The sequence below is a fragment of the Trichosurus vulpecula genome, chromosome 7 (assembly GCF_011100635.1).
Source record: "Trichosurus vulpecula isolate mTriVul1 chromosome 7, mTriVul1.pri, whole genome shotgun sequence".
Taxonomy (NCBI): domain Eukaryota; kingdom Metazoa; phylum Chordata; class Mammalia; order Diprotodontia; family Phalangeridae; genus Trichosurus; species Trichosurus vulpecula.
The window spans coordinates 135080312-135152400 of record NC_050579.1 but is presented as its reverse complement, the minus strand read 5'-3'; the positions used below and the strand labels follow the sequence as shown (position 1 = coordinate 135152400).

Genomic DNA, 72089 nt, shown 5'->3' with positions numbered 1-72089 from the left:
TGTAAATTAAAAGGAAACCCTAATTTCCATAAAACCTATTGATCTAGTATATGAACATCCTCTCAAAGCTCCATGACATCTGAGAGGTAGGTCTGTGAGTGAAAAGTGGCAGGTGATGAGAGCAAGGGATGATGCATGGACAACCAAAATGCTCCATTGGTTCCTACAAAATATCCGGGTATTTAGAAGGGCCCCATCATGATCAGTAAACCCTTTTTGGAAGAATTACAGGAAGGCAGATACAATTGTCATACAGGATGAGAAGGAATAGATCTTCTGTTAGCTGTACAATTGGTGAGCATGCCTATATCTATGAGATTACGGACACAATCAAAGTATAACAATAATACTACCTGTGAGGTATTCCATTTGTTCAATGTCACTGTCATTGATAGAAAAATAGTTTTGTTATGGAAATGTTGACAGATCTTCTCTATTTTTCACATGCTAGAATGTAAGTCCCTTGAGAGCAGGAACTATTTCATTTTTGTCTTTATATCTCCTGTGCCTAGTACAGCATTTATTATTTAGTAGGCACTTAATTAATGCTTGTTGATTGACTTATAAAAAAACTTCTCTGCCAGCTTGCCTCCCAAAAAAATGCAGTACTAAATCAGTTTAATATCTTAGGTGAGGAGCAAACAGGTTTTAGACACAACTACTGAACCGCTGCTAAATTCTTTTAACTCATTAAGATAATAATTTCTATTCTAACCTTTGTGAAAGTCAAAATTAATCTCATTACTTAACTATAATAAATATAATATAATAATAAAATAACTAAAATAATTATAATAAATATAACTATAATAATATAATAAAAATAAACTATAATACATTCCAAGTATATTAAAGTAGAAATATCACTAGTTTTGCAGTCATCAGAACATGGTTTGTGTTTTGGTTCTGTCACTTAATAATTCTATAGCCTTCTGAAGTAGTAGAATTAATGTATTCTTATTTAAAAATAACATGACAGATTTTGAACTAAAAATACAGAAGTAGAAGAAAATTTGTCAGAAGTATGTGTTACAAAGATTCTGCTTTTCTCTTTTCAATGGGAAAATTGGGGAAAAGAAAAAAATTAATGCTTGTTAATTCAAAAAAATACATAACAAAATAGAAAAATTGGCAGTAGAAAAGCAAAAGAAGACTTTGGAAGAACATATGTATGCTAAATAAATCTAAGCAGCTAGCTTGGAGGAGAAGATGCATGGAATTAATTTAGGGAACATGGGTTTCCCAGAAGAAAAATTTGATAAATTTTAAAATTCTGAATACCTTTGTAGAAAAGTAATATAAGAAAATTATATAAAAGTTGTTTTAAAGACAGCAAATTTCTGATTGGTGGAAATATCATGTCAACAATAGAGAAAAAACTCATTTGAAACTCCAAGGCATATAATGGTTAAATTTCAGAATTTCAGTGTCAAAGAAAAAAATTGTAAGTAACCAGGAAAAAGCTTTTAGCTGTGAAGAAGAGTCAAAGCAAATAACTAAGATTACCTAAAATTCACTAGAAATTAAAGAACTGATTGGAATTATATATGCCCAAAGTCAAAGAGAATAGGATTCACCCCAAAATAACATTATCCAACAGAACTAAGCATAATCATCAATTAAAAAAAAAAACATGAATCTTCAAGAAAAGAGAAAGAGGCATGTTATTCCTGAGGAGAGGAGGAGAACACAGATAGGAAGCATATTTGGTTTACAACCTCTACAAATAAGGGAAATATAAGGTAAATAAATACAATTATTAGGCATTACCTCCTCCAACAAAGAAAAAAAAAGACTAGGTCAGTATGATAGCATAGACTGTAGTCCCTGCTTCAGAGAGGTAGAAGCTGGTAGATGCTAGTATTGAGGGTGGTTAGTGATATGTATATCCAGAGGCAGGATACACTGGTGTTAGTCAGCAATTTATTAGCACTTACCACATGCCACCACTTACCATGTACACAGCTAAGCACTGGGCATTCAAAAAGACAAAAACAGTCACTGTCCTCAAGGAGTACACATTCCAATGGGAAAGACTACATGCAAACATCTATGTACAAGCAAGACATATACAGGATAAACTGGAAGTAATCTTTGATAAATAGCACTAGCAAAAAGGAAAGTCTTCTTGAAGAAGGTGGAATTTTAGCTGAGACTTGTAGATGAAAAGGGAGAATACTCCAGGTATGAAGAAAAGCTCATGAATGTATGCAAAGTCAGAGATGGTCAATGATGGAGGGGTTTGGGGATGATAGGCACACTAACATATTGTTGGTAAAGCTGTGAAATGGTAAAAAGCAATTTTAAATTGTGCAAATAAAGTGACTAAAATATCCATACCATTCAAACCAGAGGTTCCATTACTGGGTTTATACACCAAGGAAGTAATCAATAAGAAGTCTCCATGTATACCAAAATAGTTATAGCAACACTTTTTTTATATAGCAAAGAATTGGAAACAAAGTAGAAGCCCATTGACTTGGGAATGGCTAAACAAATTGTGGTACATGAATGTAATGGGATATTACTGACCTGTAAGAAAAGATGTATATGATGAATACATAGAAGTATGGAAATATCTACATGAACTGATGTACAATGAAGTAAGCAAAACCAAGAAAACAATTATTACAGTACTAAAGTGACGACAACAATATAAATGGAAAGAATACATACACACACACAGAAGGTGAATATAACAAAATTATGAAGACCAAGCAAATCTTGAATGAAGAGCTATAAAAGGACACCACCAACCCACCCCCTAATGGAAGTGGGAGGGCTACAGTTGTTACATGTTGCACATATTTTTGAACTTTTTCAATGCATTGATTAATTATACTAATTGTTTCTTCTTTTTCTCATTTTTAAAAAATACTAATTATTATATGAGAGGCTGTCTGAGAGGTGAAGGATGCTGGGGATAACCATGATGATGTAAAAAAAACAGAAGACAAAAATATTAAAAATAAGGGGCATCTACACAGGAGAAATCATAGTAAATATAATAAAATTATTTTTTAAATGCATCACTCAATGCAACTCATTCTTCTAGTGTTTAAGGAAGGGTTTATAGATGCACAGATTAAGATTTACCATTTGCAACACATAAAGTTGGCTCCTTACTCTCATCAGAATTGGCACAGAGGGAATAACTTACACACTCAGTTGGGGGTAGGAATCTCTTACCCTACAGGAAAGTAGGAGGGGAAAGAGATAAGAGGAGGTCTTGATAGAAGTGAGGCAGAATTGGGGGAGGTGGTAGCCAGATGCAAAACATTTTCGAGGATGGGTGTGATGAAAGGAGAGAAAGAGAGTAGGATAAACAGGAGGAAATAGGATGGAGAGAAATACATAGTAATCACAACTGTGAAAAAAAATTTACAGCAAGTTTCTCTGATAAAGGCCTCATTTCTCAAATATATAGAGAACCGAGTCAAATTTATAAAAACAAGAGCCATTTCTCAATTAATAAATGGTCAAAGGATATGAACAGGCAGTTTTTAGACAAAGTGATCAAAGCTACAGTCATGTGAAAAATGCTCTAAATCACTATTGATTAGAGAAATGCATATTAAAACAACTCTAAGGTACCACCCCACAACTATCAGATTGGCTATTGTGACAGAAAGGGAAAATGACAAATGTTGGAGGGGATGTAGGAAAATTGGGACACAAATGCACTGTTAGTGGAGTTGTGAACTGATCCAACCATTCTGGAGAACAATTTGGAACTGTGCCCAAAGGGCTATAAAACTGTACATACCCTTTGTCCCAACAATACCACTACTGGGTCAGCATTCCAAAGAGAAAAAAGAACAAAAATGAAAAAGACCCATATGTGCAAAAGTATTTATAGCAACTGTTTTAATAATGGCAAAGAACTCGAAATTGAGGGAATGCCCATCAATCAGGGAATGGCTGAACAAGTTGTGGTTTATGATTGTGACAAAATACTACTTTGCTATAAGAAATGATGAGCAAGATGCTCTAAGAAAAACCTGGAAAGTCTCATATGAACTGATTCAAAGTGAAATGAGCAGAACCAGGGGAACATGGTACACAGCACCAGCAATATTGTATGATGATCGATTATGAATGACTTAGCTATTCTCAGCAATGTGATGAGAGACAATTCTGAAAGACTTAAAATAAAAAATGCTATCCATCTACAGAGAAAGAACTGATGGAGTCTGAATGCAGATCAAAATATACTTTTTATACATCTTTATTTTTCTTGAGATTTTTTTCTGTATTTTCTGTCACTGCATGACTTTTTTTGCAGGACTGAACATATGTAATCTATGTCAAATTGCTTTCCTTCTTAATAAGAGACAGAGAAGGAAAGAGGGAAAGAATTTTGAACTCAAAATTTTTAAAGTGGCTGTTAAAATTGTTTTTACCTGTAAATGGGGAAAAATAAAATATTGATTTTTTTTTTCAAAATAGAAGAGTCCATGCTGGCTTTGCTTTAGTGTCTCTAATGATGCCATTTAATTGTCAAAACAAAATATATGTGTGTATTAATTTTGTACTTTGAATTTGGACACAAATATTCCAGAAACAATTTAATTTAATTTAACATTGATCTAATATCCAAGCTATTTCTGGAATTGCCCTTAGATGGGTCAGTAGTGTGGTCACTTCAAGGGAAAGGCAGTATCTTAACAAGACAAAAATGTTCTTTGTTCTAAGTTCTGGTTACCACAATTAATCCATTTCCCTAAGAAAGGTCTTTTTGTCCTACCCACTTTCTTAAAGGTGAAAAAAAGTCTGGATAAGCTTTTTACATATCAGAGAAGTATTTCTTAATATTTATAGAGAAAACAGAGAATTTTTTAAAACATTTCTCATGGTTACAAAGAAACATCCACTATGTAAAGGAAAGTAAAAATATACATTTGGAAATTGTCATATAAAAGTTTAAAAAAAGCAAAAAATAACACTTTAAAAGTAAAGAAAACCTAGATTGGTTGTTGAATTCCTTATACATTTATATCACCCTTTTCTTTTTCATTACTTTCTTTCTCTTTGTATCTCCAGAATTTTATTCTTGACAGCTTCCTATCCTTCCTGAGTGGATTTAATGCCATATAACTTAAGCCCATGGCATATTAATTCTGCTTCCTCTGAAATATGCCAATGCTTCCTTTGATCTGTGTTTTCATTGATGTGCTCCACCAGAGCAGATTAAAATTTAATTGTGCCTTCTGCTCCTGTGTGACTTTTATTTATGTCTTCTCTACTGTCTCCTCTCTACTTCTCTACAGGGGAACCATCCAATGTGCTAGATTCCATCCTCTAGTTCTTTTCACATTCTGCTGGTGCCAGTATAGCAGAAGGGATATCTCTACTATTCTTACTAAATGACCAAATTTTTTCCAATCATGCGTCTTCTAGACTGTATTTGTATTACTTTTTGCACAGAAGTTCTCACTGATAATATGATGCAGGCTAATACCACATTTCCATCCACTGACCTTTGGGTAATCCACAATATTGACTCTTTAGAGATTAAACATTCTGTGATTCACAGCCATACAGCAACATCTGAAGAATACTGATATTAAAAGGAGGATGTTTCATTTTAGGGAATGGCTTGGGATCTGAAAATGCTATGACATTTCCTAAATGAAATCAAGCCTGCTCTCTTAATACTACTCAGTTGTGTTTGCCATTTATTGTCTATTTGGAATTTATGTCCAAAATATATGTAATTATGAATCCACTCAATGGACTATCCATCCAAGAGCAGTCCATAGTCTGGACAATAGATTTTCTTCATCTACTAAATTATTCCTATGTGAATTATAAGGCTAACTTTTTTAGTTATTGTGGATCTCACTTCTGCAATGGTCCATGCACTTGATGCAGAAAGCACTTCATTATTTTAAAGGAGAAGAGCGAAGGGTGGATCTCCTCATATAGAGGAATTCCCTTTGATTGCTAAGCAGTTCCATAACTGTATCAAATGCCTTTGGCAAGGATAAATCTCCTTGTTTTCTATTTCATTTGATATTGATAATCAATAGATAATTCTTTCCATTGTATATATATAAAATCTTGTATATTCTTAATATATGAATGCATCCTCTTATAGAAGGTGAGATCTGAGCTGAGACTTGATGGGAGTCAAAGATTTTAAGAGGCGGAAGAAAGGAAGGAGAGTAGTCTACACAGAAGGGGCCAGACTGAGTACAAAGTCACAGAGATAGGAGATAAAGATTTGCATATGAGAAAACAGCAAATAGTATAGGATGCCTAGAAGGCAGTGTATCTGGAAGTATCCAGAAAACTGACAAAATAGTTTGGGACCAGGTTATGTGAAACTTTAAATTACAAACAAACAAAGGCATTTATTTAATCCTAGAGGAAATGGATAGCTTCAGAATTTATTGAGTAGAGTGGGCAACATGACCAGAGCTATGCATTAGAAAAATCACCCTAGCAGCTATCTGGAGGGGGATTTGAGAGAACTGAAGCAGGGGTAAATTTAAAGGCTATTGAAATATTAATGGCAGCTCTTCCGACAACAAAGAATTGGTAATAAAGTAGATGTTCATTGATTGGGGAATGGCTAAGCAAATTGTGCTATGTGAAAGTAACAGAATATTACTGAGCTGTAAGAAATCACAAATATGATGACTACAGAGGAGCACAGAAGTGATACCAAGAGAATAAAACATAGAAACAATAAACTTGACTGCAACAATGTAAACAGAAAGAACAACCACAAAATAGTCAAAAATGAGTGTTGCAAAACTACAAAGAACAAGCATGGCTCCAAAGAAGAGATAGGAAAAGACTCTCAACCCTCACACCTTTGCAGATGTGGTAAGTCTATGGGTATGGTACATTGTACATATTTTAAGATTTTTTTTGGTGTATTGATCTGTTTTCTGATCTCTTCTTTCCTTTTCTTTTTCTTTTAAAAATCTTCTTGGCTATATGAGATGATCCTCTGAGAGGGAATTAAGGACAGACCTAATACTAGAACCGTGTTAATACAGGATCCATTTCAACACAAATGGGGCACTTGCGAGTCATTAAACAGCTATCAAAAGGAGGTTTCCTTTGCTCTGGCACAGAAAGAACATGCAACAAGGACACATGGGCATTTTATTTAATTATACACATCCCCCCTCATCTCCATATGGTTTTTAGACATCCATTAAGTTGCAGGGTTCCCGACTAAATGTGAGTGGGACTTTTATTTTATTAGGTGACCAGAAAACTGTGCCAAGTGGAAAAGGACAATCAGGATCTAGGACAATTTTGTTGCCTTTTCAGAAGATTGAATCCCTGTTGTAGGAGAGACCAAGAACTCTGGTCCTATCATAGAGGGCAAGGGAGAAGAATACTAGGGGAAATTTTCATAATTTTTAAAGCAAAAGATATCAATAAAAAGTGTTAAGACCAAATGAGAGGTGATGAAGGCCTAACAAGGAAGGTGGTTGTGTGATTAGAAATAAGGAGCTGTGTATAAGATATATTATAGAGGTAGAAATGACAAGATTGAGCAACTAATTGAATATATAGGGTGAGTGAAAATAAGGAATCAAAAATAACACCATGACTGAGACTCTATGTATCTCAGGAAATGGTTGTGTTCTTAACTGTAATAGAGAATTTTTGGCAGTAGGGGTTGGAGGAAAATATGAAGTCAGTTTTGGTCGTGTGGAGTTTGATACACCCATGGGACATCCAGTTCAAAATATCCACTAGGCAGTTGGTATTGCAGGAGGAAACTCAGGAGAGACTAGGGCTAAATAGGTAGAAAGAGGAATCATTAGAAATCATAATTAAAATAATGGGCACTGATGAGATCACCAAAGGGACATAGTATGAAGAGAAGAGGGTTCAGGATGGAGCCTGGGGGAACACTTACAGTTATTGAATGTTACATGGATTAAGATCCCATCAGGGAGACTGAAAAGGTAGTCAGAGAAGTAGGAAGAGTTGCCCATATGGGGCTTCTGGAGGCCATGAATATGTCACAACACAAGCCATAAACTTGTACAAGGCTGCTTTCATGCCATCATACTGGGCTCTAGCCCCTACCTCCAACTCCAAGAACTCCAACTCCAACTTTGTCTTAGGACCCTGGGCAAGATTGGTACACCATCACAATAATACATAACATGCTGATGCTCTCCTGCCATCTTCATGCCATGCCACCAACCACCCACAGTTTTGATCCACACCATCCCCTGCTTTGGGAACTGCAATCATATTAACAAGAAAACATTTCTGTTCCTAGAAAGGACAAGTTAATCAGTTGACCTATGTCACCATCCCTAGGGCTTCCCTAACCAAAATACATTTTCCTGGACCTCACTCCCTAAAGGCATTGTCTTCCCCTATAAGAATTAGCTTATGAGCTCTTTGAGAGGAGACACTGTCATGCTTTTTCTATTTGTATCCCCTGAACTTAGTATAGTGTCTGGCACATAGCAAATACTTAAATGCATTTCGATCCATTCATTTAAGGTAAATGTTCATGAAAAAGGCAAGCTAACAATCCCCAAATTTTCTTGCAATTCCCTCCACTGCCCTAAACCTCAAAGTCCATGGGTGACTGTATCTCTTGATTTTGTTCTCTACCTACTTTTATCTTAGGCCTATCAGACTCCTAAATGTCAACACCCTTGTGGAAATGGAAATTTCCTTTCATTTTTTTTTACCACAACCTCAGCTATATTTTACCCTGCCTTATTCAATAATTTTAATCAACTATGTAGATAAAGATAGAAAACATGCTTATCAAATTTGCAAATGACAAAGCTGGGAGAGCTAGCTAATGCATGGAATGACAGGATCAAGATTCAAGGAAGATTCTGACAACACAAAAGGATGGGCCAAAACCAATAAGATAAAATTTAATAAAGATAAATATAAAGCAATGATTCTAAATTTTAAAAAATTACTAAAGTGCAGAATGTTTCCAACTTCCTTAGGAAGTTTTGTGAACAGGTCTAGGGAGTTTAGTTGTTGGTTGTCATAGAACATTAGTTAAACCCAACTTCTTTTCAAACCCCCTCCTTTTCTAGATTTAGTGATTCTCAGAATAGTTATTGGCTTAGGAACTAGTCTGTAAAATAAGCCAGCACTGGACATTTCTGCTCATTGGTCCTGCTAATGATAAAGCACAGTAGCCTGGCTTATCTTCCTTAACAGTATGAACATGAAAGTGGAGTTTCTTTATAGGATGCATAAGAAAACCACATCCATTGAATGTGTGTGTATGTGTGTGTGTATGTGTGTGTGAGAGAGACAGACAGACAGACAGACAGACAGACAGATAGAGAGTGAGAAATGAGAAAGAGAAAGAAAACACAGGGGTTGGATTGCAGTACATCTCTTAGAGAATACTTGGAGGTGGATCTTGGGGGCAAGGGGTGGGGATGCCATTAAGATTGCATTGAGCTCCAACTCCTGGCCATTTATGAGGATGAATATACAAGGCACTGAAGGATTTGTGATTTGGATGATGAATCTTTATTGATCCTTTAGTTCTCATGTGCCTTCTCTACCACATGGTGGGTTACTGTATCTAAGAGGACTCACAACTGAGTCAGGAAGAATGACTTCTCACTAGACCTCAAAAAAAGTGACTCCTCCCTCTAGTGTCCTCTATTTCCTACTGCTAAGCGTGTAGGGGCTTTATGAAGCTCTCTCTTGGACTTCCCATGATAGTGATGGTGCTCCTCTCCTGGTCTATATCATCCATCCTCCTCCTTTCCCTGAATTTGTGACATGTTTATGTATGTCATTGAGAATGCATATTCTGACCTAGATGAGCCCAAGATTAGATATCAAGTCTATAGTTGACTCTTTTGCTTTGTTATTCTTTCCCGAAGCATAGATAACTAAACATCAGAGATGGCCTCTTTGGTACTGTCTGTCTTGCGAGTTTGAAGTTCTTAGGTTCCTCAGTAATAACTATCATTGGGAGGAGTTTTCTGTAAACATATCCTTTTCAGAGAAAATGTTGTTGCCAAGAGAGACCCCAAACGATATTCTGGCTTGTCAAAAAATTACTTTCTTTGAAGGTACTGTTCAGACAGTGTAAAACTAAGGTGAAGGTAGAATAGTAGTTTTCTTGTTTGAAGTATTAAACTCTGAGGAGAATATAATTAGAGCTATGGTTTCATAGTTCATGTTTTAAATCATTGTCAATGTGCTCTTGTGAGTCTTCTGTTTTATAAACATTTCTTTTTGGTGTGGAAGAAATAAATAGCTGTCCTATAGTGATCTAAATTCTATATTGAATGCCTTTTATCACCTTTTAAGGGGAGATTCTTGCTGCAAGTCAAACTTAAGTTTTGTTTAAATCATTTTCCCTGAGGCTGAGATAGAAGGAATTAGAAACAATAAGAAAAAGAGGTTGATTCTTTGTTTTTTAGAAGCCAGTTTCTCTCAGGTCCATGGAAGCCCAGCACTGGGCTTAATGGGAGAAAGTGCTCTAACCTCCCTGGGCTATCAATGATCTATTTTCTCATGTACACAAACAGGCACACACACACACACACACACACACACACACACACACACATACACGTGTGTGTATATACATTTATAGGTATATGTGTACACATATGTAAGTATATAGATATATACCTATATGCATATATTCATATATGTATATGTAAATATATGTATGTGCATATATGGGTATATGTGTATATTCCTATATATGCATATACACATGTATGTATACATATGTGTGTATACCTATGTATACATATATAAATATACACATACATGTGTATGTTTATACATGTGTGTGTATATATATGTGTATATATATGTGTGTATATATATGTGTGTGTGTGTGTGTGTGTGTGTGTGTGTGTGTGTGTGTGTGTATATATATATATATATATTTATACCTAGAGAGTATTTCGTATTTCTCAGGACTCTGTCTTGCAAATGATAGTTCATATCGTAGCACTTTAAGTTTTGCAAAGCATTTTACATATATTATCTCATTTGATTCTCACAACAACCTGTTAGGTAGTTGCTTATTGCTATTATTTATTATCCACCTATTTTATAGATGAAGAAATTGAGGCTGAGAGGTAAAATAATTTTCCAAGGGTTATTCAGCTAATGTCAGAGATGGAATTCAAACTCAGGTCCTTCTGACTCTAAGGCCGGCACTCTATCCATTATACCATGTCTCATTTATCCTGGTTTATTGCAGTGACCAAGGTTAAGGTTTCAGTATTAGAAAATGAATAGAGAATGAAAATGTGGTGCCCAGGGCAGAGCCAAGATGGCAGCTGGAAAGCAGGGACTTGCTTGTGAGCTCCCCCCCAGGTCCCTCCAAACACCTATAAAAAATGGCTCTGAACAAATTCAAGAACTGCAGAACCCACAAAATAGCAGAGGATGGCACGGCTCTGGCCCAGGACAGCCTGGATGGTCGTGGGGTAAGGTCTATTGCATGGAACTGCGAGTACAGCAGAGCAGAGCCCAGCATGAGCCGGGCCCAAACCAACCAGAACAGGAGCCAGACAGAACAGGCCCTAGCTCCCTGAATCAGTGAGCTGTGGCAGTTACAGACTGCTCATCCCACAAACACCAAAGACAACAGAGAAGGTTAGTGGGAAAAGCTTCTGGGACAGAGTGAAGGGAGTGCACAGTTTGGCCACCACCCAGGAGGCAGCAGAGGTGATGCAGCTCTGAGGCTGTTTACAGAACTACAGCTGCAGTTGCTTCCAGCCCCAGGCCCACCTGGTGGGAGGAATTAAGTGGTGGATCTGAGCAGGAGTGCAGAGCCAGCTTGGACTTGAGTCCTGTCCGGGTTGGTGGTTCTTGGTGGAGTAGTGCTGGCGTGGCAGAGCTTGATGTGTAGAAATAGCTCTGAAAACAACAGTGCAGCCCCTCAAGCTTGGGACAAAGTACTCTATACTCTACAAGCAAGCATATCCTAATGAAAAATTCAAGGGTCAAGTAAGTTGGCTGGGAACATGGCCAGGCAGTGAAAACAGACTCAGATTCAGACTCAGACTTTGGAATCTTTCTTTGGGGACAAAGAAGACCAAAACATACAGCCAGAAGAAGTCAACAAAATCAAAGAGCCTACATCAAAACCCTCCAAGAAAAACATGAACTGGTCTCAGGCCATAGAAGAGCTCAAAAAGGATTTGGAAAAGCAAGTTAGAGAAGTAGAGGAAAAATTGGGAAGAGAAATGAGAGTAATGTGAGAAAACCATGAAAAACAAGTCAATGACTGGCTAAAGGAGACCCAAAAAAATACTGAAGAAAATAACACCTTAAAAACTAGGCTAACTCAAATGGCAAAAGAGCTCCCAAAAGCCAATGAGGAGAAGAATGCCTTGAAAAGCAGAATTAGCCAAATGGCAAAGGAGGTCCAAAAGACCATGGAAGAAAATAGTACCTTAAAAATTACATTGGAGCAAGTAGAAGCTAGTGACTTTATGGGAAATCAAGATATTATAAAACAGGACCAAAGAATGAAAAAAATGGAAGACAATGTGAAATACCTCATTGGAAAAACCACTGACCTAGAAAATAGATCCAGGAGAAATTATTTAAAAATTATTGGACTACCTGAAAGCCATGATCCAAAAAGGAGCCTAGATAGCATCTTTCAAGAAATTATCTAGGAGAACTGCCCTGATATTCTAGAGCAAGTGGTAGAATAGAAATTGAAAGAATCCACTGATCACCTCCTGAAAAACATCCCCAAAAGAAATCTCCTAGGAATATTGTCACCAAATTCCAGAGCTCCCAGATTAAGGAGAAAATACTGCAAGCAGCCAGAAAGAAACAATTTGAGTAGTGTGGAAACATAATCAGGATAATACAAGATCTAGAAGCTTCTACATTAAGGGATCAAGGGCTTGGAATATGGTATTCCAGAGGTCAATGGAGCTAGGATTAAAACCACAAATTACCTACCCAGCAAAATTGAGTATCATGCTCCAAGGCAAAATATGGATTTTCAATAAAATAGAGGACTTTCAAGCTTTCTCAATGAAAAGACCAGAGCTGAACAGAAAATTTGGCTTTCAAACACAAGAATCAAGAGAAGCATGAAAAGGTAAACAAGAAAGAGAAATCATAAGGGACTTAGTAAAGTTGAACTGTTTTGTTTACATTCCTACATGGAAAGATGATGTATGTAATTCATGATACCTCAGTATTAGGGTAGCTGAAGGGAATTTACATACATACATACATACATATATATATATATATATATATACATATACATATATACATACACATATACATATATACATACATACATATATATATAGAGAGAGAGAGAGACAGAGGGCACAGGGTGAATTGAATATGAAGGGATGATATCTAAAAAAATTAAATTAAATTAAAGGATGAGAGAGGAATATATTGAGAGAGGGAAAAAGAGAGAGATAGAATGGGGTAAATTATCTCATATAAAAGTGGCAAGAAAAAGTAGTTCTGTTGGAAGGGAAGAGGGGGCAGGTGAGGGGGAATGAGTGAATCTTGCTCTCATCAGATATTACCTGAGGAGGGAATACCATACACACTCAATTGGGTATCTTAGCCCACAGGAAAGAAGGAGGAAGGAGATAAAAAAGAGGGGACAATAAAAGGGAGGGCAGATAGGGGGAGGAGGTAATCAAAAGCAAACACTTTTGAAAAGGGTCAGGGTCAAGGGAGAAAACTGAATAAAGGGGGATAGGATAGGAAGGAGGAAAATATAGTTAGTCTTTCACAACATGAGTATTGTGGAAGGGTTTTACATAATGATATGCATGTGGCCTATGTTGAATTGCTTGCCTTTTTAAGGAGGGCAGGTGGGGAAGGAAGAGAGGAGAGAATCTGGAACTCAAAGTTTTAAAAACAGATGTTCAAAAAAAAGTTTTTGCATGCAACTGGGAAATAAGATACAAAGGCAATGGGACATAGAAATTTACCTTGCCCTACAAGAAAGTAAGGGAAAAGGGGATGTGGGGAAAGTGGGGTGACAGAAGGGAGGGCTGACTGGGGAATGGGGCAACCAGAATATATGCCATCTGGGAGTGGGTGGGAGGGTAGAAATGGGGAGAAAATTTGTTATTCAAACTCTTGTGAAAATCAATGCTGAAAACTAAAAATATTAAGTTAAACAAATAAAAAAAAGAAAATGAATTTTCTGCTAGTAAGATCAAGGGAAACAAGGTAAAGCAAAATTTAAATTAAACAAGATAACTAATTGTCATTTTTTCAATACTTGGTATTACTAACAAGGACCCTTCCCTTATTGGCCATTTAGCAAGCATTTATTAAGTACCTATTATGTGGGGGGCATTGGTGGGGGGTATACAAAAAATATAAATGACACAGGTCATCTCTCTCAAGAGACTAAAACTTATTTTAGACTCTAATAAACGAACTTCAGAACAATCAGGAAGCTAATAAGTGCAAAACAATACCACATAAATTAAATATAGAAGTGCTAAGAGGAAAGGCAGTAGGATACATAAGAAAAACCTTGCTGGAAATGAACTTGAACCTCAGGATATCTTGAATAACAAGTAGTGGGAAAGAAGACAAAATTTGTTTAAAAGGAAGGGACATATCATAAGCACATTTTCTTTGTTTTACTTTAATTTTTTCAATTAACAAAAATCTCCCACCCATCCCATTGGAAAAGAAAAACACTCTTGTAGCAAATATGCATCATCAAGCATAACAAATTCCCACCTTAAACACTTGAGCAAATTTTCATTAATATATATATATATATATTTTAAAATAGTCACCAGACATGAATGTAACTGTTAAAACCAACCCAGATTTTTGGAGGGATTAATTCACTTTCATCTCTCCTACATTAAGTAATCAAGATCTTGTAGACCCAGGTTACATAATCCATCTCAATAACCAGTTAGGTCTCAAAAGTTTTTCCTCAAAGACCAATATAGATTAAGGTGTCAAGGTTCTGGTTGAGATACTCTGATGCCTAGAAGAAAAATCACAGTCCAAACTGTTCAATTTCATGTCATCTACTACAAAATAAATGACTAAGTAGATCAGTGACACCTAGAGAAATTTATCCTGCACAGTACCTAACATACTCATTAATTATAAATCAGATGAATTTGGGGGAGGCTGATAACTTTCAAAATTACATGAATAAAGCCAGAATGGATTATTAGAAACCTCTTGCCTCAGAAATCTGCTTTTCTATGATGTTTCAATTTATATAATAAAAAAGAGGAAAAGTCCTTATTACTTTCCCTTTTTCTACTATTTTCTGCTTTTTTACCCCTTTCTTTGCTTCTTCATTTGGGGTTGTTATGCTACAAATTCTATTTCAAGGAAATTTGCTTTATTCCAATTCAATATAATCCAGCAAGCAAGTATTAATTAAATTCTTAGTATGTGCAAGGCAGTCTTCCAGGTAGTGAGCAAACAAGGACAAAATGAAAAACCACTGATGCCCTAAAAGAGTTTATACTCTACTTCCTGATTTTTATAGACCAGGACACAAGAATGCCCTAAGGGATAAGAGAGGCTCTAGAAGGTATTGTCAAGGTGGCTGCATTTATTTACCTTTGGTCCTAGATTCATTGCCACCAAATCTCTCTGTTGTTTTCTGTGACAGCTCTGCAACTGTCTCAATCAAACAAGATTTCCCTGCCCCCAGAAAATACTCAGAGCACAGTGGAAATACAGCCACAGACCCAAAGCAAAATATGCCTAGGAACGTCTGACCCCCTCAGCCATGCTGCTCTGTGGCAAAATCCTACCTCTCTTCATAATCACTCCACCAAGCACTGGATATCTAGCTTCCAAATATCAAAAGTACTTTGGTACTACCCTGTATCTCTCTGTTTATTTTTGCTAACTGAAGATAGACCCAGCATGGCATAGAAGCTAGTGTATTCCTCAGAGCCACTGACTATGGGTGTTGTCTTCATGTCTCTGGTTGAGCTGTACTACTTTCTTTGTTGTGCTAATACTTATCATACTCCCATTTCTTACTTGGTCAATCCCTGAAACCTAAAAGTAGAAAAGAAAAGAAAAAATTCCCCATGTCCTCAGAAAAAGGGGATCTGGGAGGACTAGACATATGAATAGATGGACTAGATAGTCTCCTATACAATATGATTTCAAGTACTAGGGAGACTCCGCAACCCATCCACCTAAATACCTCTTCTTATCACCTCTCATTTATATCTAAAGTGGCTTTATGAAAAGACAAGACCTTTCAATTCATAATCAGAGATAAGTATTAAAATACATCCCACCTCAGAAGTAAAAGCCAAATGTAGCCCCCTTCTTCCATGGTCTGCTCCTTCCGCACTGTGCTTCTCAAATAAAAGGGATGTGTCTGGGAGTGGCAACAGAAAGTAAGGAGATGTGGCTATGGCAGGAAGTGTGCAAAGAAAATCAAGGTCAGAGAAAGATTCCATAGCAATGGAAATGATAGAGTTTCTCTTGCCAGGGCTGTCTGGTAAGCTCACTCACCTTCCCCCACGATGGTTTTCATAGTGGCCAGAAGGGGTCAGAGATTCCTTAGAGTAACAAGATAGCCAAGACCATGTTCCATACCCCACAACACAACCAAATCCTGAGTCCATGTACCTGTGCCATGAGCTATATAAGTCTTCAAAGCTTCTTTCTATATCATAGTCTGGGATCCTATGATCTTCTAGAGTTTCTGCCTCTCCATTTAGTGAGTCAAGAATTAGATGGACAGTCCTTTGCCTGCTCAAAGGGGAGCAGAGGTAAAGAATTAAATAAACTCAAACTATACATTTCCTAGAACTTTTATACTCAAATCAATCTTAAGTCTAAAAAGAATTCCAAGGTCTAGGGGAATGGCAGGCTTATAGAGCCACTTGGTAGGTATTTTATATGTTTATTGTATAATATTCTTTCATTTCAGGAACTATTTATCTCCTCCATTGATTTCATGCTACATAGAATATCCAAGCATATATATCTGCTTCTATAGAGAATCAACTCCAGCTAGGTGGCACAGTAGAAAGAGCACTGGGCCTGGAGTCAGGAAGACCTGATTTCAAATCCAGCATCAGACATTTCCTAGCAGTGTTACCCTAGGGAAGTCACCTAACCCTGTTTGCCTCAGTTTCCTCAACTAAAATAGGGATAATAACAGCACCTACCTTGCAGGATTCTTGTGAGGATCAAATGAGATAATATTTGTAAAACACTTCATATAGTGCCTTGCACATGGTAGATGCTATATGAATCCTTATTCCCCCTTTCCGTTAGCCCCTACCCTCTTATACCAAGGTCACAGCACTAGAGTTCATCAAAACAACAACAATAACAAAAAAAAAAAAAACCAGGAAATTCAAAGTTGGGTTAGTTCTCAAAGTTAAATTCTAATTGGGTAGATCCCAGATCTATACATTCCAGGACAGTAATTCAACACTGCTCCACAGAGAGAAGCAGGATTGAGGGATAAAAGATTTATGTGACTTTCTAGAAACCGTGGAGAGCACAAGCATTTACTCGGCACTTATGTCCCGCACAGTATGTACAAACCTCCACCATGAGTTTGGGACTTCCCAGTGAGGCTATCCTGATAGCCTATGCACAAGGCACTGCCTTAGGCAGGCTATTAACCAATTCATACAAAAGAGAAGTGATTGATAGCAGATTCTTTCTTGAGAGTAGGTATTTGTGGGGCAAAGAGCATACCCACAGAGTAGATAATAGGGCTACCAGACTGAATGAAAGTTTTAGAAAAATCTATGGTTAACAGAACAAACATGTGAAGGAGAGCTTGGGGAAGTGTCAGAAAGATATTCCATCATTTTATAGGTCTTCCAAAGACTAGCCTTGTCTAGATGGCAGAGTAGGAGCAGCGAAAGGTCTTATATGAAATGGGATCTAATTGCAAGTTTCCTTCACCATATACATGCTTTGATTAAAAAAGCTTTAAGAGTCTCATGAACTTCCAGTCATTTGCCCTTTGTGGTAGTGCTTTTTAGAGGTAAGAGCTGATAGCTTATATTTATCATGGTAGAATGGAAAGAATATTGGCTGTGGAGTTAAAGGAGATGTGTTCAAATCTTAACTCTACCACTACCTGTATGACCTTGGGCAAATCACTTAACCTTTCTGAGTCTGTTTCCTCTTCTAAAATGAGGGAATTAAACTAAATAACCTCTGAGGTCCCCTAAGCTCTAAATATTTGATCTTCAAAACAGGATTGTATATTACTAAGCACGATTTTTGGAGGAAATTTTAGCTCAAAGATAAATATGTAACTATTCATCAAAAATTGGAAATTAGTTTAAACCAAAGACTACTTTTCATAGGAAACAGTTTTAATAAATCCTTGTAGTTCCCCGGATGCCACAGTTTCTGAGCACTTTCAGAAATATTAGCCAATCTAGATAGTACCTGCCTAGAAGCAGATATGTTGCAATAGAGAATTTACATACATATGTGTGTGTATAAGTCGATAGAAGATAAAAGGAAAAAATACATTGGCTCTGGCAATAGTGAGAACTACTCTTCAGCCTCAGCCAACACAATAAACTCCTTGAAGAAATTTGATGAATGAGCTGAGAGGTTGGTGGGGGTTTCTAACCAAGCTCAGATCAGCCTCAACACTTTCCCTCCAATCATTGCAGAGGTTGGTTTCTTCTCTCAAATCTGAGTGGACTGACTGCTGAGTAGGTAATGTAATTCATGACTGAAGACAGCCCCCTACTGGAAGAATTTAAGAAGTCCACTGTCAAACTCCTGCACACTCTTGAAAACCCATTGTGAGCTAAAAAAGTGGGACTGATGTGCCTGACAGTGACAGAGATCCTATACAGAACTATCATAGCATATTTAGAAGTAGAGGGGACATTGGAAGTTATTTAGTCAATGAGATTTCCTCATTTTTACATATGAAGAAACTGAGACCAAGAGGGACAAGTGTCTTGCCTAGGGTTGCACAAGTAGCAAGTGGCCAAACCAATATCCAAAACCAGGTTCCTTGACTCCAATGCAACATTTATTCTACTATACCAAAGTTTTGAAATTCTAGTGTCTTTGGAATTTTGAAGCAAGACTGATAGTATCTAGCAGGTGGAAGTAGAAAAAGGATGCTCTAGAATCTCTGTCAGGATGCAACTGCCTATAAATTAATAGCTTTATTTAATAAACCCATACATACTCCTGACATTGAGGTACTGTCAAAAAACTAGTTCCAGGATATACGGAATTTGCCATATGGGTTATTGATAGTAGAGTTAGCTTTGGAATTCAGTGCAAAGAATTTGAATACATTGGAAAGAATCAGAGTGTTAGTGAGAATTACAGATTGAAATTGGGAGCCAGGAACCCAATTTGTGCAAGTTATGCAAAAGCATCACGGTATGTGCAAGGCTAGATCTATGGTCCTAGGTCAAAGTATACTGGGATTTGGGATAAAAGTAGGAGCAGTAGGGGATCTGTGTTGTATTTTGTGTTTTAACAGCTCTTTTATACAACAATGCCAACACTGAAGAGTCCTGATTAAGAACCTGGTTGAATTCTAAATTGCATACATAAAAAGCAAATTAATGAGTTCCTTATGGTCACCACAAGGAAAGAGTGAGTACATAAGATGTGTAGAGGGGGACATAGAGTATGAGGTATGAAAGCAATTTAACTTCAAGTGAAACTTCCTAACAAAGGCTTAACTTAGAATGAGGCAAAGCCAAAGGAATGAATTGTAAACCCATTTTTGATATGTTTATAAGAGTATCATATTATAAATGCTTATTAATTAATTAATAAAGCTTATCCTCTCTATTGATAGCTCCTTCTTCCAACTCAAGGGACCTGATTTGTTTGCTTTGTACATGTGAACAATGAGAAAACTCAATCACCTCCAACCCATCAAAACCTGGAAGGGACTTTATAAACAGTCCTTTTACTGACAAGAGAGCTGATGAAAAGCATAGTTTTTCCAGCTATAGCATGAGCAGTGGCCACACCCCAGTAAAACCATCTAGGCAGACAAGCTAAACCAGGTTGAGGGTAGCTGACAGGCCTCAAACCTTTTGATGAGTAAGAGAGATGTCTACTTCAAGCATGTAAAACTTTCTCTGGCAGAATGGGAAGGTGACAAAAACTTGTTCTAGCAGCCATGAAGACAGTTGAAGCAAGTGCTATGGAGTGCAATCCTGGCCATCACCAGTCATCTTGACTTTTGTTCTGCCACTGGACTTGGATGACTCAGGAAGAGACAGGGAGGCAGATGACTTTATGCAACTCTGCCTTACTCAACTCCAATTCACAAACAGCTCAAGACATCACCCTCATGAAGTCATTGGTCCTCTGAAAATGAAGGACAAAAAAACCAAGTTTTTCCCAACAGGAAGGAAGGACCAAAGGATAGTAAGGAACAGAGAAGGCCTTGGAACTTTTGATCTCTATAGAAAGGATGGCCAGTCAAATTCAAGTGAAGGGTACCGCTATTTCAGAGGTAACAAAATCATGAGCAGTTGGAAATTGGCTGGCTTGCTGAACTGCTTAAGGAGTAATCTGCATAGATAAATTTCTGAGTTTTCCCTGATTGTCACTGCTGCTAAGTCCTGGTGAATTTATTCCTCTTTTTCTCTTCTTTCCCCTCCCTGCTTCATTGCTGTCCAAAGAATGGCATCACTCTCTCTCTCTCCCTCTCATCCCTCCTTTCATCTCTCTCTTTCTCTCTTCCCCCCCCCACCCACACACAGAGGTTTCATCTGTAAAAAAGACATGGTCTTAACTGACAATTCCCACCCACAAAATATACATTTATTATTCATCACTCCTAGTTTTATTGACAGAATTTATAAAGCACTTTAAAGTCTACCAAACATTTTACATGTTATCTCATTTAATCTTCATAGAAACCCTGGGAAGCAAATGCTATTATACCTGTTTTACAGATGAGAAAACTTATGGGAACAAGAAGAACAAATCTAATCTTTCCACATGACATCCCTTAAACTACTTGAAGGTAGTTCTCATTTTCTTTGAAGTCTTCCCAGCCACAGTTCCTTCAACCAGTCTTAATGGTATGATCTCTAGTCCCCTCCAGTCCTCTCCTAGTCATAGTTCTCTACACCCACTCTCTTTTTTTATCAATACCTCTCCTAAAATGTGGTGCTCAAAACTATCTCAATAGTACAACTGCAGAATGACAAACAGAATATAGTGAGACTACTACATCTCTTTTTCTGAACAAAATGCTTCTATTCTTCCTTAAAATTCAGTTATAAATGCCTTACATGGCATAGAGCTGATCATGAGCATTAAAGGTTGTATCAGCTGAGTGGAAACTCTAGCAGGTTCTGTGACATTGGAAAGGCTCCAAATGTAGTTCTAGCAATAAGCCATCTGCTTTTCCAAGTGACGGCCTAGCTAAGTACAAAGGGATTTGTTTCCAGCAAGCTGGACACTTAGCAATGAATTCATTGTCCATGTCAACCCATGCAACCAAGACAAATACAAAATGTCCCTAATTCTTGTGCAATACCTTTCTGTTTCTTCAGTAATGGTGGCAAAAGAGGCAGACAGAGGAACCAAGGGCACTAAAGCTCACCCAGTTTTAGATAAATATTAACTTAGCATTCTGTTGGTGTTCTAAATGTGGTTTAAAGACCAATGGATATACAGTTCGGGGAACTGAATCAATCTTGATCTTGAATAAATTAAAACAGAAAAGGAAAGGAAATAACAGATAAATGGAAGAATGACTCACAAGGTACCCAGGGAGAAGAAAGTAGACTTGGCGCAGTTGGCTTTATTGTGTTCAAAAGCAACAATAAACATTATTTCATGATACATTTGGTCATCTCTAATTTCAGGGTTTAAAACAAACACTCCCAAGACAAACCCTATGAAAATCATTGCTGCTTATGTGCCATCTATTACAGAAGATAAGGAAAAAGAACAATTCTAAAAAGGATTCAGTAGTACCTTCAAAATTAAATCTATATAAACTTTAAATCATTTTATTATAAAGGTGAATACAAGAAAGGTAACAACAGTCCTACTTGCTGCTACTGTGGTTGTGTAAAACCAATAACACCAACACACAAACACAGAAAGGCTGCTAGCACAGGTTCTTTGATCTGTTTTTTCCAAAAGAAATCAACTTTAAGGGGGTTACAATCTCACTTTAATTAAATATACATATATCATGCACTTAGTTCAGGGGGAAAAGTCAGCACCCTAAACTTCAGAGCAAATACAAACAGAAATTACAAACAGAGAAAATATAAACAGAACAAATAACACAAATCAACAGACAGGCTTCTAGCTATCTGACCAAAGCTTTACATAAATAGTTACCAGAGAGAAAAGCACCAACATCTGGATTTTCAAAGCTGGGGGGCTCCTTAATGGCTACCCAGAGTCTCCACACCAACACTCTTCCAATGAGTGAGCCCTAAACAAAATGCTAACCTCAGAGTATATACACACTTTTTCAGGGTCAGAGAGCTTCACATCTCTTTAAGATTTCACACCTCTCACTACATAACTAGCAAAAGGATGTGGGCCTTCCTACAAACAAAGGCAAGACTCAATCAAAGGCACGTGATTGCTTTAGTGCTGAGAAGCACTCCAAAACAAAACAACAAAAAGTTCCACTTTGCTTGCCATTACAAAAGGAAAACAAAAAAGTATATTAGAAAACATCATTTAAGTAAGAGATGAGAAAAGGTCAAAGGTTTCTAGACTACACAGAAAATCTACATCTCTATGTCATTGATACTTTCTTTTAAAAAAAGAAATTAGGAAGTCTTAGACATAGCAATTATAAAATATCATAAAAAATAAAATTAATTATATTTAAGCAGACAGATAGTTACTAGATACTAAGAGCTGTTCTTCAACTAGAAGTCTGTGTCTGACCACTGACTTGTCAGAGCAAAAATAAAAATCAATACCAAACTACAAGAAAAAAATAAAACAAGAAGTTATGGTGTACAGTTCAGGTTACTCAGACCTGTGCTATTTTAAAAAAACTGTTGTTAAAAAAAGTGGAGTGGAATAGATAAAAGAATAGACATGTATAACTATCATCATTTCCTAAGGAAGTTTAATTCATGTAAATCAGTTTCCATAATGCAGAGACAAAAAGAGGCTAGAAACTACCTCAACCAGAAAACATTTAACCGTTTTCCTAAGAGAAATGGGATAGCAGCCAAGAAGAACAGTTTAGAATATAAATTCTAAATTTGAAGTTGTAAATTGAATCCAAACATTTTGTATTAGGATGCTAGATTATGAGCAGCATCACCTCATAAAGCAGTGAGAATTAGTGGAGGGGAAAAGAAGTTAAAAGAAATGATGGCAAAAGACTCAACTGAGCAATGGTATTAATGATGGAACTGGAGGGGAAATAACAGAAAAAAATTGAAATTTTCTGCAAAGATTTTTGTAAGAAACTTCTTATCACTGTGAAAGTGGGATTACCACATTTTTTATTCTAATTTTTTTATTTTTTATTCTAATACCCTAGTCCTTAATGTGCTGCATGAAGTGGAAATGGCACTGAAGAAACAAGAACAAGAAAAACAACTGGACTAGATAAAATATAGTCAGAGGAGACCCATTCTGGTGGTGGTGGCACAATTTTGAAGGCATTATGGTATTGAGTCTCACTGTGTCTAAAAGAGGGGGGAATGCAAGGACTTCAGAGAAGTTATAGACTTTATTATTACCAAAAATGATGACTGGAAAAAAGTTATCCACCAGGAACCCAACATATCCTTGCTGTATTGCTAAATTGAAATAAATAAAAGATACTTATAGATGTGTGAATTATTTCATGTTGAAGGGAACACAACAATTTTACTCAAGTAAAGACGTTAGAGTATGGAGACATAGAACACCACTCCTATCTTTGCAGAGTGCTTACTACAAGTTATCTACACCACTGATTTCTGTGTAATTCTTGTCCATGTCTTTTCACAGATTCTCTATGGGATGTCCAATTAGTGTTCTAATGGCATTCCTCTTGTTCTTTTAATATCTTTAGGATTTCTACCTCATTCTTATATTTTTCATGAGTATTTAACCACTCGAATGCAAGAAAATACAATATTTACATTAAATATCTTTCTTGCTAAAGTGTCCATAGTATTAATAACAAAATAATCATTTCATTCCCTTGGAAACAAAGCAGGAAACACTATCCTTCTCATGAGCTCTCAGTGCAACTTGCAGATAATGTTCGAATATCCATGTAGTTTTGTTCCTTTGATGTGGTTTTCATTTCTGTGACTTACATAGGAAATTTGGAAACAGTAGCTATAAGTATTTCATTGGAGAGAATGAATATTCATAAATATTCTTCTCCTTCATATATTTAGAAAGCTTTCATCAACACTATATATTCATACATTTTCAGTCTAATAAAATTCCTAGCTAACATGTCATCTGTGGCCCAGTACTCTCAACTTAAACCAGATTCAGCCTGGAGAGCTTCTCACAAAACAATGTCTTTTTCTCATATACACCCAGTATTCTGGAAACTCAGAATTAGGCCTGTATTAACCCTCTCCAAAGTTTCTCCTAGGACTATCCAAATATGTCTAGGTCTCCACAGAGATGAGTAAAGGGGTTCCAATGTGACTAAGCAGTACCAGGTTTCATAATATGTTATAAAGCAATCATCAGAATGATTTCATGTTATATAAAAAATTATAAATGTTGTATAATCAAATATTACTGTTTTCAAGATATTAGGAGACACCCTGTTTTTCAGAGCTAAGGCCCAGCAAACAAGCTGTGCCTTAAGCTTGGCATAACAACAATCCTTTGTGCTCACCCTCCGAATGATCTCAGCCACAGCAAAATCCCAGAATTGTTTCATTTGGCCAGGTGTTCTCTGAGCTTGGACAAGCACCTGCTGTATACATGTTTTGGTCATTAAGCCCTGCTATGATTTAAACTTGTCTCATTGTTGCTATTACCGCTCATTATCAGCACTACAGGTCACTGCATAGCAATTGGTATATAAGTATTAAGATTTGCCTCCACTTCCTTGACTTCCCCTACTTAGGGTTGGGGAGGTGGCACATGCCTTTAGATTCCTTCCTTGCTTGCAAACCATTTCCCTCACTTTGAAATTAAACTTCTATTTGATTCCTGACTCTCCTGTTTCTAGTCTGCTCTTTTCAGCTCCAGCCATCCACAGATTAGAGGCCCATTTCATCCAGTGGACACTGTGCTATAAGAAATTATTAATGTGATGAATACTGAGAAGTGTGAAAAGACCTACATGAGCTAATACAAAGTAAAGTAAACAGAGGCAAGAAAACAATATATACGATGACTATAACAATTAAAATGGAAAGTACAACCACACACAAAAATAAAAAGGAATGTTTCAGAAAATTCAGAAAAGGCAGGAAATTACCTGGCTCTCCCAAATTCCCCCACAAGAAATTTAAAATAACACCTCAAACACGGGGCCCAGCACACTGACCAGATGCAATCCCAGGCTGTGGCTGTGGGTAAGGAGGAGTAAGCACACCAGTAAGTCTGGTCACAGAGGGTCAGGGGTCCCACTGGCTGTAAGTACTCACATGAGAGCTGAGTCCCTGTTTTGGGTTGCATGGTAGAGGGGTGAGCTGAAGCTTGCAGCCACAGAAGGAACCACAGGGAGTAAAAGTGTTTACAAGGGGCCCTGGCTGTGGCTCATAAGAGGAGTACCTAAAGTCAAGCCCCAGATAGTGCTAAGAAAGCAATAGCATGAAAAATCTAAAGGCTGAGTAGGTTCAAACTTAAAGTACAAAGGTAATGAGGCATATATGTAATGAACACATGTAGCAGAGTGATCCCTCACAAGTTCTGCCATTAGGAGTCCTTTTCTCCCAATGTGAAGTCCTCATTAAGTTCTTCTTAGATGAGCTCTGAAGATTGGTCCCTGAATAGAGTTCATAAACAGGATTCTTTCCACCTTGAAAAGTGAGGGAAGTCACACTCTCTGAAACATATTTTGGATGATTATATCCTCTATCCCCCTGTGTTTGTCCATGTTTGCCCTTGTTGTATGTCTCTCTCTCTCATCAAGAGTGAATGGGTTGTTTCATATTGTCAAAGTCTCTCCAGTGACACGATCAGTGGGAATGGGAGGAAGGAGAGAGACAGGAAGAAAGTCTTCCCCCAACCAAAAAGATTCACTCTCAGGGGTTTGGTTCAAACTGGAATCCTCAACTTCAGAACTGGAATCTTCCACATCTGGAATAGACAACACTGGACTAAACTCATAGCTGGACTGACTGCTCTTTTATTTGGAGACCCAAGGGACATGACTAATACTTTCAACCAATCATATTACTTTTTCTTTGACTCACTCCAAGAGAGTCACACCTTGTAAAGAGATCACAGGTGTAAACCATCTGGTTTATACATTTTAAACTTCATTGCAGTAAATGATTGATTGGGACAAGAAAAGGAACCCCATCTTTCCATGACTTTAAGCTTTTCCACTGCTATGCATTCTTTTTTTTTTGGTATCTAGGTCTAAATAGTTAAGATATTTACTATTTTATAATGAAGTTTTAGATATAGTAATGCCATGCCCCCTTCCTTCCAGCTTTTTTCATTATCTCCCTTGAGATCTTAGATTTTTTTTTCTTCCTTCAAATGAATTGTTATCATTTTGTCTGTTTATATGGTATGGTAATTAAATTAGCATAGTCCTAAACTTGTTCTGTCTTTCTGTGGTTTGAGTATTGGGAACATATTTGTTACGTGAAAGAAATTTGGTAGGGTCCCTTCTTTCTCAGTTTCTGAGAATATATTTTTAGTATAGCATGATGGACAGAGAGCCAGCCTCTTAACCAGAAAGACCTGGTTGTTTAAGACCTTGCTCTGACATATACCAGCTGTGTAACTCTGGGCAATTCATACTCAATCTCTTGGTGCTCCCATTCAAATCTCTAAGAGAAAGTGCCAATCTACATCTGTAGAAAGAATTTATCAGGAATTACTCGTACCAAAAACAAAAACAAACAAAACCACGAGTCTAGTATCATCCCTGTGTCTGAATTATTCTTTAACATTTTATAGAATTCATTTATAAATGGTGCCATCTAGAACAGAGGTTGCCATTTTACCTTTAGCAGTTCATTTATGACTTGATTTTTTTTTCCTCTGAAGCTGTGTTGTTAAGGCATATTTTTTGTTTTGTTATCTTGGGTATTTTATATTTTTGTATATTCCCTTAGAATTCTCAGCTTTGATAGCAAATAATTGCATTTGGTAATTTCTGATGGTTCTCTTTATTTCCTTTACATTGTGGATTCACTTGGTTTATTTTTAATTTTCCTCTCTTTTTTATCGGGTTGGCTAGAAATTTATCCATTTTGTTAGTCTTTCTAAACATAGCTCAGCTTTTTTTGTCAGGTCTATAATCCACATATTTTAAATTTTCCCTACTTTAATTTTCAAGATTAATTTATGCTTGCTTTAAGGTTGTTAATTTGTTTATTTTGAGGCATTTTAAATTTCATACTAAATCCATCGATTCTCCTTTTTTTCTATTTTATTAAGATAAGTTTTCAGAGATACAAACTTTCCTCAGAGGATGGCTTCAACTACATTCCATAAGTTTTGATGTGCTGTTTCATTATTATTATATCTTTAGAATAATTATTTTTACTCTAATTTTTTGATACACTTATTATTCAGGATAGTACCATTTGCTAAAAAGGACCTACATCTTTTACTCATATTTCTTTTATTTCTATGTGTTTATTAAAAGACAAATGCTGTTGAAAATGAAGCCAGACCTAGGAGAGTAAAATCATCAATAGAATTAGAATCGAAGGCTCACACATTGGAAAAAGAATGAGGCTTGAATAGCCTATTCCTCAAATGACATGATTTCCAGACCCCTCCCCATCCTGGGCACTGTCTTCCTGACAACCTCTCATTTGCTTAAAGTCTTTTGAAAATGTGGCACCTAGACCTGAATACCATATTCAGTCACAGCAGCAGTGCACTGAAATTATTTTTCCCTCCATTTAGCCACTAGGCTGCTTGAGTTTTCATTTTTATTTTCCCAGCAACAAACAGTGTATTGTAGTTTTGGGGGCAGGGAGGAGCAGGAGAATGGAGGGGAAGAAGGATCAGCACTTGTGATTTTGATTTCTTTAGTGTGGGGAACTCCCACTATGGAAATTCACTCCATCAGGACAGATGGGTAACAAATAGCCTGAGAGAGTTGCCTGTGGCACTGAAAAGTTAAGTGTCTGAGCCCTGGTCATACATGTAGCTAATATTTGTCAGAAGCTGTACGGGAATCAGGTCTTTTTGACTCCTAGCCTAGACTTTATCCAGTGCGCCATGCTGCTTCTTACTTTTTACGTAATACAAATTTAATAAATGTCTATTGAGTTGAAAATTTCACATTGACAGATTCAATAACTATACCATTCCATTCACTTGTTCACTCATACTGAGGCTGCAGTCAACTGAGACCTACGTCTTTTTCGCTTGAATTTATGTTAATCCTCATCTGCTCTCTTCAGTATTTGTGAAGTAGGTTAAGTATGGCCTATTTTTTCCACAACCAGTTTAAGTGTTTATGGAGCAGAATAGTCTCATAGGGCCATGAATGTTCTCTTTTCTATATACCCTCAACCTCTTCTTTCCTCCCATTCTATTAGTCAGTAACAGTTATGGCTCTATTCCCTCTATAACTGGTCCTTCAAATCTCCAAAGACACACATAAATTGTCTTTTATTTTCTTAGCATGAAAGCTGAACATGTAAGTGTTTTATTTTTTGAGGGCAATTGGGGTTAAGTGACTTGTCCAAGGACACACAGCTAGTAAGTGTGTCAAGTGTCTGAGGCCAGATTTGAACTGAGGTCCTCCTGACTCCAGGGCTGGTGCTCTACTCACTGTGCCACCTAGCTGCCCCCGTGTAAGTGTTTTAACAAACTAAACTGAGGGAATGATAGCATAGAGATAAGTGCTGATGCTTTTTTCACTATAACATAAGGAATATTTTTCTAGAAAATGTAAAATACTGTACTAGATTTCTATGTTCATTCAACTCTAATTCAAAGGATCATCTAGTGACTGACCTGAAAATTGCAACTGCTAGAATTTTTTTTCAACTTCCAACAATCTGAAATTTATTTCAATCTAAAAAATGATGTAAAGCTTATTTAGTCCAACTGCCTCATTTTTCAGAAGAGAAAAATGAGATTATGGTGGCTTAGGTGATCTGACCAAAGTCACAGTGCAAGGTCAGTGCAAAACAAGAACTAGAATATAGGTCTCCTGACTTCCAATTCAGTTATCTTTCAACTATATGATGAAAAATATATTACTCTTGGCATTTTTAAAACAAGGTCCTTCTCCCTTCCACCTACCCCCACCAATAATAAAGAACACTTTGTCTGGGTCTAGTGGGTTTGGGCCCCTGAATTATCTTTTTAGCAATCCATTGATTAAAAAATCAACAGTATAATTACCAAGTAAGGAGTAATATGGAAAGTATAGGATGAATACAATGGCTTTGCGTGGTGGGTACAAACTATCATGTGTCACTTTTCCACTTCTCTATCACTGAACTACACGTGCAAATGTATAGCACACTGGGTCAGGCTGAAAGCATGCATGCACACATACACATATATACAGAATTTCTTGTGATGTATCATCATTAACTAGAGAAAAGCATTATATCACTTCTATTATAGCTGCCATTTTACTAACTTCTATCTATGACAGACCTACCTAGAAACAGTATGCATGTGATGTCTCCCTACAAATAGGAAGAGTTTTATATATGAACAATGAGCATATGAAATTATTTCCACCATTAGCCACCCATTGCATCAGTGGAAGGATTTTTCATACTGAGAGTGTTGCTATGTGAATGAAAGCACAGGTCTTTAATAACTAGGTAGATAGATAGATAGATAGATAGATAGATACATACATACATACATACATAAATAAATAGATACAAAGATACATAGATATAGATAGATACAAATTCACATTTAATTACAGGCAATAGCCACTAATTTTATGGAAGCTTAGATTATTTCTTTTAAATCTTATTGTTGAAAGGAAAAGAAAAGCCATTATTACTATAGGAGATATGTTCCTTACACTGCATATTGAAGAAAGTCAAGCACATAGTATGAAGTGTATTGGAAAACTAGACTACCTTCTACTGAAATATTTTATTTACATGACCTGCTTTGGTCTTGTAAAACCTGAATTCTGAATTCTAGCTTTAAGCTATCTCATAGTGCAATTCTAAACACTGTATCCTTCATTTATTCTTTAATCACATATTGCCTCATGCTCAACTATTCAAATGGATTTATTAATTTGATTTAGAAGTTTTCTTCAACAGTGCCAGCTTACTCTATGTGACATTTGCCCATGTCTTCCCCAAAGTTTGCCAAAGGAGTTGGCCCCAACATGCTAGAGACCCTCTGCACTTTCTCCTGACATTTTGGTAGTACCAGTAGAACACTCTGGCTATCAACTTGTCATCTTTCCCTGTCACATGACTAGCCCACCTTCTCTTCTTTTCACACCTTTTATGCCATCTTTTACCCCTATCTTTGGAGTTTGTCATTGCTTATGTTACCCCAATCATGCACTGTTCACACTCCTCATGTATCTAACCATCATTGTCTTTCTGATAGTCATTTTCAGTTTTTCAGAGACAATTTATTCCATGTCTCAATGATACATAGTAATACCAGTAGAACATTAGTCCTGAAAAGATGAGTTTTTGTTTTTGTAGGAAGCTTGGAGTCAGTGAAGGAGCTTTGTAATTTCCCAAAGGCAATAATACAGCCTGCTCTCCTCCTCCTCTTCAAGTCTGGGTCCAACTCACTGATCATTTGTATTGTTTGATGCATATATACATACTATTGACCAGAATCTATAGACCATCAAAACAAATGTTTGCTGAAATCTTGGCAATAGACAATTTTCATCTACTAGATCTTTCCTATGTGAATGGCCAGGCCAAACAAACTCTTCTGAGTGACTTCAAATTTCTTTCAGGAGGCAGCACTGAAATTTCTCTGAGCTCAATGTAGTCAGCACAATTTCATCTGTAAACAGGAATATCTGGAGGAATTCACCACCTACAAAGAATCCTTTTCTGACCTGGACTTTGTCATGTGGATGTGACTCCTCCATCATAGTAACGAACATCTTTCTTGAGCATACATCTCACTGTTTCATGCCTCACCTAAGTTTTATGATCAGAGGAACACTGAAAAGGGTGGGGGATTTTTAAGTTATATCTTTCAAGGAATCTTGAATGATTTTGATGTATGGACTCCTTCCTCATTTCTCCCTCTTTGGATCCCCAGTTTCCTTCAAAAACCAAAAACCAAAAAAACCTCAAGTGCCAGCTTGTACATGAGGCCTTTCCTGAATCCTCCAGCTGCTAGTACCTTCCCCTAAAAAACAAAAACAAAAAAACCTTGCATTTATACTGCATATGTTTCATAGCCAATTGTACACATGCCTATAAGTACATCTGTGGGGTGCATTGGAAAAAGTGTTCAATATGGAGTCGTCTCACTGTATGTCTTTAGGTAGGTCACTTAAACTCTCTGGGTCTCATTCCCCTTATCCTGAAAAATGAAGAAATACACCTAATCTCTAAAGTTCCTTCCAATTCTAAATCTGTGATTCTGACATTTGAGCCTAGGTCCTCTCATTCCAGATCCATTATTCTCCCCACTAGAACACAAATGGATTTTATCCTTCTAGAGATCCTGACAAATGCTTTAAGGACTTACTTGATAAAAAAATATCTAAAAATTCCAGGGCTCCTGCTATGCACGAAGCAACCCAAGAAAAGAGCTTCGTGTCAAAGCAAAAGCATGTAGAAGGGAAATGGCTTATTTTGTATGAGAAATAGTAAGAAGACCAGTTTGACTGGACGACAGAGTGAGTAAAGGGGAGCAATCTAGAACAAGGCTGGAAATGTAGGTTAGAGGCAAATTATAAAGTGTTTCAAATGTCAAACAGAGGAGTTTGTATTTGATTCCAGAGGTAATAAGGACACTCTGAAGTTTATTAAGTAGGGCTGTGGCACAGGCAAAAATGTGTTTTAAGGATATCACTTTGACACCTATATGAAGGATGTTTTTTGTTGTTCTTTGAGGGGGACAAGAGGGCACAGTGGCAATAAATGAGATCAATCAGGAGGCTATTACAATATGGAGTACAGCCACTTCAGGTATTCATTGAACTAATTTACACACTAATCAAGTCGTGTAGAAGAATTATGACCAATGGAATGAATCATGAGAAAGAAGAAACAGAACCAAAAAAAAAAAACCCAAAAACAAAAACAAAAGAGAGAAAAAAAGGAGGAAAAAAGGTGAGCATAAAGTGTGCCTCAATCTGCATTCATACTTCATAGTTCTTTCTCTGGATATAGATAGCATTCTCCATCGTGAGTCCTTTGGAGTTGTCTTTGTACCTTGTGTTGCTAAGAAGAGCGAAGTCTGTCAGGGTTGGTCCTCACAGAATCCATATATCTGTGGTTGTGTATAATGTTCTCCTGGTTCTGCTCTGCTCGCTCACCATTATGTTGTGTAGGTTTTTCCAGGTTGTTATGAAGTCAGTATCATACCCATTTCTTATAGCACAATAGTATTCCATTACCTTCATATACCACAGCTTGTTCAGCCATTCCCCAATTGATGGGCATCCATTTGATTTCCAATTCTTAGCTACTACGAAAAGAGCCACTATAAATATTTTTGTACATATGGGTCCTTTTCCCTCTTCTGTGGTCTCTTTGGGATACAACCCTAGAAGTGGTATTGCTGGGTCAAAGAGTATGAACATTTTTATAGCCCTTTAGGCATAGTTCCAAATTGCTCTCAAGAATGGCTGGATCAGTTCACAACTCCACCAGTGATTTAACAATATTCCAATTTTCCCACATCCTGTCCAGCATTTATCATTTTCCTGTTTTGTCATGTTAGCCAATCTGACAGGTGAGATGTGGTACCTAAGAGTTGTTTTGATTTGCATTTCTCTAATCAGTAGTGATTTCGAGCATTTTTTATATGCTTATAGATATCTTTAATTTCTTCCTCTGAAAACTGCCTGTTCATATCCTTTGACCATTTATCAATTGGGGAATGACTTGTATTCCTATATATTTGATTCAGTTCCCTGTAATTTAGAAATGAAGCCTTTATCAGAGACACTGGTTGTAAAGATTTTCTCCCAATTTTCTGCTTCCCTCCTAATCTTTGCTGCATTGGCTTTTTTGTACAAAAATATTTCAATTTAACATAATCAAATTTATCAATTTTGCATTTTGTAATGCTCCCTATCTCTTGTTGGGTCATGAACTCTTTTCTTTTCCATAAAGCTGATAGGCAAACTAATTTGGGAGAGCACCTCAGGTATTCATAAAGCAGGCTGCTAATACTACAGCCGTTTCAAGGTTTTCATAGTCTTATATTTGTCAAAATAGCTTAAACAGTCAAACAATGAGAGAAAATGCTAAAGGGTAAGGAGGATAGAGTGAGAAGTATATGTTCTCTTCTTTGACACCTAAGCATCTCCCTGAGTCTAGAAAGAATTAATAACCTAGTAAAGAAGAGCTTATTAATGCAATGAAGGGAGTCCTCATTTATCCTTGAAAAACTACCCTGATCTGAGAGTGCAAAAGATGAGAATAAATAACACCCTAATTATTATTCATTAAAAATTTTATATTTATGAAAATCACATAGCAATAAATTATCAACATACATTACTGAAAGTGACAAGGAATGATATTTTGCTTTAAAATTCATGCTCCCTAGAAAATTATAGTATTATATTTCTCTTTAGAAGACAATTTGTCATTTCCTACCACTTAAAAAGAAATATAGCACCAAAATGTTTTAAAATAAAAATTCATGAGTGATTATATTCATGACTCTGAACTATACTTTGAAGATGAACTAAAGGAACTAGAACTAAATAGAATATTTTTAAATTCATATTCATAGCTTTGTTTTTATATTTTCTAGATAAATCTAGATGATGTACCCCTATATCCTTTCACCTTTCTTTTCCCAGAAAGTCATTTCTTATATCGAAGTATTTTTTAGAAAGGAAAAGGGGGAAAAACAACTAAGCAATTCAATCAAAATATTGAAAAACTCTGACATGATATGCAGTGATCCATACTCATGCCCCTCCTCCCATCTCTGCAGAGGAATTGGCTGAGGAGGTACCTTTTCATATCTTTTCTTTGGAAACAAGCTTGTTCTTCATAGTTTTGCAACATTCATTTTTATTCATTGGGGCTGGGGAGGGGTTTATTTTTTGGTTGTTCTTTCCATTTACATTGATATAATTACTATGTGTATTGTTACTTTGTTCTATTTACTTCCCTCTGCATCATTTCATATAAGTAACTCCATGCTTCTCTGTTATTTCCTCGTATTTATTTTTCTTACATCACAGCAATATTTTGTTTCATTCATGTACCATAATTTAGCAATTCCCCAATTGATGGACATCTCCTTTGTTTCCAGATTTTTGTTACCACAATAGGTATTGTTATAGATATTTTGGTGTATATGGATCCTTTCATTTTGTGGGTGACCTCCTTGGGGGATATATATATACATATATATATATATATATAAAATAGTGGAATCTCTGGGTCAAAGGGTATGGACATTTTAGCCATTTTATTTGAACAATTCCAAATTGCTTTCTAGAATGGCTATCTAATTCACACATCCACAATAATGTGTTAGTGTGCCTGTCTTTCCACATTCCCACCAAAATTGACTGTTCTTATCTTTTGTCATTTTTGCTAATTTGTTGGGTGAGAGAGGTATTTTGATTTGCATTTCTCTTATTAGGGATTTGGAGCATTCATTCATATGGTTGTTAATAGTTTGAATTTTTTCGTTTATTTGTCTCCTTTGACCACTTCTCTAGGCGAAAGTGGCTTTAGGCATTTTATATTTCTTAGTTGCCTTTATATCTTGGTTATCAAATCCTTATCCTTATAAAATGATTCAAAAATTCTTTTCTCTATTGATAACTTACCTACTTATATTCAATAATGAAAAGAATATGATATTTTTAAAAGAACTTGTTTTATTATAGCTACCATATTTAGCAGACAATGAGGGATTCTTTTCATATACTTCTGTAAAAAACTTTGCTGAGGAGTGGTTGCACTAAATAAACATAGTTTCAATGGGTATGGAAATCAAATAAGCTGTTTAATGTGTGTGCATATGAATCAACCCCAGATTTCCAATGGTTGAAAAAAAAAGTCTAATGGAATCCCAAAGGCTATCTATTTTTCTCAACATTTGTCATCAATCGAAATGTGTCTATAATGTCCCATAGGCATTTCAAATTCAGCTTATCGTTGGATATTTTGGAGATTCTATGGCTGTATAAGACCCCTCAATATTTTCCAAACAGACTTAATTACCTCCTTCCTCCAAACCAATTCTAAACTGCCATATCTCTATTGAGTATACCATTGAACTTTGGCATCAGGCCCTAGGTTATCAACCTCAACCATCCTTTACTCTTCCATCTCCCTCATCCTTATAACCAAGTAGTTACTAAATATAGTTGAGACTAGATAGATATCTATCTACTAACTCCACTAATGAAGCAACTACCCTAGTTCAGATCCTCATCACCTCTCAGTAGAACCATCATAGGAACCTTCTAACTGACATTCCTGCTCTCCTTCTGCCAATCCACCTGCCATCTTAAAATATAAGCTTTATTGTATCATGCCTCTGGTCAAGAATCTTCAAAATTCATAGAAGCATCTGGTGAAAAAGATAAGGGGCTAAACTTGGAGTCAGAAAGAGCGAAGTTTAAATAATACCTCAGATCCTTACTAGCTGTGTAACCTTGGGGAAGTCATTTAGCTTCTCTGTTCCTCAGTTTCCTCATCTGTCAAATGAGAAGGTTGTATGCTCAATAGCCTCTAAGGTTTTTCTCTAGCTCCAAACCTGTGACCTTATGATCCTCAGTTTGGAATTTTTAAAAAATTTGGCTTCAGTCTACTTTTCTTAAACTATTCCATAGTTTTACTCTTCACACATTCTGTTTTCTAGACAATATATTCTACATACCATCCCCAAAACTTGACATTACATTTCTTGCCTCTGTTCTTTTGCATAGGCTTTTACTTTATGCCAGGAATATGCTGTTTCCCTTACCTCTGCCTCTTACAATCCCTAATTTCCTTCAAAGTTTAGCTTGAGCTTTTATCCAAGGCTTTTCCTTACCACCATGAGGCTTTTTTCCACCACCAGTTGCTAGGGTTTTTACTAATATGGTGCTTGAGAACTCAGGGCCACCTCTATTCTACAGTTAAGCCTTAAAGTAGAACTTTTACTGAAAATCAAGTGAAATAATTGATGCGAAATTCCTTTGAAAATGATCAAGTATTCTATACAAAAGGTATTATTTCATAGAAGAAATTTTCAGCTGTCTGTTCTCTATTTAATCATGCAAATTTTTTCAGTATGGTGGTGGTTGTTTGTTTTCTTTTTCAATTCCAAGCTAATTGAATTTGACAAGTTTACTCATTAGGATAACTGACTTACTAGCTTATATACAGACACAAACTCATATAAATGTTGCTAATTGGTTCCATAAAATGGCCATGTTAGGTGCAATGATGTCAGTCAGTTTCATAAGAACAATGTTTTATAGAGACCATAGCTGAATGATGTCACACACCAGGGATTTGATCGTAATGTATTACTGATGTTACTACCAGACTGATGATGACATATATCCCATAGGAGCTAACACATTGTGGTGAGCAGGGCAATCACTAAGTTTGAGGGAAAGGGAGGGGTCCAAATTGGACTCTCAACTGTTGTAAACCAAAAGTCAGTCCAGGTCAGGAACTGGTGTTTCTAAAAAGTATCAAAAATCACTGGAACTGAGCCAGAAGAAAGAATCTGGTCCTGGAGTGGAGACTTCAAGGTTTTGGAGGTCTGATTAGGAAGAAAGCTACCAGTACAACTGATGGAATCAGCCTCTTGATAGTTTCACCACTTTTGGAGGCAGTATGCATTTCCTGTTCCTGAACTGTCTGGAATGTGTAAGCATTTCATGGGCCACAATGGTGCCCTTCTGTAAACAGTCTTCCTAGACCTAAAGGTTGAGGTATGGAAGGTCTCTACCAATTATTGTCTTGGATGTGTGCACTGTGTGCTGGCTTCCATTTCTCTTCCCTTATCTATATCTTTGACACCTCTGAAATCTTGGTTCATCAAGGCTATCACAAACAATGCATTCTTACTGTGCATCTACTATTGGTGGCAGCGAGTAAAGCTTAGAGGATATAGTTTAAGGTAAAGGTCAGCCTACTGAAACAAAGTATGAACATACAAGTCTACCTATTGTACCAGAAGGCTATACACCCTGAAAATGTAAATATTTATCTGGAGGTCTCCAAATGCCATCTAGAAATAGGAGGTAAATTTGGGTCTAGGATTGAAGATGATGGGAAAGGGAAGAATACAGAGTCAGAAAATTCCTTTTAGATACTGGTAGACTGTTTTGATCATGGTGAGAGATTCAGCACAGAGGAAAAAGTGAGTCATATCAGTTAGAGTATGTACCATCATCAAGATGACTTCATTTTCCTGGGACACGGACAGATCCATGACAAAACCCAGTGTTACTGCTGGTTAATGATAGAAAATAATTAGTAGAGGTTCCAGTAAATCTGATGGCTACCCTTAATGGGTCCTTGGTATGAAGACTACATACTTAATACAAATGAACTTATGTGGAACTTATGTCAAAGTCATGACTGGCCAGTAAATATTTGGGCAACCATGTGCCAGAGTACTTAAAAAGACATTGGATGCATCAATCTCCATTTTAAATTGTTTCTCTTGGCTTTTGGTATGATAACATAAGAACTACAGCATTCTCTTTCTACTAGTGTGGAATGGGCTGTTGAGCCTAGAAGGCGACAATACTGTTGTGGTAGAGATAGATGGCTGCCTATCCAGACTCACCATAAGAGAACTCTAAATATTTGACACTCCAGATTCAAGCATCATGACCAATTGCAGGGCAAATAGCTGGGGTTATAGATTAAATGATGATGATGATGATGATGATACACTTTAAGGTTTAAAAAGTTCTTTTCAGATATTATCTCATTTGATCCTCGTGACAACCCTGGGAGGTAGGTGTTATTATTATCGCCATCTTACAAACTGAGGCAGATAAAGTTTAAGTGACTTGCTCCATCACACAGCTAGTATCTCAGATGGGATCTGAAGTAACATCTTCCTGATTCTAGGTCCAGCACTCTCTACTGCATCACCTAGCCAGCAACTTGTAGCTGGTGCTGATAGATTAACTGTAACAGGTCAAGTTGAGGTAGTAGTTACAAAATTTACAGTATACAGAACAGGCTGTTAGGGCATTTGATCCATTAAATAACCAAAGTTGCATTTTTTTTCAATAATGTACCTTCAAAGAAATTGTAATATCCAGAAACATAGAATATAGTGAATAAGATTCAGACCTGGGTGGATGGTCTGAAGATGCTATAATTTCTTATAGTCAGTGTGGAAAATGATGGCATATGTCATTTTTTTCAAGATGGCACTGCTCCATATCTCAAACAAAGTTTTAATTGTAAATATATCTAATGACGCATCCATTGTTTTTGTATTCATCAACTTGTGAGAAAAGTACTTCAGGGAAAATTCTTGAGGTCAGGGACTTTTTTCCCATTTGTATTTGTACCCCTTGCACAGAACAGTCCTTGGCACATAACACTTAATAAATGTTTGTTGATTAATTGATCTCTAAAAGGATGCTCTCTACAGAAAAGCAGATTTTAGCTCAGAATAAGGTAAAATTTCTTAGCAAGTAGAACTTTTCCAAAAGGGAATGGCCTGAAACAATTTAAAAAATAGTTGTTTCCTCATCCCTAGGGGGTCTTCAAGTAGAAGCTGGATAGCCATGTGTTGTGGATATTGTAGAGGATTCAGATGTGGGTTGAACTAGCTCAGTTCTTGGGTCATTTCCAACTGTGAAAGGCTATGATTCTGTGAGAAATTGGAGACATTCCTGTTCAAGATGAACTATTTCTCTGAATCTGATATAGTGAGATAAAAATCAAGGTAAACCAGTTCTTCAGCTTACTAAGTTCAAGGGGCTAATTATAAGAGTCAAGTCAAGCATTTATTAAGTGCTTACCTTGTGCAAGTGTTGAGGATACAAAGAAAAGGAAAAAGAATCCCTGCTTTCTAGGAGCTCACAGTCTAATAAAGGAAATGAAATACAATTATGTACAGATAAACTATATACACTGTAAATTAGAGTTAGTTTCAGAGAGAAAGCCACTAGCATTAAGGGAGACCAAGAAAGGCTTCTTTACATAAGTGGGATTTTAGCTGAGAAGCAAAGGAAATGGTAAGGAATCTAGCAGAGATGAAGAAGGAGAATATTCCAGGTGTGGAATTCAAGTGGAAATGTATGAAATAGGGAAATAATGCATATTGTTTTATGAACAGTAAGGAGGTCAGTACCACTAGGTTGTAGACTACATGGAAGGGAATAAAGTATAAGAAGATTGGAAATGTAGGAAGGGGTCAGGTGAGAAGGGATTATTTTCTCTCACCTATTCCTGAACAGCTGGCAGTAAATGATCTCTAAGTGGATATTTATGTGGTCAGTGTGATCATTGTGCTACTAAAAGAATCAAAATTCAAGTCACACCAATCACATAAAGCACTAGCCAATTAAAAGGCCTCTCAGAATTGTTTTATACACCTGGTGTCTCCTGGAAGGTTTTGGAGCTATTTCAGAAAACTAGTGAAAAGTGCCATCAGAGTAGACAAGCTAGGAACTTAGCAGCAACAGTTTCTTCAAACCCAGGAAATAATGTGAGTATTTCATGGAGGCAGGGATCACCTATGGACGTATAGAATCCACCTAATGAATCTTTAGAAACTCTACCTGATGTTCTAGTCCATATAAACTTTGAAAGCTTCAATTTGTCAAATAGTTGGTGCTGGCATAGGTAATAGTGAATGACTCAGAGCAATCTGCATATTGGACAAAGTCCTGGGAGTTCAAGAGAATGGTATCATTAATATAGTGCACCAACATCTGGTCCAGCAGATTTTAACACACTGAATTCATGAACCTTTGAAAAAGTAAGGAATTGTTCAATACAACTGGAATATGCTGGCATTAGTATGGATCATATAAGTTTAGTTTAGATCCCTATCACTTTGGAATGCCTCACTTCTCTAGATGCAGTGGGGACTATTTTATGAAATCATAATTATGTGACTAACTACAGCTCAAACTCTCATCCAGAGCATTCTCTACCAATAGACCAGGAACCAAAATTCAAAGAGCAAAGGTTTTAATAAGGACAGAATAACAAAGTAAATGATAAAGGGAAATCTGTCCCTCCTATGTACACACACCCACATACCCACACCCACACCCACACCCACACACACACACTCCACCCCCCACACACACATATACACACATGCAAAACAAAAAACCAAAAAGCCTTGGACAGCTCTCCATTTTGTTTCCCAAATGGAATATCTCTCACAGCTTTATCTCCCAGAAACATGTAGTTTCAATTTCATGTATGCCATTTCTATCTGCCATTTTGGGCTTCTCTTCCAAGATCCTACTATCATCTGGTATTGAGGATTTTTTTTCCTTAAAATAAATTTAATTGTTTAATATTTTATGGAATTGCCTGGTCAGCATGCCTGAGGTTTAATCAATAAATTTGCAACACATTTATTAGCTAGGCTCCCAAAAGGGCCCCTCTGGGGGCTATTAAGACTTTTTATTAAAACCATGATCCTCTTCTCCTCGTCCCAGACTCTCTAAGGCTATTAGGTTGGGGCAAGTAAACTCTTTCCTTTTCTTACCACATCCGTGGAAGTCTAGGCCACAAAAATTACCTTTAAGCTTTAATAAGTTCAAAGGAAGCAACTAGTAACAGTGGATGTGGATCCGGTGACCTTTATCCCTCATTCTTTATTACAGGAAGGTTGTCCTCTATGCCTTACATAGTATCAAAATGGATATGCTAACTACCTTGGTTTGCTTGAGCCACTCTCCCCACCCACCCCAACTATCCAGGTAACTGAGAAGAGTGTATGAGGACTGGCTGTATTAGCTAAGATACAGAGTAGCTTGACATACCAACAATCCTGTGCAATGACTGAGAGTAAACTCAACTGGATGTGCAGAAAATCAGCAACTCTGAAGCCAATTAAGCTCATACCAGCCTTGAAGCAGCCCCTGAGCCATTTGATGGTTTATGGACCTTCAAGAGACATTCTTATCTTCAGAGACTCCCTTAACTTTGGGTTATGGGCTCTCAGATCCTGTTTTATGGTTTTTGGAGACATTCCCTTACCTTATTGTTTGTATTCAAGCCTTGAACTCTCAGGACTGCTTATCACCAAGAATGACTTCTGATTTGTGCATCAAAGGGTCACAGTTACAACACTTAGAATTCTTCACTCCCCCTGTTTCCTGGATCTCCTCTTCCCCTTGCAAATGGGCCTCCCTGACTCATCCCTTTCTAGGACCTGCCCAATTCCTGCCTTTTCCCCCAATTCCCTGACTTCCTTTGTTTGAAAAGTATAAATTTCTAACCCTTTCCAACTCCCCTTTGAACAGATGAGAACACTGTCTCACTATTCCAGCTTGCAGCTCCTTCTCAGATAATAAATGCATTTATAATCTTTGTAAACTATGATCAGGACTGCGGTTCATTCCAGACCCCTTTTAGGATTTGGAGTTTCTTCTATTTTAACTGTTCATAGGGTTTTTCTATAACCACAACTACAATTTAACTATAGTAGTATTGACTTTTGGTACCCAGAGAAAGTTATATGATACCTAGAGGTACAATTTGGTAAATTTTATAGGCCCTAAAAATTATTCATCAGATCCGATACTGAGAGTACTATATCACTGAAAACCAGAAACGGAAGGGATGTCAGGCGCCACCTAGTACAAACTGGACCAAATCCCTCACTATGAAATGGCCAAAAAGGGTCATTTTGCCTTTGGTTGAAGCTCTCTATTGAGGAGGAACTCACTACTTTCTGAGGCAGTCCATTATACTTTCAGATACCTGTATTTGTTGGGTTTTTCCATATATCAAGCATAATCCACGTCCTTGAAACTTCAACCTACAGTTATTGGTATTGGCCTTTGGGACTAAACAGAATAAGTGTAATCCCTCTTACACAGAACAAGTGTTCAAACACTAAAGATGTCTATCATTTTCCCCTAAATTTTCCCTTCTTTACACTAAATATCCCTACTTATTTAAATCAGATTTCATTTGGCATGTTCTTAACCCAAAGAGAAAGCTATTATTCTTGATTAATCTTGGCTTTTTCTCTAATAGGGAGTGGTGCCTTCTGACAATTTTGTTTCAAGGTACCAACTTCTACTACTTATAGAATAACTTAATGCATAGCAAATGGTATAACTTTTAAATTCAAGATTCCAAGCAACTTCTTTCCCTTTATTCTTTTTCTGCTTACTTTCAAAAGTAAAAAAAGATTGATGAGAAGGGGAAAATAGAGTACATGAGTTATATATATAAGTATTTACGTGTTATGGACTTGTTTATTAATGTAATACAGTGAAATGAAAACTAGACATTGAGGTTTTGCTGGTTCTGTGACCCTGAGCAAATCACGTAATTTCTCTAGCCTCAGTTCCTCATCTGTAAAATTAAAGATTACACCAGATGCTCTGTAAGGTCCCTCCCAGCAGTGAAGTTCTATGACACTAAATGTCTATTGTAGGCATGTTTATATCTTCATAGAAAAAATCTTCAGGTAAGATAGGAAATTAACTGGACTTGTAGTTGATATCTCAAGCTTGATTTTACAAACTCTAGCTAACTAGTGACTGCTCATCTTAAGAAAATGACAATAAGAGAGTTAAAACAGAAATTCTCTTATCACCCCTCTGTTGAAGGCTAATTTGCAGATATTTAAGAATTTGTGTTACTAGGCCTTAGACATTTGACTTAGAATAATGCCCTTGAGGAAACAGTGTTACCTCTTCATATACCTTGAGACCTTTCCAGAATTTGGGATATGGACAAATGTACTCTACAGTAGTTTAAAAAGAGATAGCTTAGGGGCAGCTAGGTGGTGCAGTGAGTAAAGCACCGGCCCTGGAGTCAGGAGGACCTGAGTTCAAATGCGACCTCAGACACTTGACACATGTACTAACTGTGTGACCTCAGGCAAGTCACTTAACCCCCATTGCCCTGCCAAGAAAAAAAAGATGGCTTAGCATTTATGTAGTATTAGAAAGTTTGTAAAGCTCTTTACATATATTATTTTATTTAATCCTCACAAAAACCCTATGATGTAGGTGCTGCTATTGTCTCCACTTTTACAGATGGGGAAACAGAAACTGACTTAGGTTGAGTGACAAAATATAGAAAGAATAAATTAAAAGTAGTCTCAGAGGAGAGACACTAAAATTCAGGAGGACCGGTATCCTAATGCACAGTCATTTTCTAACACTAATATACTATTAATGAAGTTCTGAGTGGGTCCAACCATTCTTAAAAATAATTTGGAATTATGTGAGAAAAGTTACTTAACTGCTTGTTGTCTTTGACCCAACAATCTCTTTATACAGTAATTGGTCATTGACAGAGAGAAAAGTCCCTAATGTAACAAAATATTCATAACATCCCTCTGTGGGAGCAGAAAATTGGAACCAAGATGGGTTGCCATCTCCTGGGAAATGGCTGAACAAATAGAATTATATGGATTAAAAAGACTACAATTGCGACATAAAGAAACTATGAGTATGAGGAATTCAGAGAAACATGGCAAGATTTGTACAATGGAGTATTACAAAGAAAAGAGGAAAACAAACAATATACATAATGACTGCAATAAAGTAAATGAAAACAAGAATAAAAGGTAGCTAAATTCAAATTACTTGCAAAGAACAATTTTGGCTCTGGACAACAAATGATGAAACATTTCTTCTCTTAGCAGAGAGGCAGTGGGGGACTATGGTTGCAGAATGTCATACACACTGTCAAATAAAGTTTTTTTTTGTCAATTGGTTTTGCTCAACTGGTATCTTTATCATAAGCTCAATGGGGGATTACAGCATGGGGGTAGAGTGAAGGGCTATATACCAAGAAATGATTATTATTTTAAAAACAAAAGGTACAGAAAGAAACAAGGAAGTCATTGCTTACTTCTATATTTAATTTAAAAAAAATAAAAAGAGACAGTTTCCAGTCTTTCTTTGGAACCATGAACTAACTCACTAACACTCTCTCTTCCCCTCTCTCTGTCTCTCTCTCTCTGTCTCTCTCTCTCCCCTCCCCTCCCCCACTCAGTTTTAATGAGAGCACTCTGGATCTCAGGCCACAGGTTTCCCCTCCCCCCCAACTCAGGTAGAAATGGTTATTGCTTACATAAGACAGGGCACATGTACTGGCCTTGTTGAGTCTTTGGCATTGTGTCTTTTTGTTTTTGCTTTGTATCTTTCCTAGAACATAGGTGGGCAATCCTGAGCTGGACATGCCTAATTTTGATGGCAGCCTTGTGAGTCCCAGACATCAAGAGCTTTTGGGTCATCTCTCTGTTGGAAGATAACATCAAAAGAAATTTTCTACATCAAAAAGGATGACAACTGACAGGAGAAGAAAGCCAAGTTCTGGGCTTATTTCCAGGGGCAGTGATTCCCCAGCCTGTGTCACCAGCAGTGTATAGCTCAGAAAAAGTAGGGCAGCACAAAGCCCAGCACAGGGGATTATCTCTAGGCCTTTGCATGGGGGATGAGAGGAAAGCCCTATGCTGGCAATGGTGTAGCAATGCCCATGTACCTAAACTGGTGAGATTAATATCCATAGGGCAGCAGCTAGGTCCATAGCAACACTCCATCCATCATGATGAGGGGAGTAAGTCCAGGCCCCTTCATGATGGGAGGTAGAGTGGAGGTTGGGGGAGCCGGGAAGGAATTACAAGGAGCCCAGCACAGAAGGGCAGAGTGAAGCCCCTGTATTGGCAGTACTCAACACAAGACAGGGCAGTGGAGATACCTGAAATAACACTCAGGTCCAGATACAGGCGGGACACAACACAATATAGCGTTGTTGGCACAGTCAACAGCAAGAAACATTTATTAAGCACCTTCTATGTGCCTGGCACTGTATAGGCCTCAGTGGCAATAGCAGTGGGCCACTGCCCACTGGCTTGAGCCACAGTGGAAGTGGTATGGTTAGAGCCACAGACCTCTAGCACAATGTGGGCTGTGGCACAGTGATAACAGAGACACATTGTATCTGTGTTTACTGTAATCTAGAATGATTGGCTTCTGCACATTGCTACTAATAGACATCCAGTAGTCCCTGGACAGTTTCTTCCCCAGAGGGCTTGGCAGACCAAGGAGTGGCTGTGTTGGGAGGTGACTTGCTTTCTGGTGGCAGGGGAGAGGTAAAGTAGTCTTCTCAGCCCCTCACATTAGAGGGACAGTAAAGAAAAGGTCTCTAATGGGACAAAACTCTGGTATCACACCTCCACGAAGTTCCAGAGAGAGTGAGTTCTTAGCTGATAAACCACCGAGCACATGACACAGCAAGGTGATCCTTGATCATTACCTTGGCATTAGGACAGGCTACAAGCAAGAGGATCTTTTAGCTGCAGGACTCAGGTGATGAGGATAGATGACAACAGCAAGTGTCATCATTTGCACTGGAGCCCTGATATTCCTGGTGCTGCTCCTACCCGTAGTCACCTCTTTCCAAAAAGGAGACCCATTGTGAACTGCAAATATATGGCATCACCCTTACCCAACACATGGACCAAATCTCTTAGAACTATCATTCGATCCCAAAATGAGATGTAGGGCCTGGGATTTTAGGTCTTTGTTCTCCCATATTCAATTACTTATTCAGGGCACCATTGCAGTTTTTAAAAAAATCATGTTTTGTGTCTGTAGTCTTTATGTTTTTGTTTTTTTTTCTTTTCCTCTTTCAGTGCTGCCTATGTTAGTATATGTCTCACATGTCTTGTTTTGTAACGGCCCTACAGTCATTCAAGTGATGAAAATTCTGCTAGAAGACCATTAAACCCTTAGCACCAAGGGGTAAGATGTGGTAAGAGCAATATCCCAAGACCTTTAACCCTCCCCTCACTTTCTACTCCCCTCCCATCATGCAGGTTGGGCTAATTTTTTTTTTAAGGCACTGACACTGTCTTTGAGATTCAATTGGATCAGGGGACTGAGGCTCAGGCCATTGGCATATCTTCCTTGTCTCTTCAATCTAAAACATTCAGGATGTCCTGGGCTGAGGCTACTCCGTCAGGTTTCTATAGAACAGAAAGACAACCAGTACTGACTCTGAATGTCTTCCCCTTCTCTCTGGCTAAGTAGACCTCTTTTGTTAGCTGTTAGATAAATTTTAAGTGTCTGATTTCATTACGGTTTCAGACCTAAAATACCAGGACACTCACTCGAATAAGACCCTATCCAGGACACTCTGTTTTTGGCCAAGGATAACCAGGCTAGTTTGGTCTGAGTAGGCTAGGAGAATGCCTTAGATTTGGAATCCAAGAGAGGAGCTCCAGCCTCTCATTTTTTGGTGGTGGTAGTGGTGTTTGTTTTTAAACTCAGGTGACCAGGAAGCTATACCTATAGCTTGATCTCTAATGCCCTGAACCAATTAAATCTCAAGTATATTCTCAATGCCTTTAAGGAACAACTAGCCTCACTTGCATGGGGTGAGGCCCTAAGACTTTGCTCTCATCAGACCCCATCCTTTGGTGCTAAGGTTTTAAAGGTCTTCTAGAAGACTTTCTTTCACTTAAAAGGTTTATGGATGAGCTGAATGAAAAGGCAGAGAGATAGAGTTTCTGGGTAACTAATTATCAATTTATGAATTAGGCTAACTGACAATAAATTGATGGTGAGTAGTTTTTCTTGGTAATCAAAGACAAAACCATGGAGATCACTGAATGCTTAAATGCCTTTGGAAAAGGGGGTACCCCTGACGGGTAAAAAATCAATATTGATTGATGAACAATCAATGAGGGAGTAGGCTTTCAAATGAGGATGTGGGCTGAAAGTCTTCAGCTCCTCCTGCTGAGGTTGAGGCTTGATCCTGAGACTCAGCTGCCTCCAGTAATCTGGAAAAAGGAATCCATCTCTACCCAGACTGCTTCATTTTCTCCTTCATGAGCTGGGTTACCCTCAACTTTAGTGCAGGGGTGCAAGGATTTGGGCTTAGTGCTTTGGGGCTGGAATTCATCTAGATTAGATTTTGTTTATACTTTAAACAAAAGTAAGGTCTTCTAGTTGGGTGGGGTCCTGCCCAAGATCCAGGATTATGTTCCTGAAGATTTGGGCAATGTCATCTATCAGCAATGTCTTTCAGAGACTGACTGACTTACAGGGGCTGGTCCCTGAATGAGGACATAAAGAGGAAAAGCCTTAATCCTAATTTAGTTATTGGTTATTAATATAAAGAAAAACAATCACTTCTCTCATGGACTGTTACTAAACAACCCTGACATCAAAGATGCAAGGACCTTGACTCAGGAGGCACTGAAGGGGGGAAAAATAAACCCAGTAAGCTAACAAAAACAAAACATGAAAAAAATATTGTGAGAGCTCCCTGAAGGAATGATTGAATGGGTGAGAACAAAGACTAGAAATCCCAGGCCTTACTTCCCACTTTTAAAAGAACAGAAAAAATGGATCTAAATGATATGGTATATATGATTGATGATGCCAAATAATTTCAGTTCACTGTAGTTTCCTGATATAGAGAGGTTACTATGAGTAGGATCTGCATCAAGTACATTAAGGCTACTGCACAGGTGATAACAGTTACTGAAGTCACTGATCTTCATCATAGATTGGGTCATCTGTAGTAAGGTGACTAAAAGATCATTACCTTCCTACATGTAGCCTGTTAGGGTTGGTAGTGGGAATCATTCTGTACTGCCAAGGCCTTCCTATCTTGTTCTTCCCAGGAACATAGGGGTAGCGTGGGTGTGTGGATTTTAGCCCTATTAGATGCTGCTTATAAAAGAATGCCCCTTTTCTTCCAGTAGGGAGGGGCTGAGCAGACTTTTTCACTTTCCCCATCACAAGAAGGCAAGCTATCTTGAAAGAGTGCCACCCTTTGGAACTCTAAACTCTCTGCAGAGTAGCTGTCCAAAAAAAAGACCCACCAGGTATTGTACTGGTAGAGAGGCTCTATCAGTCCTAGATTATAGTAAAATAAAAGGGGGATGGGTTATATTAGTGTCCAAACCAATGCCCACTCTGGTAAGGTTTGAGTCTTTGCCCACTTTGTTGCCAGTAGGATCTGCTTCCAAGGGATCTAGGCAGACAGTTTCACCTCCTTGTCACCAGAAAGGGAATACTTTCATGCATGGGGGACAGCATTGCAAAGACAGGAAATAGAATATTGGATGTAGGGAACATCAAGTAAGCCAGTTTGGCTAAAATGTAGAGTTTGAGAAGGGGAGTAAAAGTTTAATGAGCCTAGAAAGATTGATTGTAAAAGGTTTTCAATGTTTTTTTAAATTTTATCTTAGAGGAATTAGAAAGCCAGCAAAACTTTCTGACTGAGTGACAAGATCTGTCCCATGATTCAGGAATATCACTTTGGTGTATGGCTATACGGAAGATGGATTAGAGTAGAGAGAAAGACTGGTGCAGGGATCTGATTAGGAGCTACTGTAGGCTGAGTCTGTCTTAGAGAGCTGGTTTGGTGCTTCAAGTCTGAAACTTGAACAAAATGAGATACCCATGGGATATCTAACAGTTAACAAAAGGAGGTTGACTTAACTATAGCATGGTATAAGGTTAATGGGGAATAAGATCTTCCCTGCCCATCAACAGGCTTCATGTGGAGCTCATTAATGGAAGCTTGCTTGCTTGCTTGTAGGAAGGCTTACATACTTTTTGTTCATTTCTAATTAGGCACTGAGTCAGGAGGGTTCTAGCTCCAAGCCTATTAGCTGAAAGAGTATATATTCTGAGAGGTGAGCTTCTGCTTTGGGGGCTCACTTACAAGAAGGATCTTGTGATTCCCTGGTTGAGACTCTGAGTGTTTGTATGCTCAGAGCTCCCTGACTTCTCAGAAGTAAAAGCTCTCTCACTCCAGTGGTGAATGTAAAGTACATATATATATATATATATATATATATATATATATATATATATATATATATATATATATATATATATATATATATATATATATACACAGAGAGAGAGAGAGAGAGAGAGAGAGAGAGAGAGAGAGAGCAGTTTTGCTTTGATTCAGGCAGTAGAGCCCTGTCTGTTGGTCTTTATTTCTCTTCTCTGTATTTTTTTTCTGTTTAATTAAAGATGATTGTTCACCCCTGAAACAGCTGTCTTTCCTAGTAAAGCAGACAAAAGAACCTGCACTAGCAGTCATCCTGGGTATGCCAATGTGGTTGCCGTCACACATGGAAAGGATACTCAGCTAGGCTATAGCTCTGTCAGGTAAATGTAGGCCCTTCTCATCTCCATATGGAAACACCTCTGGTCAGTAAAGTATATTGAGTGTGGTAAGTCTCATGGTACTTCAGTGTCTGAAGGGCACTGACTACCAATGGGCAGGCCTCTTTTATGCCTTTAGGTGATCAGAAACTCATATTAACAACCGGAACCTTAGGCCCTGAACCAATCAAGTTTCAAGGATAGCTTCTCTTCCTTTTAGGGGAAAAAATCCTAACCTAATCCACATGGCAAATACTACTCCTACCCCATAGGTATAATAGTAATTAAAGGTGGGATTTTTTGCTGTTGACCTTTAATGACTCTGGCCTTTGTTTGAATGGGGCACATAAAGTGGGATGTTTTTGTATTTCTCAGCACTGAGACAATTGGGAGCCATTGATTTGTATCTGATGTGATATTGGGGGTGGGGAACTTCTCCACACCCAGCCTGGGTGAGGTTAAGTCCCTGAACAAGATATATAAGCACAGAGGTTAGCGTCCTCTTGGAGCTCTGAGTCACAGCAGGAGTGGCACATGACTATGGGCCAGCCATTATAATGAGCTCCCTGGCTGTACACCCAGATGTTGATAACTACAAATTGTATTTGGTCCGTAATTCAGGCTGCTAGTTTTTTCGCCTGAAGTAATTAAATGATATTTGTATGCAGGATTAAAGTAAGATTGTTAACCCCTTAATGCTGCTTTCCTTAATAAAGCAGATGAAAAGGACCTGAGCTTGCAGCATTCTGTGAGCTGGTTGTTGTTGGCTTTACACCCTCACAGCAGCTGCTAGTCGGATTGTTGATACAATAGGCTAGCTTAGCAGCACAGACTAAGTGATGACAGCCTGAACTAGGGTGACTGCAGTATAAATGGAGAGAAGGGAAGAGATGTCTTGAGAAAAATTGTGAAGGTAGAATCAGCAAGTCTTGACAACTGATAGGAGGTAGGAGGTGGTAAGGAAGAGTGAAGAGTTGATGACTGAGACCTTTTAACCTGGGTGAGGCGGAAGGATAGTGGTACCTGCAAGGAGAAACAATGAAGTTCCTAAGAGGTGTGAGTAAGATGATAAAGAGAATGAGTTGTGTTTTGGATGTTAAGTTTCAGGTGACTATTGGTCATCCAAGGGAAATATCCAATAGGCAATTGGTAGTACAGGATTGGAGCTCAGGAGGGAGACTAGCAGTGTACTCTTAGATCTAAGTCATTTGCAAAGAGACCATAATCAGAGCTTAAATACGTGTTCACCCCCTCTCACCCTCCTCCCACCCCAAGCAACTGGTTCATTCTTGTGCTGGTATTAGAAAAAGTATAGGACTACATAAGCCAAGAGTCTACTAGCTCTCCAGCCATATATAAGGAAGCAGCATGGTACAATGAAAAGACCACTGGCTTGGGAGACAGAGGACCTGGGTTTAAATCTTACCTCTGATATTTACTACTTGTTTGACCTTAAGCAAATCATTTAACCTCCTTATACCTGTTTTCTCATTGGTAAAATGAGAGGTTTGGACTAGATGCCTCTCTTTCAGCTCTAGATTTCTGACTTTTCTATTCTCTATTTCCTTATTTACAAAATAAGAGTACAACAGAGGATTATTAAGGTCCCTTCAATTTCTAACATTGAGACAATTTTAGTCATGATGATGTAGTTTGCACTTGGACACAAAGTTTTAAGATGTATCATAATGGTCTCTTCTATTTCTTCTTTGCTTTTTATGTTGCCATGGGAGAGAACTACTTAGCTACCACAGCCTCCATGCTAGTATTCAGTTTCTTTACATCCCTTATGGGTCAGAAGGAACTTGGGACACAGAACTCAAAGCTACAATTAATACTATTTCAACTACTTTATGAGTAAAAAGTTTTGTGGGCTAGCTTGGACACTGAACAACCCTTTTATAGCATTGTTTCTATAGGAAAATCATTCAAAGTTCAAATAACTGACTTGCAAACAGTATTTAATATCCATAAATAAAAGTTTTCTATCTACCCTCTGGCTGTATTCAAGGGGATTTGGGCCTAAAATGTCTTAATATAGTTGCCAAATAAAGACCAATCCAGATTTCTGGGCTCACCTCTCCATATGCTACAGATTGCTTTATTCTACAGAATTTATTATTTAGGACCACCATTTGTTATTGGAGTCTTGTTAAAATAAAAACAGCTAAAAGGCAATATTATATTATGAATACAATTATTTTAAGAAGAAGGACAAGAAGGATATCTGGAAAATATTTAGAGCCAAATTTTTTTTAAAAATCAAATGTAAAGGAAAATAAAAGTTTGGGAAATATATCTGGAGAAAATAAATGCAAAAGCAGAAAAATTGAAATGTCATCAAAGTTCAAGTATATGATCTCCTTTATTTCTAAGGCAATACATATTCACCCAACCTTGGTAAATGATTTTGGAATCAAATGAAAGTAAGGTTTCAAAATATTTGTTAAATTACCTTAAATCAGAGTTACTGAATACCCTGACATAAAGTTTCTTATTTTTGAACATCAGGAATTAGATGGCCAGCCATTTACTAAGGATGAGAATACATCTGTCCTTAAGTTGTATATGAGTGTATTTAAAATAATTTAACTTATTTTTGTAAATCTGACTTTATGTAGTTAACTAGAATCAATAGGAATATCTTTTTTTAAAAATAAAAAGAACATTTCCAGAAGTTACTAAACCAAGGAGTCTGAATGCCAAAGCCTGCTAGCATTCTTAAAAATAAAAGTTTTGATTAAAGAAACTTATTTGCTTTCAATAAAGCTTAGATACACTAAAAATTTTTATTAGGCAGAATGAGAAAAACTAGGAATGCCATCTGAAAGTGGGGGAAACTTTTATGAATACACAACTAGCATTTAAGACACAGGAAACTAAAACTAAGCATTTAAGACACAGGAAACTAAAACTATCTTACAGAATCTGTACCATTTCATATTTATTTGTAATAAGAAACCATGTGAATTTTGCCATAACTAACTTAAAAGAATTCAGGATTGGAAAATAGAACCACTAAGGCAGGCACCCTTATATGAGCCGGCAAGCCTCAAAAGATTACTTATATAGTGATTTAACTCTATCTCAAATGAGATAACATGTTAGGTGTTTTGCAAACCTTAAAAGTACTAATATAAATGCTAGAAGGTAAGCGAACCACAGCTTGGGGAAAACTTCACTTCGAAGATGAAAATAACAGTATTAATGAGGTAATTGGAAAGAATCATTGCAGAAAAAAAAGTAAACAAAACGTTAAAATGAAAATAGCATTAACTGAATATTTGATGGTTTTTTTTTTTTTTTAGTTCTAAGATTCTGTTTAGAAGAGACTAACACAATTTCCCTCCCCTCCCACTTTTTTTTTTAACACAAGGAGCGAACATTCAAATTCATTAAAAAAAAAATTCAATGTCTACTAGAATGAGCGCAAAATAATGGCATGCCATCGGTATTAAATAATAATCATTCTTTTTGGCTGATTTGCTTTTTGCCAGTAGTTTTGATATAGATGGGAATTCTTTCTGTTGAGAAAAAAAATGTCCCCAGTTATCGAAAATCATCGCTGGGCTGCGCTCGTTATCTAGGGGCCCAGCCACCAGGGTGCCCCATTTCCCGGGCCTGGTGCTTAAGCACAGGACTCGGGGCTACCCAGACCCGAGACGCAGCCATGCATCGCCCCCACCCCCCACCCAGCCAGCCCTTGGGGCGCCAGGACGGGTTCTCCGAGCCTCGAGCCAGCCCTGGATCTCTGGGAGACCCAAGATGGCCTAGCTAGGGGATGGACGTCTGGACACCACACCATCGCTCTCGGCTCGTTGGAACGTAGGAACTAAACATTCAAACATGGGGTCAGAAAAATTCAGGCAGTGAAACGATCGTCTGGCAGGGGGCGGGGTGGGAACGAGTTTTTGGGACGCGACACTGAGCGAGGAGGTCACGAGGGGGCGGTCAAGCCGCAGGCCAACCGGCCCCCGATCCGTTCCAGCCCAGCGGAGGCGTAGGATCAGGGGAACAAGAGGGGCGGGGACGGAAGGATGGAGGGAGGGCAACTGGCGCGGGAGACACGCGGGACTGCGCAACTGTCCCCCGGCTCTCGCGCGGCACCGCCTCCGACACGCCCTCTCTCCTTTTCCCCCCTCCCCCCTCTCCCCGGGCGCGCCGGCGCGCCGTGCCGTCACGTGACGTCTCCGCGCGTCCACGGGCTCCGCGCTGCGGGGTTGTTGGCCGGAGAGAAAAGACTGCGAAGTGGCCGCGGCGGTAGCCCGGAAGGTGGGGGCCTGGGAGAAGTCGGGGTGGCCCGCGGCGGGCGGGTGTTGGCGCGAGGGGTCCACGAAGGAGCGTGGGAGGGAACTCCCAAGTGTCACCTCTTCCTTCCTTTCTCCCCCACCCCCCCTTCCGCACCCTTCCTTGTCCCGTTCGCCTCCGTGACGTGCCGGGGTTCGGTCGCTCGAGGCCGGAGGGGGTCGGGTGGCTGGGGGCAAGGGGTGCGGGTGCGTAAGCCCGACGTCCTTGCTGTGTCGCGCGCTTTGGCAGGCCGACTGGCCGTGGGGAGGACGGGGATGGGGTTGGGTAGCCCCCGGATCCCAGCTTCTTTCTTTCTTTCCTGCCTTAGCCAGTTCCGAGGGCCAGAAGCCGGCGGCGGCCGTGGCCTTGGCCTCTGTCTCGCCTTCGGCTGTCTCTTTAGACGTAGGAAGGACACCGGCAGCGGCTGTTCCCGGTGCGAGAGGCTGAGCAGCGGCCATGCTGCTCCGCGGGGGGCAGAGAGGCCGGGGCGGTGTCGGCCTCGGCCCGGGAGGGCTTATTGGTGGTGGTGGTGGGAGTACGCTAAGTCCCCCGGGCCGTGGGCTGCGGGTAGCCCAGGGTTGGGGTAGGCGCTGTCTCCTGGGACGTCACCCCACCCTCCCTCCAGCTCGGGGTACGTTTTCGTCCCTGACCTGGGTCTATAATATTGTGACCAAGGCCCGGAATATGGTTCCGGACGCGATCTTGTTATTGGTTTGGAGAAACTAGTGCTAATTGCCCCTTCCCCCCTCCTCCCTTTCTTTTGCCTGTGCTGCCCAGAGCTCCGCATCCATCCCTGGGGAGGCTGCTCGCTCGCCCGCCCACTTCCCTTTCCCAGTTCTATCTCGCTTTGCGGACTCGCAGACCTTTGTTTTGGTGGGAGTTGAAGCAAGCAGCTGATCAGTCTTTGAGAAAACTGCCGAAATTCAGAATTCACCTGGTGCTTCAAAACACAAAATATGCTTTTGGATCCTAGGCTTTCTCTAGGTGCTGTGGTTTGCCGGGTACAGACTTCTCTTCACTCTCCCTCTCTTCTCTAGCTCTCTTATTTCCCTTCCTCTCCTCTGTCTGTCTCTCTGTCTCTCTCTCTTTCTTTCTTTCTCTCTCTCCTCTATCTCTCTCTCCCCACGTTTCTTACAAAAGAGTGTTGTTTTCTTCCATTGTTGTAGCTTGTTTTGTTCTCTGAAGGCCTCTGGAGAAAGGCAGATTTTGAGGGTGCGGGGAGATGGAACAGTCTTCATGGGTAAAATTTGAAGATGTGTAAGTTTTTTCATGTACTGACAGAATTTGCAGACTAACGAAATGGATTTCGAATTCACTCATTTTGTGTGATGATGCTTTGCTCCCCCCAGGAGTCCTCTGGCTTTGTTAAAGTGGCCCCTTAAATCTTCTATTTTGGAAGTGCATACATGCTACTTTGGCTAGATCCAAAACATTGAGGTGAAAGGGAACTGAGTCAAAACGCTACACAATCAACTAAAAGAAATACTGTGTCTCATATATGATTGTCGGAGCCCGGCATTTTTCCTCTACATTTGTATATTTCCATCCCTTTAAAAATAGAACACTGAAATTGTGAGGAGTTGGCTTTCTATGTGGTCACTGGAACTAGCAGGCTTATGAAGATTGTTTTTAAATGAAATTATTGTTTTAGTAACAGCAGATAAATATATTTACAATTTTTCCCCTGTGGTACAGAGAAAAACTGAGAAAATAGCTGGGATTTGATGAAAAGAGGTCAAGTAAATCATTTAAGAAATAAACATTTGATGTTGATGGTACTTTTAAAAACTGAGCTTTAATTTGCCAATGCAAGTGTTAAATTTTTCGTGTTGCTAAATCTAGTACGTGTTTTTACTAGCGAATATGGAATTGGCCAGAGTGAAATTGTAGACAGAATAGAAATGTATGGAACTTAACTAAATTTTATCTGTTTTTTTGTTAAGTCTTTTGTTATCTCTGAGATATCTGTTGGATGTTAATCATTTTAATTGGATTGTAGTGGTCATATAAGATAAGCTTCTAAATGTTGAACTGAGGTAAAAAGATAGGAGTATTTCATTTTTTTCTCCTATTATGTGGGTCAATTAGGGGTGTATAATATTTTCCATTGGCGTAATCAGTTACATTTTTTCCTACGCACTCCAAAGTAGTTTCTTGAAATGATGGAAGATAATGGAATACAGGGTTTTTAAAATTTTTGCATTTAATGTAAATTCTACAACTATAATTTCTGTGCTTTCCTTGATAAGATGAAATTCCTGACCCACTTCCAGCTGGAAATTACGGTTTGAGCTATTTTTATTTTCATTGAGGTTAAGAGAGTTTGATGAACCATCTTTTTTTCCCCCTTGTATCTGTTTATGATCCCTGATCACAGTTTTCCAAAACAACTGGGTAAGTTAAGAGTAGACACCACCAGCTCCTTAACATAGCTTTAACCAACTTAGCATATTTATTGTAGAATCTTAGGTCAAAGATTGAGCTCTGGAAGGGGCTTTAGAAGTTATTTAGTCTAGCACCTTCATTTACAAAAGAGGAAACTGAGGCCCCAAGAGATTAAATAACTTGCCTAGGATCACAGTGACTATATAGGACATCTGACAACCTGGAACTATTTGGTTAATTAAAAAAAAAAAGCTGTTAAATGTCTGTCTAGTCTGGGCACTTAGAAACCTTAGAATTCTATAGCTGGATTGGAGCATTAAAGACTGTCTTGTCAAATTTCATCTAATCTGAACCCCTCATTTTATATTTAATCTAGAGTTGTTCCTCCTTATCTTACAGGTGACATATGTCTTTAGAAGTTAATTGATTTGCCCAAGGTTACACAGCTAGTTTTTGATAAGAGCCTTTCATATTTATAAAAATATTTGCAGATCATCAAATTGATTTTTTGGTTTGATTAAAATGCAGAATGTGAGAAGACCTTAAATTTTATGAAATAGGATACAGCATTGACATTTTAAAGAGAGAATTTAAATCCTTAATGTCCCCCAAGTTAGAAAGATTAAGTAGAGTGTCAAACTATGAAGGAAAAGTTTTTCTTGTTAAATGAAGTTGTGGCCTGTGGCTGGAAGAGGTACAATACAGTTAATTGAAATTGGTTTTAAATCAAGACTTTTGCTGTAAAGCATAATATGTACAGTAGCAAATGTTAGCCAACATTTTAGTAGAAGATGATAGTAGAAGCTAAATGGAAACATTAGGCCATTCATTTCCATCTAAATGGGGAGAGCTAGTTAGAGAAAGAGAGAGAGCTGGAGAGAGGGAAATTTCAGGTTTATTTGCTAGCTAATACCAATTTTCTCTTTGCTTTTGCTTCCCCAACCACTCCCTTAAATTTAATCAGGGTTAATTTCAGGTTAAGTGTTAATGAGGTTGAAAGGTTAACTTTTTTCTCATAATTTGCTTTAATTTTTAAAAATATAAATTTGGGCGGGGGTGGAATATTTTTGACATTTGAAAAAATATCTTTTCCATTAGAGAAGTCGGGGAAAAGCTTAACAAATAATGTATATCCTTTTGCAATATTAGATAATTTTATATCTGTCCACTAATTAGTACCATTTTAAAAGACAAAAAGTAAACATTTCTCTTATGAACACATTTAATTTTTCTAACAGAAATACCCTGAATTTTTTTTAGAGCTTTGATGGAAACGACAACATTGTCATCTTTAAGTTAACTGGTGATATGTCAATAATGCTAGGTAAGTAATAGTTAACTTTAAGTAGTTCACTTAGGTATGATTTCCTGTGTGTGTGTGTGTCTGTGTAAGAGAGATTTTTCCATTAGGTGAACTATTTATTTTATTAAAGGCAGAGGCCCTATATATGCACTGTTCTCTCTCCTTTTTTCCTTTTTTCTTTTTTGGTAAAGACTCCATGTCAAGGAACAAAGAGATCTAATTTTAGTTTTCTCTCCTGTCAGCTTTCCTAATGATTCTTTCGTTATGTAGGTGCAAACAGGCACTGAAAGAAGAGAAAAGAGCGGGGGTCATATATAGCCTACAGAGTTCTAATTAGTCCCTAAATCAAAGTATTGTTGTAATCACTGCTTTTGTAATTAAATCCAATTGAGCATTTTGATTTATAAAGTAGCATTGATGCGCAAATGCTTTGGATTGAGTTTATATTAGATGACTTTCTAAGTTTAAAGTTCATTCCTCTTCTAAGATCATTTTTTTAAGGTTGCTAATTTTCTGTAGTTCTGTGTTTGGACTCTTAATAAGTTTACTTATGGATAAATCCATATATATCACCTTTAGGTCAAAAGTAAAAGGTAATTCCCCCCCCCCCCCCCATCATTCAGTAAAGGTGGGGGCTTTGTTAATACGTTTTCTATCTTTAATGATAGTGGCTATACAAAAACACTTGGCTCCACTAATTCCTTGCTTGTGACCTCCAATACATTGCTTGATTTCTCTAGATTTTAGTTTTCTCATCTCTAAAATGATGGTTGGACTAGATATCTCATTGACCTCTTAATATAGATTGTTCCCTTGATACATATTTAATTGGCCAAGTTGAAGTTTAGGCATGCCTAAATCATTCACAGCTTGGCATATTGAGCCCATTTTATAAATCAGTTCATTTTTAAAGAGGTTGGCATTTTAGAGTGTCTTCAGCTTTTGATTTTGAATAGTTTGTGGTATTAAATTGCTTGTACCATTGCATGAAAAAATATCTTATATTTGACCACTTGTTTTGCTTCACTGGATTTTTGACAATCTTTATTCTGTACTCTGGATTATGCCTAGGGATGTGGATGTTGGAAAAACCACTATGACTCCCAAGATTTGGTAATATATGGAGAGACTGAAATATTCCTGATAATACAGATTGTGAACTGTTTAGTTACAGGGATTGGTCAGGGTCTTCATTCAGGGCTTTGTTTTTTTTTAGATGATTTCATCTATATGGGCAAATTCAGGTGAGAAAACTTCTACAAATACAAACGGTAGTTTTTCTGCAACTCAGTTTTAGGGAATTCCGTGGGGTAATTAATAAGAGGTTAGGTGATTTATCCAGGGTCACACAGCCCATACATGCCAGAGATAGGACTTGAATCCAGGTCTTCATGGCACCATGCCTTGACGTTTAGGTATAGTCTGTAGGTTTCCACAAGGTATGTTCAGATTGTTGAATGATTTTTGGAACAAAAGCAAATGAAGCTATTATGGCCCCAAAAGGTGCCTTCGGAAAGATAACTTAGATATGAAATAATTTTTAAGAATGTGCCCAACCCTCTGTGACTGTTATAATTAAGATGATCTTAAATGATATAGCCCTGTGAAAGAAGAAAACAACAGAACCATGAGGATTTTGAAAATCAATGGATAGAAGTTGTAAAGGTAGCTTTCCCCATTGAAAGTGATATTGGGCAAGTCACTTAGTTTCAGCTTCAGTTTCCTTATCTGTAAAATGAGGATGGTAGTACCTATCATACATACAATGTATGTATCATACGCTGTGAAGACTAAATGTGATAATACATGAAAAGTGCTTTCAAATCTTGTATAGATGTTAGTTGCTATATTTTTGCCTCATAAGAGGTCTCTCAAACAATGGTCATTTGTGTGGGTAAATCACAGCTTTTTTGTTTTATAGATCTTAAAAAGAGGAAAGGAAAAAGAGAGACACCAGCTAATGCAATATGAATTTGTTAAAAGTTTGTGTTTTTTTAATCCTCATTCTTGTGCTGGGATTTCACCCATTTTTATTTAGTATGTGAGACAAGTATTCATAAGACCTTTTTAGAACTATTCCATGATCACAATACTCGGAGCCAAATTAAGAGCCCAAATTTGTGAGCCTCCTAAAGGATCCTCTAAAGAATATTTAGAAATTTAAGAAAGCCACTTGATCCAGAGAGAGGTTTATCAGATTAGGAAATCTCATTAAGCACCAACCAGATACTTGGTTTCAGTTCTTAAAGGCTTGTCTCCAGAAATGGTTAAGTAAATTAATAGAGGATTAATAGAAATAGAGTAATTGAATTAAGAAGCTTGGAAATGAGTACAAGGAAGGCAAATTTTGCAATAACATCAGTCTTTTTATATAGTCTTCACAAATTGCTGCTTTGGTGTATGATCAAAAAATAAAGTGTAATGAAAATTAAATGCTAAAGACGTCAATAAAAATGTGTGCATTTTGGAGGAAAATGTTAGGCTATATCCGATATAAATTCCTGGTGGTATAAATCATGATTTCAATTAGTAAAAATATTTGATTTTTTTAAGGGTACTATTCTGCCCTTAATAAGGTTCTTAAGGATAGAGAAATAGGGTTGTTATTATTAATAACAAAAGTAATACCTGAAGTGTTCGGCTATTAATCTGATATTATGCAAGAACTAAGAGTCCCACGTAAGTTTTACCTATTTGATACATACCTTTAAGTGACTCAATGACTCTTAGCCATTTTATTGGTATACTAAACATAATTTCCCCCTTTAACAATGAGCTCATCTTTATAGACATGAAATACCCTGCTGTTCTTTAATTCAATGATGACCTTGAGGGGCTATTGATGTGTTTGATATTTAGAGTTGCTTGTCCATGAATGATTCCGTATTGTCATACTCTTTTCATTCTCATACTTTAAAAAATAATTTTTGTCACTGCCGTTATCTCTTTGTCCTTACTTGTCACACCTCCCAATTTCTAAGGTGTTTTGACTTCTTGACAGCTGAGGACCCAGATAATTGTACTTTGGAATTCTGTGTAAAATAAGAACAAATAGTGAGAGATGTGTAGGCTCTGCTGCTAATAAAGAGAATGATTTTAGTATGCATTGTGGAAGGTCCAGTTTGCCTGTTGGAGGTCTTTTTTGCTTCCAAGTTGTGTGGAAAGATTTCCAGATAACTAACTTTTGGTTAAGTAAGGTATTGCTGTATTGCCATTGTACTATATAGCCTAACTAATGAAAGATTTGAATGTACATTTGTCTCATTTTCTCTTAAGTTGCAAGCTCCTTCAGGGCAAGGATCGTTTTTTAATGTACCTTTGTATCTATCTCTTCCAGTTCCTAGCGTAGTACCTTTCACACTATAGATACTCAGTTTAATTTTTTTTTTAATCTAAGACTTAATTCTCTGGAAGTTTTACTCTCTCAACCAGAAAATATAAATATGTGTGAGACTTTTAAAAATTACATTTCATTTTTTTTGTCACCTATGCCTATTTCCCTAATTGAGAATGAAGGGGTCAGGAGGGGGTCTGAAACTATGCTACAAACAAGTATAGTCAAGCAAAATGTTGTTCATGTTAGCCATGTTTAAAAGAAAAAATGTATATAAATATAGGTGTATATTTGTCTATACATACACAAATACATGTCTCATTCTTTACTCTGAGTCTTTTACTTCTATCATGAAGTCAGTAACATGTTTCATAGAATTATTGTTCTTTTTTATACAAATCAGAGTTGCTGAGTCTTTTAACCGCTGTTTGCCTTTACAATGTCACTGTATAAATTATTCTTCTGATTCTGTATATTCTGAATATGTTCTTAAAAATCTTTTACATTTCTCTGAAACTGTTCCCTTCATCATTTCTTACAGCACGGTAGTATTCTATCACATTTACATGCCATATATAACTTGTTTATTCCCCTCAGGTTCCAATTGTTTAACACCTCACAAAGAGCTATATTTTTGTACCTCCTTACAGTTTGTTTTGCTTATGACTAATCCCATTCAGGAAATTTTTAAAAATTTACATTTTATTAATACTTTTTAATCATAGTCATTATTCCCTCTTAATTTTGTGGAAGCTCCCCACCTCCATTCCCCTGAATTGAGTTTGTACCAAAAACATTTAAGCAAAACCAACAAACACAGTGAAAGCATTTAATAATGGATATACTATATTCTATATCTGTAGTCCCCCATCTCCTGAGAAACAGTAAATTTTGTTTGATCATCATTTTTCCTGGACAGAGATTGATCATCCCAGTCAGAATTTGACCACCTTTTAGTGGGTTTTTGTCTGTTTATACTATTATTCTAATTGGTTTATATTGTTCTGGTTCTCCTTGCTTTGTTGTCTTCCTGTGTTTTTCTGAGTTCCTTATTTATAGGTGTTTTTTTTTTTTTAGCACAATAATCTCTTAAATTCATATGCCACAATTTTTCTAGCAGGACACCCATTATATTTCTAGTTTTTGCTATCAGTAAAAGTGCTGCTTTGTTTTTTCTGCCTTCAACATCCTCAAATAGCATAAGCCCAATAGTGAGATCCCTATATGAAAGGCTTTGAACAGTGTAGTCACGCTTCTTAATTTCAATTTATTTTCTAAAACAGTTGGACCAATTCACATGTCCACTAACAGTGTATCAACATGCTTTGTCTTCCCATATCTTCTGATGTGTGTTCCATCTTTTATCCTTTTTGTCGAGTGTGAATGAAACCTCGAGACTTTTAATTTAATTTTTATTTCAAATTATTAGTGATTTGGAGTAAACTATTATATGATTTTTGATGGCTAACAATATTCTTGAAAACTTCATAGGCTTCCTTTGACCGCTTAACTGGTAGAGAATAACTTGGTCTTTTATGTCAATTCTGTATCTAGCTCTGATTCTTATCAGATAATTGATGCCAAGATTTTTTTTCCTCACTTGACATATTTGCTTATCTATCTGTATCAATTTTTGTCATGCAAAAGCTTTTTAATTTAGCATATTTGAAATTGTCTACTTTGTATTTTATGGCTCCTTTTTATCTCTTGTTTGCCTAAGAATTTTCACTCTAAATAGAATTGTCTTGAGGCATCTCCTTTGATTTTAGTGTCTGACCTTTTATATTTAGGTCGCTTAGCCATTTGAAGGTTAGTTTGTCAAATGTAAACAGATTATTTATAGCCAGTTTCATAAAGGAGCTACATTGTTTTTGTTGCTATTGCCAAATTGTTTTTTAAAAAACAAGGATTATTTTCCTGAGGTTTTTTGGTTTGTTTTGTTGGAGTATGTCAATTTATCTTGAAAATGATCTCCTTACATATTTCGCTAATTTTAATCTTTATTTTCTTTAGTTCACAGAGAAATTAATGCAAATAGGGCCTCCCTTTGCAGCACAAAGAATGAACCAATAGTGAGGAAAAAGTGCTTTAACTTGACTACCTGCCTGTGAAGAGGATGTTTTATTCTTATAACAGACATCAGTGGGGTCTATGATAGAAACGTAAGTATAGCATCACTTTTTGCCTGAAGGTGTTATTACTAAACATATAAATAACTTGATGAGACATATATGAACCGGATTGTTTAACTTATACATGACAAGAAACAGTAGAATAACTAACTGGTGCTTTATTCTTATGATTTCTGTTGAGAGGCTTAGAGGTTTAAATATTTTACTAACATTAAATCTTGGAAATAACCTCCTATTTAAGGTAGGTGGTAGTTTTATCCATTTATATAGAAGGTATGATTGGGACCCAGGAATTTGCCTGGGACTCTAGAAACCTAGAATTGAAAGTGATCTAAGGTTAGCTTAATTTAGTTAACTCTCTAAATAATGACATTCAATTAGGAATAGTTCCTACAGTTTCTTTTAATAGTTCTTATTTAAATTACTGGTTTGATTTGGGGGGTGGGGGATGTTTGGGGGAATCTCTTTTTGGGAGAAAAAGTTGGTTATCAGCCAGTTTGAATAAATTCAGCTTCTTATAGTACCACAACTGATCTTTTGGATTTGCTAGCTTGTGTATTGCTAGGTTGCTCAATTAGTGGCACATTATGACCTTTTGATTTCTTTCGGAACATGTGCTGTCAATGATTTCCTGTCTTCCACTTAGTTAGTTTGGAGTCATAAGTGTGTTCCTTTGCATTTGGAGAAGATATGCCCCTGAGAGGCTTTTAGTATCTGAGATAACTGTTGAGTGGCTGTGATTTATTTATACTCACTATTGTACAAATTAAGTGAATTTGAGTTTTGCACAAATATGACTATTTTGTTATTCCCAATTGTTTACTAAGGAAGAAGTAGTGGAAAGAGTTCAGAATAGAGCTTTGCGATATAACCATAGTTGGGATCGGATGTGGATAATGATCCAGTAAAGGAGACTTCGGAGTGGTCAGACATATAGAAGGAGAACCAAATTAGAGCAGTGTCATGAAAAGCCGGAGAGAAGAGGGAGGTCAAGAAGAATGAGAATTAACAAAATTGTCATTAGATTTGTTGATTTAAGAATGGAGAAAAAGCAGTGGTTTTGAGTGAACAGATTAGAAGTCAGATTGCAAGGGATTGGGAAGTGAGAGAAGAGTGACCTCTTTTTCTCAGTTTAGTTGTTAGATTTAGAGCTGGAAGAAAGCTCAGAGGTCATGTAGTCCAACCCTCTCATTGTACAGATGAGGAAGCACAAGTCAAGTGACTTGCTCAACGTAAGGAGCAGAGCTTTAATTTGAGCTCAGGTCCTCTGATTCCAAAAATCTAGCACTCTTTCTAACTGTACTATGAGAGGATAAGTGAAGATTAAGTGAAGGGCTTTTGAGGATGGGGGAAACCTAGGTATTTGTAGACCTCAGGAGAGGGGCCACTTTTCACATTTATAATTATAAGAAATATAAGTACATTTTACTAGCGAAGATGACATGACAAGGCAGTCTGCATTCAGATGTCAAAAATTTTAAGTTACCAAACCATGCAATATTTTCTAGGAATAATTAGTGATAATGCAGTCAGATGCAGATTTGTTTTATATCTGTTAACCTGAGCTTTGTTGTAAACATAAAAATAAGTTGATATTTGCCACGGTGAAAAGAACTGTTTTGGAGGAGTAGTTTTTATTCTATGCTACCATGGAGTTGTCTTCTCCCTCCCCTTTTGCTTTTTATATTACCTGTTTTAATCAAGAGTCATGAGACAATTACTGATTGCTTGTCTTTTCAGGGAAGGTAGAGGGAAGGGAGAGAATTTGAAGCTCAAAGTTTTAAGAAACAAATGTTAAGAATTGTTTTTTACATGTAATTGGGGAAAAAAAATAAAATACTAAATGAGAAAAAGAAAATCATTAGTGGGTTTCTTGAATTAAATCTTAAAAATTATTGAAAATAAAATATTAGACTTTGACTAGCCATACCAGTGAGGGGATAGCAGTATGTTGGATTATTCAAAATGACCAGTGACAAAAACATCTGACTTTAAAACTGTTTTGTCTATTATATCTGAAGAATGATTTGCTTAATATGGGAATTTGACACCATCTACTTCTCATTATCTCTGCCAGTAGAAGAGAGCAGAAGCATAGATAATGCCAGAGTTATTTAAATTTGACTTAGTTGTTTATTGCATCATAGGTAATGCCAAAGTTATTTATATTTGACTTAATCTTTCATTGCAGCAAGTAGCCTTTCGAATCCTAATTTCTGGTTGATGTTGAGTACAATCCATAATTTAAAATTTCTGTGGGTGATGGTTGTTTGTAAATCCTTATCCTTTTTGAGTTCTCTGCAGCATTTGACACTGTTGACTTTATTCCTTCTCTCGGGTTTGGTTGGGGTTTTTTGTTGTTGTTTGGTTTGGTTTTTTTGGGGGGGGTGGGGTCACTGCTCTTTTGTTGTCTGACCACTTCTTAAGTCTCCTTTCCTGAATCATCATCTGTATCCCTTCTCTGATTGTAGATGTACTCCCAAGCCTCTGTCCTGGATTATCTTTATGTACTTTCTCACTTGGTCACATCATATGCTCCCATGCATTTAATTATCATGATTATGTAATTAACTCCAAATCCATATAGACAGCCCCTATTCTTCTTAACCCCAATTTTAAACTCAGTGTCCCTTAGGAATCTAAAAATTAGCATGTCCAACACAAAATGAATCTTTTCTCTTTTACTCACCCTTTGTTCAAATTTCACCATTCCCTCAAAGGCACTACAGTCTTTTCACTTTTCCAAATTTGTAGCCTCTGTCATACTCAACTCCTCTACTTCATAATGCATATCTAATGTATTGCTAAATTTTGTTGATTGTACGTTTAAAATTTCTCACATCCATTCTTATCTCTCCACTCACTTGAGTACAATCCTAATTCAAGTTTTCTATACCTCTAGATAGGACTGTTGAAACAGCCTCCTTAAAGTTTTCCTTCTTTAAGTCTACTCTTTCCAGCACATCCTCCACAGGGTGGCAAAGTGGTTTTTCGTAAAAGCACGGGTCTGACTGTCAGTATCAAGCTCAGTAAACTCAAGTGGCTTCTTATTTTCTTTATCATCAAATACAGACTTCTCTGTTTAGTATTTAAAACCCTTCATAACCTAGTTCCACACTGATTTTCAGGGCTTATTATGCATCCTTCTACTTCTTTACTCTGCACTTAAGCCAAACTGTCCTTGCTGTTCTTCACACAAGACGCTCCATCTGTTGCCTCTGCACTTTTGCATAGGCTGCTTCTCATGTTTGGAATGCACACCCTCCTCATGGCTGCCTCCTTAATTTGCTAGTTTCTCTCAAAGATCAACTTAGGTGCCAGTTTCTAGGTGAAATCTTTCCTTATGTTCTAAGCTGCCTAGTCCCTTCCCTCCTAATATTGTTTCCCTCAATAAAATATGAAGTCATTAAGGGTAGGGACTGTTAACTTTTTCTTTATATTCCCAGGAAGTATTAAATCCTCTCATATATTGGAAGTTTGATGTGAGAAACTGGAGAAACTAGAAATGAGTCTTAATTCTTTTTTCATTTCTCACTTGCCCAACTCATCTCATTTTCTCACTCCAAGCTACAGCTAGACAGCATTCTCTCTCTCAGGTTGGTACCAAATAGTTATCTAAACAGAACTATCCTTAACTCACAGAATTGCTTATCTTTCTAGCTAGATCCATTTATTGAGGTGAAGGTCCAGAAAAGGAAGAAATAGAAAGAAATTTGAGAGTATGTTGTTGAGAGGCATACATGAAAATATGCTACATAAAGTATGAGACAGGTGGCACAGTGGATTGAATATTGGACCTGGAGTCAGAAAGGTCTGAGTTCAAATCCCATCTGAGACACTTAGATGTTTGACCTTGGGCAAGTTACTTTGTCTTTGTTTAATTCAGTTTCCTCAACTGTAAAGTGGGGATAATAAATAGCACCTATCTCCTGGGGTTGTTTTGAGAATCCAGTGAGATAATATTTTCAAGCTGTTAGCATAGTGCCTGACACACAGCAGGTGCTGTGTAAATGCTGATTACTGTCGTTGTTATTATCATGATGAGCATGGCGGGCTTTACCCGTTCTCCTTTTTCAGCACCGTCATAACAGCTCAAATAAAAAACTTTAGAACTTTAGAACAAATTTTAAAGCATTTTTTTCGTTCCTTGATCCATTAATTCTTTGATCTTTGATTTTTCTAAATGTTTACTATTACAAATTTAATTTAAATATTTGTATAGTTGCACCTTCTTCCATCACCCACTTGAAGTAATCCTTAAGGCAGAGGTTCTTAACCTTTTTTGTGTATCACGGACCTCTTTAACAGTCTGAAGCCTATGGACCTCTAATCAGAATAAAGTTTTTAGGTCCATGAAATACATAATAGTAAGAAGTAAGTCAATTATGTCAGAATTTTAAAATTAAGAAAAAATATTCCTGCATCCAAATTTGAGAAGTTATGCTTTAGGGCCACTGAAAAAATGTTACTTTTTTCAGCCACTACTTGGGGCAGGTTAGATGAAAATCAGTGCTTCAAAGGTATTCTCAGTTTGTATATGGTCATTGGAAAAAAGGGGCAGTGTGGTATTGTGGAGATAATAGTTGTCCTCTCAGGACCAGAATTCAGGTTCTTCCTTTGACACATACTGGTATTGTGGCCTTAGACAAGTTAAGTTTATTTCTTGGTGCTCCAGATGAATTTCTAGGATTATAAATTTCAGAGCTGGATCTTAAAGGATGGTAAGATATAAAGGTCAAGAAGAGTCATTTAGTACATGGAGATTGGTGTGTAAAAAGGCTTGAGAACTGGGAAAATGTATAATATATTTAATTAAGCTTCAGCCAAAATAAACCCAAAATGCTTGAAAGGAAATAGTAAAAGATTAAACTGCAGAGAAATTGTGGGCATATTTTAGAGGACCCGTGAGTGTCAGGCTAAGGAATATGGATAAAAGTCAACTGTAGAGAGCCATTACTTTGTTTTCAGCAGTAGAGTAACAATCAAAACTGTATTAAAAAGATTAATCTGGCAACAGTGTATTCAGAATACTTAAGTTTGCTGATGTAGCTTTAAGTAAAACAATGTAAACTTCTGGCTGTTTTTCGTATTATTGTTTTCTTAATATATCGTGGCAGAAGTATTCCCTAAATATCCATAACCTAATAGAAGATAGGTCACTTCATATAACTTTACAATCAAATGGTTCATTTACCTCTGGTTTGAAAAAAAACAGCTTATCTTACAGTTTTCTTATAGAGCTATAAAATTAATCTTGAGGGGAGGGGATCACAGCTCTGAAATGTATGGCATACTTTCTGAAAACGAAATATATACCTGGCTTCTTGTAGCATATCTGTAGCTCTTTGCTTAATATCGTATGCTCTGTGGCAGGAACTAAGGCCTTCTCAAACGGTATCTGATCTGGACTTGCAATTTTTTCAGATAAGTATTGGGAGCTCCCACTGAGGAAACTCCTCCTACCAATGTATCTTACAGTCTTAGAAAGTTGGGCATTGAGAGGTTGTGACTTTCCCAGCATTACATAGACATTATGTGTCAGAGCCTGGACTTGAATCCTGACTGAGGTGAGCTTTCTCTGTCCACTATGCCATGCCTGCCTCAAACATTTAGAATTTTTTTTTCCATGGAAAAAAACTGAATGAACAGTGTTTCTAATGAGTGATTTTAAATCTAATTGTTTAAAGTTAAATCTACCCCACTCTTTAATTTTTTTTTGAGTTGTGTTATGAAAGAGGCTCTAGGTTTCTTCAGAGTCTGTGTTCAAAGTGGTCCCACATTTTGCCACGCTCATTTCTAATTAATCTCTTTTGCTTTTTTCAGACAATTTGCTCAGTATTGCCTTTAATCCAGAAATGTCCCATATTATTCAACTTAAACACTCTCCATTGATGCAGTCCTCAAAATGTGCATCTTTGATTAATTGGGGAAAGCAATTGAATTTCCCATAACCAGGTTTAAATAGTAGTGTGGAACTTAAACCCCCAAAGATAAATGTGTTCCTTAGCCTATTTCATTTGCTACTTCCTCCTTCATAATAGCTACTCTCCTCCACCCACCCCAGGACCTGCAGTTCTTTGGTACAGCCTTTTTGTGTTAAGGAAACTCCCTGTACCTAGGCAGGTCACCTACTGCTTATTCTACTTCTGGTCTTAGGGGTGCCTGGGGCATGAGAGATTAAGTAACTACTCCTGGGTTATACTGTAGGTTTTATCATGCAGGAATTGAACCATTTCCAATCCACTAGGTCTTGCAACGTCTTACTTTTATTTTTATATCAGTGTTTATTAAACTTTTTTATGTGTCATGGACCCCTCCTCAGAATGTTTTTAATGTTTAAATAATATATTTGTGATGTTTAAAATAAAATACATGGGATTAATAAACCAATAATATTGAAATTCAGTTAGCAAAATAGTTTTTAAAAACTTCACATACCCTAGTATAAGAACCCTTTATATTATAGTTATTTGCATATTTATCACTCTTCATCCCTTAACTTATAAGTTATGTCATAATTACCAGTGCTTTGTACATCTTAGGTGTTTAAAAAGTATTTTTATGGAATTAACATAGCCTATGGGATAATTACCAACATATATAATTATATTTATAGCAATAGTTATAAAAATGGTCCTATTTTCCATTATCCGTAACAGCTACTGCCTGCCCCTCTGAGGGGTACCTTGTATCTCCCCTATAGGTATTTCGTATATACCTGTTAATGTAGTCCTTAGTTCCTCACTTCCCAACATACCTTCAGCCCATTGCCTAGCACATAAGTATTATTGCTTGATGATTGATTGAAAAGGTCATAAGATTGAAGAACTGATTGGCAGCCTATATGTATTTCTTTAGTTTTGTTACTTTTCCTTCCCCTTCTCTTCACTTCGTTACTTTATATTTGTGACTTTTTAGTTTTGTATGTCCTATTTTAGCTGGGAATTGGGAAATTCATTGACCCTCAGTAGATAAATGATTATCTGTAATGCACATGGACTTTTTTGGTAGTTTTTGTGACTGGATGATTTTGAAAACATTTTTTTATATACTGTGATAATGAATGACCTTTCTCTTCTTTAGGATGGCCGGCTGTGGTGAAATTGATCACACAATAAACATGCTTCCCACAAACAGAAAGGCAAATGAGTCCTGTTCCAATGCTGGACCTTCTCTTACTGTCCCTGAATGTGCCATCTGTCTGCAAACATGTGTTCACCCAGTCAGTCTTCCGTGTAAGCATGTATTCTGCTATTTGTGTGTAAAGGGAGCTTCATGGCTTGGAAAGCGATGTGCACTCTGTCGGCAGGAGATTCCTGAGGACTTTCTTGACAAGCCAACCTTGTTATCACCAGAGGAACTAAAAGCAGCAAGTAGAGGCAATGGAGAATATGCCTGGTATTATGAAGGAAGAAATGGGTGGTGGCAGTATGATGAACGCACCAGCAGGGAGTTGGAAGATGCTTTCTCCAAAGGTAAAAAGAGCACTGAAATGTTAATTGCTGGGTTTCTGTATGTTGCTGATCTTGAAAACATGGTTCAATACAGGAGAAACGAACATGGACGACGTAGGAAAATTAAACGGGATATAATAGATATACCAAAGAAGGGAGTAGCTGGACTTAGGCTGGACTGTGACTCTACTGCGGTTAACTTAGCAAGAGAGAGCTCTGCAGATGGAGCGGACAATATATCAGCCCAGGCTGGGGCTTCTGTGCTGCCTCTAGTGTCTACTTCTGTTAGGCCCTTAACTTCACTAGATGGCCAGTTAACAAGCCCTGCAACACCTTCGCCTGATGCAAGCACTTCTCTAGAGGACTCTTTTGCTCATTTGCAAATCAGTGGAGACAGCATGGCCGAAAGGAGTCACAGGGGAGAGGGAGAGGAAGACCATGAATTACTATCTTCAGGCAGGGTACCAGCACCAGATGCCTCCATTGAGGAAACCGAATCAGATGCTAGTAGTGATAGTGAGGATGTATCTACTCACATTGCACAACACTTATCTTTGACTCAGCAGAGACATTTGGTTCCAAATGTAAATCAGATAGCAGCTGATAGACCTGCAGCAGGGGGTGGAGCAGTGAGTGCCAGTGTCAGGTCTAGAAGACCTGATGGACAGTGCACAGTAACTGAAGTTTAAAGATTTTTGTCAGCCACATGTTCAAGAATACAAGTACATCTGTAATGGTATCTGTAAATTTCTGCCCATGAGACATTACACTCATCCCCTAGTAGTGTATTTTGGGGTTAGGGGGTGGGAAAGGGGAATGGGAAGAATTGGCCTGTAACTAAAACGTCTAGTATGTCTCTGGAAAATTTATTTAAAAGTCAGGAACTTGGGTGTTGATAGTTGAAAGCTACTTAGCAATACCCAGTTTTTCTTCTAAAAGTCTTTTTATTTTGTAGTGGGGTTTTTTTGTTTTTGTTTTTGAGATCCTCAATCCTTTTGGCCACTGTGTATTTCTCTGCATTAACTGTCTTCATTATCTGACTGTTGCATTGTGTCTTATTTCTCTGCATGGATCGACATATGGAAAGAACACTAAATTTGGGAGCAAATATGAGAATGCTGGTTATTGATAAGAGCAGGATGCTTAATTTAATATGAAAATAGATTATGTTGGAAGTTATGAGGGATATTTTAAATAGGCAAACAGCAACCATTTTATCTTGCAAGTTCTTAAAATGAAAATGTAAACAGCTAATAACTTCTGTTCGAAAATCCTGACTGTAACATACATTGTAGTGTTCCCATAAGCTTTGCTGTCTAGTCCTTGTAGTTTGAGGTTTCTCCTAATCTGTCTCATCTTTTTCTTTTCTTCTTTTTTTGTTACAAAATTTATAATTTAATAAATAGTACAGTTTGTCAAAATAACCTGTGGCTGCTTCTCCTTTGTTTGAATCTGAGGGGAAAAAAAGAATTTGTTGCGGCTAAAGATTTGGTATATTTCGAACACTGGCGAAATAGTAATCTGTTTAAGACTTGTACCAGAGCAATTACGCTTTCTTCTTGTGTTATATTGGAAAGCACTAAAAAACATATTGTATGAAAATGAAACCATTGCTTTCGGAGGCTTTAATTTCAGAACATCACAAATTTTTTTA

General features: G+C 37.4%; 1 protein-coding gene across 6 annotated transcripts; it reads left to right on the top strand.

The window, feature by feature from the left end:
* Positions 1-53694: 53694 nt before the first annotated feature.
* Positions 53695-71853, top strand: RNF146 (ring finger protein 146). 6 transcript variants are annotated; one of them, XM_036766417.1, is made up of 5 exons: positions 53695-53812; positions 57473-57536; positions 62863-63011; positions 68406-68548; positions 70065-71853. In XM_036766417.1, exon 5 carries the CDS (start codon positions 70066-70068, stop codon positions 71122-71124), a length of 1059 nt encoding a protein of 352 aa, XP_036622312.1. In that variant the 5' UTR covers positions 53695-53812; positions 57473-57536; positions 62863-63011; positions 68406-68548; position 70065; the 3' UTR covers positions 71125-71853. The 6 variants fall into 6 exon arrangements, with proteins under 6 accessions (XP_036622312.1, XP_036622309.1, XP_036622311.1 ...); XM_036766415.1 differs by lacking the exons at positions 53695-53812; positions 68406-68548 and adding exons at positions 54306-54811; positions 54994-55084; XM_036766414.1 differs by lacking the exon at positions 68406-68548.
* Positions 71854-72089: the final 236 nt, after the last annotated feature.